Raw genomic sequence first — 72,089 nt, forward strand, 5'->3', positions numbered from 1 at the left:
ATTTGAACCACATGCAGCTCCAGAAGTGCAACACTAGCTTAGTTTAGTTAATGGGAGAGGTTTTGACACCCACACTAACTTTCATTACAGGCACTGAAAGGCTGAATGCAATTTTAATGAAGCCTTTTCATAAATCTTTCTCTTAATAAACCACAGAGTAAGTTAGGTTAACATTGCATATTCACACTGCAGGGCCGAAACCCGAACAGAGGAAATTTGGGAATGTTGTATTCAGGGGCAATCAGAGCAGTTAGTAGTGGTAGACTGTGGTGTTATTATATTTTGCCAAAACTATTTCAGTGTTTGGTATTTATAGAACAACTTATGTAGGGATCAATGAAAAATACCTGTTACTAAGCCAGTCACAATAAGCAATAAATTAATTAATGGCATTATAAATTAAAATGAACTCAGTCTTTTCCATTCTGATGATTAAGACCTTTAGAGGGGCAATTTTGTTCTCTTTATTTTTAGTTTCTGTTGTTTGTGTTTTTATTTCCATTTTATTTTTATTTTTATTTTTTCCTTTTTGTTTTTGGTAGTTTTATTGTGTTTCAGTTTCAGTGTTCTTTACCAAATTACAGTTCATTGGTCTTCAGTAGGGTGAATTTGCATTGTTTTTGCCATTACCAATATTACTTGAAAAAGGTCTCAAAACATCAATATTGTCATTTACTGTGATAATTACTGGGACTATTTGTTGCCCAGCAAAATGTGTTATTGTGGCACGCCTACTTGTTTTTGTTTGTTTGTTTGTTTGTTTGTTTGTTTTTGTCAGATCCTCTAAGGAATCTTTGTTATTAATTAAGTTGCTATAAAAGTACTCTTTTACATTTTATCCCCTGTAATGATTCCAAATAAAGATTGTACTCTGTTAAAATGAAACTTTTCAGAAGTTGTGCTCAGGCATTTTAAAACTCCGACTTTCCACCAGATGGCAAGTACAGGGTTTGATTCAGCAGGTGACTCAGAAAAGCACAAAGTCTCAAAAATTATAAGATAAAATTATCCGATAATTAAAGATCAGATATGCATTATTACTCCCAAATGTATCCCCTTATTAGCCTTCACATATATATGAATTTGTGTGACATCAAATTCTTAATCTATGTAATGATATCAGTCCAAAAAACTTTGGAGTGACTTTAATTTCACTTTTTAAATTTTACTTAAGTTGTATGCTCCTTAGGATTCGGGGATATTATCTGCTACAGCAACTCTGAAAATTGTAATTTTGAACCTGTATGTAAATTTTTACATTGTTTATGCAGAAACAAAAGTTTGCAAACTCAATATCTAGTCTGACTGAATCCCTCAAATTGAATAATAATCAAAAGAGCAACAGGTTTCTTTCTAATTACAAATCCATGTTCCTGAAACCCGGTTGGTTAAAGGATTTGCATGTTTATGCTGCCACATTTTGTTTGTTTGTTGCTTGTTTTTCATTTCTGAAATTATGGATCGTAAGCTGGAGATCTGCAATTGTTGGTCAAAAAAAATGAAACTGTGCAACAATTAGAATGAATTTAGCACTACATCCAAATAGCAAAATAAAAGATGCTTTCTTTAATGTGACAGAGAAGATGATTATTTTTAACAAGCTATGCTCATTTTAAGCATTTAAGAGAAGTAATCAAAAGTAAGTCACTGTCGGTGAGGGAGTATTAATTAAACCTCCAGGCCTCTGAGTGACAGACCCTGCTGTTAATTTGCTGACGGATGTTTTGATTAGAACAGGTTGTTGAGCTCATTAGCGTTTTGTGTTTTTTTTTTTGTTTTGTTTTGTTTTATGTGTATGTGTGCTGCTTAAATGCTCCAGTCTTAATTACTGGGAGGTTTCCCTGCTACATCATGTCAAGAGATTTGCCTCGTCCTCCCTGGATCCCCCCGCCCCTCCTCCGTCTGTTTCTGTCTTCATTAAGTGAACATCAGGTGCAAATTGGCCCAGAATAACTTGTGCTTAATATAAATGTGGCTCTCTGCCAAGAAGAGGAAACTGTTGACAAGGGGATAACCAGAACATCTGACATCTGTCGCCACCTGCTGGCGGTTTTGGATGCTTTCACCTTCAGGGGGGGGGATCTGACAGGGAGCAGCCCACCTCTGCTCTCTGCTGGCAGCTGATCTACATTGAAGCTGATGGTTGCCTAAGGTAACGTTGAGGCTGATCACATCCGGACTGCGAGAGCATGAAACGCGTCTGAAAGTCCACGTTAGAAACAGACTCAGGTTTTTGGTGTGTTTTAACATTTTAGGCAAGGTGTACTGCCACAGGGTGAAAAACCAGAGCACAATCGTATTGCCTGTTGTCAGAATCACCTTTCAGGTGTGCAGCTTCCTGTTCATGCCTTAAACCCAAACCCCTGCCTTTCATCTGCTCCATCAGAGAGCCGCTGAAGATGTAAAGCTCACTTCAAAGCATATTAACTGGATTTACAAGGTTTGTTTCTTTCATCACAGCTACAGCTTATCTTTGCTTCTTGACATTTAACAAACACAAGAAATAAATCCAGACTTCCATGTCTACATGGGATTTGTCAAAGTTGATAGATCATTCAACTGTTAAATATGAAACCAAATATAAGGTCATCCATCCTTTTTGTTTCATCGGATGTGTGTGTAGCTTCTCAGATCACTTTTTCACCATTCATCACCTTTTTCATATCATTATATAAAGGCATTCATCACTGTTTAAACCAATTGTTTTTAGTAATTTGAAACATTTTTTAAACTTTTTTTCAGCACTCTCCGTAACCACAATGGTAAAAAGTGGTAAAAAACCTCAAAGTAAATGTACATTTTATTCCAGGTTGTGTAATTTCACAATGGAAAACATTGTAAATTCAGCTTTTATTCTGACAACATCTCTACGCTGAAGTTTTTTATTTTTACAAACATACACAAAATGAATGTCAACAACTCTGTCAACAATGCACAAAGAAACACATATCCAGTTAATAATAATATTAAGAGCATTGAACCAGGAATACGACACAGAAGGTCAATAAGAATGCACAAAGTTGGAGTCAGCAATAATTAATGATTACATCTGAGAAGGAGACAGTAAAATTTAAGACACCCACTTTCTACTAGAGAAAGAAGAAAAAACACAGAGTGCAGGAACACATTTCAGAGAAACTGGTCAGGAGAACTTTCAATGGGAAGAAAAGCAAACTGAAACACTTCTACGTCTGTTTTCCTGTAGAAATAGTTTCTACATCCATAAATGTTTATGCTGGGAGTTTGTCTTTCAGAGCTTCTACATTTTAGTGTATCCTGAAGTTGTTTTGTCATAATGGGCCCAGTGTGTTTTTTGTAGTTTACGTCCTAAATTCTTTTAGAACTACTTGTCTATTTTACAGAACCAGTCACTATCAAACTCATAGACTGGAAATCAATTGGACTTGTGTGAATTCAGACACACAAACACACACGTCTGTTCTCAAGCTTCCTTTGACCCCGCAGTCCACCTCAGACCAGAACCAAGTGAACCCCGGTGTGTGTGCGTGCGCGTGTGTGTCAGAGGTTTCAGCAATAATCAGAGCTGCGTAATGACATCTCAAGAGAGACTTCAGCTAATTCCCTGCACCTTTGGGACACACACATGTAGACAAACAGAAACACACACTCTCCTGCATTGATCTTCTTCAGTCAGATCGCCTCTGTTTACCGGACGGCCCTGTTGCTAGTGGAAACCAGACACCTTCGCACCTTGACGTACAAACACAGCAGGCTCTTTGTTTGGAGGTGTGCGCAAACATTTGTGGGCTGGCATTGCCATGAATCATGTTTAAAATCACAGAAAGTATAAAAGGATCAACCCACCGTGATGTAACGATGAGGTGGAACCAGTGCAGATCTCTCAGTTGGTGTGTGGGTTGTCAACTGTTGGGCAATACCAAACTTCATCAGGGGTAAAAGAAGGTATTTTTGATTTTTATCCCAAATCATATCTATTATTAGTATTTTTATTCATTTTATTCATTTGATTTTACATCTACAGCATAAAATATGAGTGGTACTGGAGATCAATTGGACTTTTTGTGAATTTTTTGTCTATTTTCTTTGCACAAATGTTACGTTAAACTGTTGAATGAACAGTGTCTGAAAGTCTCATCTTTAAGAAACAGTAAAGACCTGATGAAAGACTTCATCCCTCAGTCCATCATCAACTGCAAGCCATAAAGTCATATTTTGTCTGATTCCAGTTTTTCTAATGTGTCCACCCATGAGAGGCTGTTATTTTTATTATTCTTATTTTTTTTTAGAAATATGTTAGGACCTTTGATTAAAATTCCTGCAATTTTTGCCTAAAAGACTTTCAAAAGCATATCCAAATTAGAATTAAAGCTATTAAACTGTTGAGATTCTGATTCGTCTCGTCTCTTTTTCTTCAGGTTTCCACAACAAAAGAAGCTCGTACGTTAAGCTGATTTTTAATTTCTGCAAGATTTATCTTAATGACTTCATATGAAAACAATTTTTAACTAAATTTACATTTACAAAAAATTATCTCACACTTATTTCTGAATAAAGCTTGGACACCAGCTGTTTAGGTCCATCTTCTGTTTGTAAATACTACATTTTATCCAGCAGAGGGAGCTGTGACTCATCCTTACAGGATGGCAGGGCTACTGTTTCCTCCAGGGTTAAATACCGAACATTGCGGTGATATTCCACTCATAAGTAGATTTTGTAATCTGCTCTCTTTAACTGTGTTCACTGATTATATGTTTTAGGCATGTCTGAAATAAAAATAAAAATAAAACATATTTATAAACTGATGTAGAATCAATGAGGAAATATTGAAATACATTTTTTTTAATTCTTTTTTACAATTTTAGGTGCGTTTTGTTGATTCTAACCAGCTAGTTTCCGATTATGTCCTGCAATATGGGATCATGTGTTTTTGCACGTGTACATTTTTAGAAAGACGAATGTCATCTTGAATGAATGACATAACATGAAAAAAGAAAATAAATTGCCCATCTTACTCAACCGATGGTCAGAGAGTTGTGAGTTTACGTGTAACTATGTGTTTCACACTGATTTCTAACATCATGAAGTACATCATAGACAAGATCTGGCAGGAACAGTTACGGTCTGCAAAAACAAACCGATGAGGAAAGTTTAAAACCACAAATCCCTTTAATCCAGGTAAACCTTTTCATCAGTCTGCTCCCATCAGTTGGCAGTTCCAGAAACTTCAGGAGGAATTACTCTGACTGAGACACTCAAGTCCTTTTATAAAGTCTACTACTTCCAAATTATGATCTACTTTTGTTCAGACAGGTCTCACTGTGCTTTCTAAAGTTGTCCAATGAATCCAGTATGTGTTACGCAAACCCAACTCTTTATGCTTGTGGTATTAGAGGTGAGGACTTTTCATGCAGGGATGCAGCTCAACAAGTTTTTGACAGAGGATAAACAACCAGCAACTTAAAATAAACACTCTTCTTACTTAGCCGAAGAGAACAATGTAAAAATAAGAAAGCTGTCAAGGCTAAAGAATAGGTTATTAGCATGGTGTGCTACCTAACTAAAATTGATACATTCCAGAATCCAAATATAAAACCTTTTCCACTAATATTGTGAAGATGTCTTTGTGAATTACATTGCTTAACACTCATGTATATGTATATGTTTCAAGTCATATGCCATACAATGTTGCTGAACTCTGACTTGACTAATTGCAGCAACCCCAGATCATAGCGCTGCCACAGCAGGCAGTAAGAATGATGTGTCCATCACCCCATTGGCCTCTTATGCCCTGAAGTGCCCATCACTCTGAAAGAGGGTAAATCTAGACTCATCAGAATACATGACCTTCTACATCATCAAATTTGTTATGCTCTCTTGTAGATTGATACCAGAATCTTGGTTTTCTTGTTAATGGTTCTTTCGTTGTTCAGTCCCGTTTCCTTGAGTTCCCTTCACATTAATGTTCTTACTTCCACTAAAAAAGAGCGCTGGGTTTTTTGTTGTTTTTGTTTTTTATTTCACCCACTGTTTCATTCATAATTTTCTTTTTTCTCAAATTTCTTCCTTGAAGATGATTTTTTTAATAATGTGTTGGACATGTTTTAACGCAATTTCAAGATTTCTGCATCTCCTGAAATGTTTTCTCTACTTGATGCCAAGACAGATAGATAACCTATCTATCTATCTATCTATCTATCTATCTATCTATCTATCTATCTATCTATCTATCTATCTATCTATCTATCTATCTATCTATCTATCTATCTATCTAAATAGGCTACAGGCTACATAGATAGGTAGATAAGTTTCACTGCTCCTTTCACTTGACGAGTCTTTGTGAGTTAAAAAAGCCCAGACTGCCTTTTGTTTCCTTTAGTCCTGCTTTATTTAAACTATGACTTGTGCATCAATGCAGACACATTAAAAAGTTGAGCTATGCCTCAGCTTTGACTTGAAGCACGTGGAAATCTCCAACTGTAATTGTAGCAGTTTGGAGAGTCACATGGTTAAAACATCAATCCTGTCAGTTACATGAGATCTCATAATAAACCTGGTCAAAGGTCACGACAAATCAAAGGTTTTGTTGCTATGTTCTGAGAGAAAACAAACTAAACTTAGCAAAGACAAACCAAACAGTTACACACCCATCTCTTTCACCACATTGTTAAAAATACAGGAAGAAGAAAAACACCAAAACATTTCTCACGCTTATTCATCGGTATTTGCATTATCTTGCTCATTAACTGCATTTTTACCCTTTTGGAGGAATCTGTGAACAATAGCAGTCCTAAAGCTGTCGACAGAGGCGTGTCATTATGTCGATCCAGCTGCAGTTTCACCATGACAGCTGGGACATAATTAATGTGAGAATCTATTGGTTGAAAAAGAAAAGCATAAAAGCAAAAGATGTTTCTGTTAATTAAGATTAAGCATTTGATAACTGTTTCATGTTCAAATTCAAAAAGGCTTTCCAGGGAAATTATATTAGTGTTGCAGAAAATTTTTAAAGTTCTAGCAGTAGTAAAAATTTTGCCCAACCAGCCGAAGTTGAGGGAGTTCATGCGGTCAGACAGTTGTGTTTGCAGAAAGGTGTCTCTGTAGAGACAGGGTGTGGCGAATCTTAAAGTAATTAATTTGATGTTGATTTAGATCTGGATTCCATCTCAGAAATTACTCTCAAAAGAGGTATGCAGTCTGTCAGTTCTCTGGCGATTTCATTTGAATATGTGTGTTTGGATTTACACAGCACTGCTCTGCAAACACTGGAGTGAGAGATGTCTGCCCTGCCCTTTTTCATACAAAAGAATGCCGACAAGTAAAACGTGACTGCAGCTGAAGAACTCAGACTAAATGTCTTCTTACACAAATGTCAAATATTATGAGTAGAAAAAGAGGCTGAGCACACAGCCATGTGGGACGCCGGAACTGAGGCTCATGATGGAAGAGAGTTTAATTAAATCTAAATAAATGAAATAAATTACATTGTATTAGTGAATTAAATTTAATTACTCTTCCATATTTTACAATAAACTGAACTACATTAATTTACAAATGCCTCTTTGTAAATTAAATGAAATAAATTACATTGTATTACAGTAGAGTAGATTAAAGTGAATTAAATTTAATTACTCTTCCATATTTTATAATAAACTGAACTACATTAATTGACAAAATGCCTCTTTATGACACTTTGTATCAGATTAAATTGAATAATTAAACATTACGAAGTGGCATGAAATTAAGTTAATTCATTTTCAATCAAAATGATTGAAAATGAAATGTAAATACATTCAATTACGCAATGTCAGATTTAATCAGCTGAATTAAATTAAAAGTATTATCATTTTAAGACGCAGTTGCAGCCAGTTCATTCTGATCCAGCTTTGCACTTAACTCCTTGGACTTTTCTCAAGCTCTCTCCTAACTGAAAATAAAGTTAACTGTGTGTATTACTGTGTGTGTTGCGCCTTAATGGTTATCAAAACCTCTCAACTGAAAGGATCATTGTGTTTGTAGAGCCGTTCTTCAGCTCCCTGCCTGCATCAAGCCTCTCAGTTACGACTTAAGTTAATCTGTTGCGATTTCGTTTCGTTGTTCTTCCCGATGCGTGATTACAACTGATTTTTAAGAAGCGCATTGTGTAGAGGCGTGGGTGAGCACAAAGCTGTGCGTGAGTCAGTTCAGTTACAGAAGCCGGCACACGTCAATGATGAGGTCATAAGCAGCAGCCCAATAAACGGACGCAGAAAAGTGCTGACTGAGCCTGAACTAGTGTGAGTGGAAAACTCCTCGGGCATCCTGCAGCAGCTACCCTCTGGTTGCACAGCAGCGGAGGATGAAATACAAAAACACCAATCACTCCATCACTCCCGCACAATTAGTGGCTGACAGCAGTTTCAACTTTTTCAGCTTTGGGAAGGAAGAACAGCTTGAACTTTTCCACTCAGCGCCTAGAAACACAATAAAAACTACAGACGATTTGTTCCATCACACTTTTAAAGAGAATGTGTTTGTGCTAATAAGCTTTCATACCCCAACATTTCTGTCACTCATGATGTTAGCGTCTTTTCAAATCAGAAACAACCCAAACGACTATGCTCTAAAGTTTACATAATATGGAAATTTTGATATTGACTAATAACATCAATGTGTTTAACGCCTGCTAAACGTGATCATCCTCACCTGTTTGTGTAAAGAGTACATCAAAAGACAGGGAGCTTCATCTGATGCTGCTAAATCCTGAGCCAAAACAACGGACAGAGAAGAATGTAGCCAACCTTTACACATCAGACGATGACCTTTTCATGCCCCTTCAAACTCTTCAAACTCTGAAAATCGAACTCTGATCCGAACGCCAAGCAACCTGGAAACCACTCCAAAAGCAGGAAGTGGACTATAAAGCAGGGCATTCTGGGTAAATACGACTCCAAAACAAATAAATGCTAGTGGGGTAAACAGAACATTGTCAGAAAAGAGATACTCTGAAACAGCTAAAATCTGACGGCAGTCTATTTTTGTTTACATTTTGTGAAGAAGGAAGTGTGCTCAGAGTCTTTTTCTGAAGTCTTCACGCCATTTCCTTCAATGGTTCTTAGTGCAGCGCCACCACAGGTGAGGAGGGGAATATGTTTTCAAAGGGTTTGAATCATTTGGATCGACGGTGCAGTGTGAAAGAAAACTGCACCAGTTGAAACTGTAATAAATGTTACAATTTTTGTCCCTAAATTCAGAAGTCAGAGGATATAAATGTTGTGCAGATGTTTGACAGAAAGGTCCAACACAAACAAGACCGCAGTCACACACACTGACATTTTCTGGGACAGCTTTAAGCCTTGATTATGTTTCAGTAAGTCTCCACAGTGTTGCACTTTATTTCCTTCCAGAGTTGCCTTAAATTTTTGACAAAATCTCGTAGAAATAGTGGAAGAGTCGAACTGTTGCTCAAATTCTTAATGCATGTCTCAGACAATAAGGTCTTGAAAAAGATCGGCCATGTTCCTTGAAGCACTCTGTCATAGCATTGTCATTTTGGAAAAGGGGTGGAATATATTTGCTGGTGAAATGACCCGGTCATTCATCATCTCCAGATGACCAGCTGACCTCAGCCTTTGGGCCGTCACAGACTGCTCCTCCGTTCATGTATGCACTGCTTGGCTCTACAAACTCACTTCCTGTCAGTGGATCGTGATGACTCAGTATTTAGCTACTTGTGAAAGTTGATTTTGATATCATACTTCCGGCCAGAATATGAAGAGAAAACACAATCCCTCAATTACATGGAGAAGTATTTTACTGAACTGATTTGCGGATTTTTCTGCATCAAAGATGAAAAGAAGATCGTTTTCCACACCAAGGAATGTTATATGAACCGCCCAATAAACTATTTGAAACTTCACTGTTTGCTGATTGGATTTCCTGTCAATCAGCAAATTTTATATAAATAAGGTTTATATACATTAAATAATTAAAATGATTGTCAGCACTAATTCAGCCTAAATAATGTAGACAGACTCCACCCTGCCTTCCTACTCTGTAATTTACCCTAATTTTCACCGTTTATTTCAGTAAATGGTCCATTTATCTGGGGAATATCTAGTCCTGACATGTGCTGAAAGATAAACCATGAAATGAACCACTAAATGCTTCAAAGTACATGAAATAAACAAATATATGCTCCATAGCACATACGTTGCTAGAAAAACTTTTCCTGAAGTTGTTATGCAATCAACAGAGGTGGTTTCCATCATCAAATCACTTTCTTTCTACTTGCTGAGTTTGAATAAGAACAGGCCATTTTATCTTCTCTGTTATCTCCTTAATGTCATGCCTGAACCCGTCTCAAAGCCTCGGAAGCTCTAGTTTTTTTTTTTTTTTTTTTTTTTTGTCCTCCTTTCTTTCTGTCTTTCAACAGGAAGGAAGTTAGCTCCATAAATGGAAAACCTGATTTGGAGTAACGTATGAATGAACCTTTTCCTGTTCTGAGGAGATTATTCAGATCTGGAGCAGATTTCGATTTAAATGAGGACGTATCCTAACTGGAATCTGCGGTCTAACCTGATGTCTTTTAGCTTCTAACATAACACATTTTGGCAACAGCACAAGAACAGTTTGATTCAGTGAGTGGCTCGGAGGCCCGGAATGCTGCTTGTGACGCAACGCAAGCAGCATGTTGCGTGTCGACTATGTGGTATTGGATAAAAGACTCTTTGAGCCAAGCTCAAACATGTCACTGTATTGTTATCAGGATAGGACTAATTGTTAGCTTTTATTTTGTCTGTTTGAAACAAACAGAAATGAAGCATTAAAGACGCCCAGGTCTCCGTTTTTCTGCAGGACTCAACACGACACCTGATGAAAAATTGTGCTACTTCTTTTTTTTTAATAAATAGAATGAGGACACTGTGAATCGAGTTGATAACAAAGTCTATAATTAGTTAATCGTATTTTATTGAAAATAAGCAAACTTTTCAATTCAGAAACCCTTTTTGCTGCTGAATTATTGAATAAAGAGACTCAACAACAAATACATTTATTGTTCTTATTCTGTTATTTAGGTTATTTAGCAAAACTTAAACACAACAATAGTTTTTTTCCAGTGTATTTGGTTTTGGGAGAAAAAATTAACCCCCCGTTGCTGTAGGTTGTGGGTATCGCTTGTACATCAGATTTAAGCTAACAGACGCTAACCAAAACATGTGAATACAAAGATTCTGGCTTTTTTGAGACTAATTGTGCTAAAATTATTATACTTTAGAGCATAAACATGTAGTTGATTAATCAAAATTAACCTATAAGTAGTCCAAGTATTACTATGAATTAACTTATCCAGTAGCTCTCAGGAGTTATTTTCTCTTAGTCAGTCTCCCATATCGCTGGTTTGCTTCAGTTTATTGAGGTTTATAGACAATAGTCACCTGAACATTTCATTTACAATGAGCTCTGGACTTTGATTGGACCATTGCAACACTTTGCATCATTACCTTTTCCGTCATTTTGTTGCAGATTTAATGCTGCAGTTCTGTTCATGACCCAGTGTGGACCGAGCTTCAGACCTGACTTTTAATTCGATAACTCAAACTGCTCATGTTATTCTGTCACAACACAGTGACAGTTTTAACAAATACGTAAAAAATTGTGTTGTTTACTGAAGTTAGAAAGTGCAGCTTTAAAACCAGGCCAGTCCAATTAAGTCCTTACTTATTATCCTGTTATAAATGTTGAACATTTAACAAGCTAACTGAAGAATGTAGAACCTGAGCTTTTTGTCTGAGCATTGCACATTCTGATGTGGAGTAAAGAAACCAGAGCCTTCATTCCTAGGAATACTGTAAGTTTTCTGAAGTATTTTCTACTAGTAAATACTCCTTAAATGTACTTTTCCCAGACTGATATTGAGCAATTATTTGTTGGTTTTTAGTTACGTAAATGACTCAGAAATATAAATATTCTCGCTAAACAACATGTTACTGTCAAACATGTACATTTTATGTAAGCACTTTCCATCAGGTTTAGAAACTACTAAAACAGTTTCTTGTCTCAACACTCTTCTCAATCATTTGTTTTATATAACTTGTGAAAATTTCCGAGGCTCATTGAAAATTACTAACGTTTTCTGTGTAAATAAGATGTTTGTAATTTTCCCTTGTTACAGGCAGTCTGCAGAGCCCCACATTTGATCATGCAGGTCACAAGTTGTTGCTCATTTGTGGAGGGTGAAGTAAAAATGAAAAAAAAATTGCAATTAAAACCAGTTTAAAAAAAAAAATCCAACAAACTACACAGTTTTACAGTGTAACATGGAGATAAAGAGACTTAATGTACTAGAACTACTGACATCACAAAGTACATTACTTAAGGACAGTACCAGGAAATCTTGGTACATAATGTAGGTGAACTGAACCTACTCATTAAGTTTAAGAGTTTGACATACCTACGCTTGGAATTAGAAATTCTCAGAATGTATCTCTGGATGAAAAGAACTCCCAGATATGTGACTGCAGAAGATCTGCCAAATCAAATTAACGTCACTGTCAGCAGGTAGTTTGTTACAGAAAAGAGATCTATGCAGAAACTCAGGTGCCATTCTAACAATGTAAAATGATTATGGCTTGAATGATAGCACAAGGATGTTATTTTCTCATGGTACCTGACCTGAAATGACGCGCAATGATGGACTAAACATCATAATAACAGTTGGCAGCACTTTGATTGTGCCTTTTTGGGGACTTGAGGCTGCATTCCTGGAAATGTTGACCTATTTTTTTAGTTGCCCCACTGATCCATGTCATGCTCTCAGTGTATTAAATTCATTTTTGAAAAATAATGGATTTGAATGTTAATGCTTAAAACTGAAAGAAGAAGATTCCAAAATTTTAAGTAGAAGTGATTTAATTTTAATTTTATGTGGATTCATCTTATTACAAACAGGTTGAATCCTATGAATACATCAATGTACATCTTCTCAAAAGTAGTGCTGCACGGCTTTTAACCCAGAAAAACTCACAGAAATTTTGTTTCAATCAGGATTGAGTGAAATTTGCAACTAGGGAAGACAAATACCTTCTTTAGAACACTTTATACAAAAGACAAAAACTGAGATGTTTTCTTACATTTAAGTATGTTTAAATAAGTCAAGTTGAAGTTTTTAGACTTCAACAGTTTGTAATTGATGAGTAACTTTAGGTCAGTTCTGCTGGTTAATTGCAGAAAGTGTTTGGAACAGTGAAGGACTGCCTACAAAATGATCATCAGGTTCCATCTGAAACATGTTGTACGTGGTGGAGCTTTGGAAGGCGGTGCAGGGTGTTATTTTCTCAGAGTACAAGGAACATTTTAATAACATGCAGCACCAGTTGTGATAAAAGGGAAGCTTTCATGAAGATTTACTTCAAACCTCAGAGTCCTGTACCATAAAGCATGGTGGTGGCCAGAGATGGCTAGATTACCCTAAAATATCACTCGAGTAGCACTTCTTCAATATATTTTTACTCAAGTAAAAGTAAAAAGTACACATCCAAACAGTTACTTAAGAGTAAAAAAGTATTTGGCACAAAGGATACTTATGTAAACATCAGTCATTCAATGTTTAAAAATTACATTATCAGAAGAACCAAAGGGCAGTTTAATGGAAATTTTGATATTTAAGGACCAAAATGAAAATAATTTGTATAAATAACAATCACAACAAAACAAAATAATGCAAAAAAAAAAAAAAAAAATTTTTAACCAGTTTTTTCTTTTAATATAATAATACTGGAAGATTGCACATTTAGGGATCCAAGTGATCCCTAAAAGTGGATGGAGATGTTATGTTTCTGGGAATACTTTCTCAAACCCCCAACTACAACCTTTTGGAGATTTGTGGACTATGTGAATTCTATACATTTGCCAAGAAACCAATTGTTTATACAAATTCTGCAATAACTGAGTTCAAATGTCCAGAATTGGACAGCAATTTGTTCATGAAAACAAAATATATATTACATATATTATAGGTATTATATGACCTTCTGTTCTGACCCAAGTCTGTCAGGTGGTTTTGTCCTTTCCAACAATCAACCAGGCGTGACACATTAACTCACCCATTATTAATTAACCTAAATTTATCCTGCAACACTTAACTCAGTCTATCCAAATGTGGCATTAAAGAACAATATATTGCCATTTTAGATTTCGGGGTTGAGTTTAATAGACAATGACTTCTTTATTTCTATACCACAACCCTGAATAGGTAGCTTTGTGGTCTTTTGTGCTCCTGTTTCTTCATTAGTGGTGCCATGATGAAGTGATGTTACACTGCATTACACAGTGATGTCTAAAATTTACCTGTGAAGAGGAAATTTGAGTAAAAAAATGTTTCTGATGAACTGAGGGGTCTACATGATTGGCCAGTTTTTTGTGCACACCACTTTGACAGGCATGTCGTACTTCGGGCAGTTTGTCTTTTCATTTTTCCCTTTATGGTGTCTATCGTTCTCTAACTCTTGGCTGACTGTGACTCAGTGGGAAGAATTGTTCTTTTGAAATCGAAATGTTGTGGGTTTGATTCCTGCTCACTGCTGTTACCAGGAGTTTAATCACACTTTGCTCACCAATCTGAGTATAAATGTGGGTCTGACTGAGTGAACGTTGTTCTAGCGTGCAGCGCTTTGTGTGACTGGTATGACTTAAAAAAGTGTAACATAAGCTAAGGAGGTTGACAGTGTTTTAGGGACAAAATAGGACTACCTTTCCATTCAGTTAAATAAAATTCTGATCCAGTGAATAATTTTAGACAGACTTAATGTGATTTTGACTCTGGATAATAATGTAATAATGCATATTAAGGTATATTTGAACTATTAAAATAAACATTTATTAGCATTTTTAGAGGGAGTCTTTATCTTAGTTATTAGTTATGTCTTAGTGCTATAGTTTACATCAACCTGCCAGGGACTGTAGATGAAAATTGGCCTCTCTGGCTAAATCGGGTTTATTTATATGATGAACTTATGTTAAATAATGTGCATTGTTCATATTTTGTTTAAAGAAAAAAAAAGTAAAACAAGATAGAATCATCATCATCATCACCACCCAAAAAAGATTAAAACTGTGGTTTCATGTACTCATAAAATTCAATCCAAATCAATAAAAACATCTTAAAACACATCCAAGCATTTCAATATACGTGGCAAAAGTAAATCCTGTTAAATGCTGAACTTCCTTCTGAGTTCAGTGCTATGAGCTAGTGTAGTGCAATTCCACTGAATCACTGTTCAATGATAATAAAAGGGATCTTGATTGGTGAATCTTATCATAATTGGATTGCTCAAGAAGATAAATGGGTTTTACAAGAAGCAACAACTCAGGGAAGCAAATAAAGAGATAAAGGTGACATTTTAAATTACTTTAAGACTTAAAACTCATTTCAGGACATTTTACACTTTTTACACACCAACAATGAAGAGTTAATAATAACCTCCACTTTCTGTCATTTCAACTAGCTGTTGTCTCTATAACGCCCTTTCACTCCACAGTCTACCTTTGAAACAGGATGAGGGGTAATCTGATATTGTGAGAACCGTCTTTTCTCATAGGTAAAAATCACCAATCACCCACTTAAAGGGTCAAAATACCGCAGCATAACATTTTGCAATAAATTCAAAAGTGTCAGTGGGTGTGATAAAGGACTCTGGTGTGGATGATATATGGGTTTATCAGGAAAATCAGTCACATAATCAGCAGAGTAGAACATGTACGCTACTTCAGGATTGCAGCGACTGGCAGCTTTCCAGCATCCTGAATCCATCATTAAACGTCCTGCTTGGTGATCGCTAACTTACTCACACTCCACCTGAAGGAATTCCAGGACTTCCTGAAAGCCAAATATGGTCAAGCATCCGACAGAGCAGCAAACGCATTTCCTATTGTTACGGGTGCAAAGAACAGAAACCAGAGTTTATATAAATGTATTTACCTTAAAGGAAAATCAAATCTTTAATTTTGTGGTGGCATAGTCAACTTTTAGAGTAAAAAGAAAGTTTATTATGAACAAGGATAAGCAACCTTTACACCTTTAGCCTGTTGTGTAACTTACAACTGAGAATGTGTCTAGTTACACCAATTTCTGGCCATAAACCACTTAAGTTCCTGTGTGTCTTTATCAAAGAGTGCAACTAGTGTTTCTCTAGTAGCAGGTTTACAATTTGTGTGCTCACAAATCATAAAAACAATGAACAAGAATATAGAAATGTTCCTATTAGCAGCCAAATCTAACCTGTTCTGTGTAGAATCCAATACAGAAAACAAAAGGAACTGAATGAGAGAGATTTCAATCTCTTTGAAGTGTGTCTCTTTGTTGGTCACGTACATCCTTCCAAAAGTTTTTTGGTAATGACTAATGTGCAATTGCACTTTATAGTATTCAGTGTGGAATTTAGCTAGACAGGGTCAAAGCTATAAACAGCATGACTTGTCTTAAAACTGTCACGCAAAAGAGAGATAAGGGCTCTAAAGAAGATGGTTTCACATCACAGGAAGTGAGGTTGAAGATACATTTTATTTTATTGTTTGATCTAGTGGAAACTATTACATCCATGTTTGAAATAAAATAAATTATTTCTGGTTATTTAGATCAGTAAAAAGTTCTGAACAGCAGTGGTGCTCTGATCCACTGTGGTTACTGGCTAAGAGAGGTTGTATCTGTACAACCTTCTCCATCTGCAGACTGATAGTTCTGTCCATTCTTCTTGGCAAAACATCTTTCTGCAATCATGAATTTCCAAGGCTAGCCACAGATTCTACGGCAACAAACACAGAGCAGGCAAACGCAGCCCAAACCTGATTTTCTTAGCAATATGCAACCCATATCTGACTTTTCCCCCACAATCTGAACGACCCAATTCCGATCTTTTCACCTTCCCCCAAAAAAATTATATTTGTGCCACTTCCATACATGGAACTAAATTGGATAGGCATCCAATAGTTGTCAAAGTGTCTGAGGTCTGAACATTTATGTCTTATTTTTTCCAACTTTTACATCATTGATGTGAGACATGCTTTATAATTATGCACCAAGAGAAGCTAGACAGCCCCAGTAATTTAGGCTTAAACAATGGCAGAAAATTATAATTTTGGAAATTATGAAAGAAGTCTGTCAGTGAAGCACATCACATCACAATCCCACCACTCTTGGTTTCGACTAAACGTCTAAAACTTCTCTACAGAAGCTGCAGTTAATTAGCCACAACAGGTCTTTGCTATTAGTTGTACTTTCTTTTTATCAGCTTTTTTCATCTTTTAATGATCTTGTGATGATTGTCGGTTACCACTGATGGATAACTATGACGTCGATCCATAGACAGAGGCATTTACTGTTACTTCCATAAACAGTGCAGTGCTTCCCTTGTTCTAGTGTGATTGCAATTGTATTTAATTAGTAGTATGAACAAATGTACAAAAAAAAATCAGAATTGAGCATGAAGACCTGTTGTCTGAACTTAGCCTAATTTAGACTAAGTCTGCACTTTGACTAGATCATTTTAACTCATAACCATAATTTGATCTTAATCACTTAATCACATTTGATTGCATGTTTATGGTCAAAGATGGTCCAATTTTTCAGAGATGATTTCTAAACTAAATCAGAGTTGGGAAATAAAGCTGACTGATAAACACTCATAATCACCACCTTTTTGGACATTTGGGTGGATGAACGCATCAGAGTTAAGGACCCTACCATTGACTAGTTGGATCATTTGGGTCTTGTGTGCAAAGACCAGTTATGGCATAATTACTTTGAAAAAGTAACTTTAATCAGATTACTGATTACTCCTTGAAAAAGTAACTTAGTTAGATTACTGATTACTTGATTTGGAAAGTAACTAAGTTAAATTAAAAGTAAATTATTTAGTTACTTTCAGCAGCTGCCAACAACAACGCTTAGCCACCTATGAAAATTACATTGATCTTTGCCAATACTTAATTACAAGTTATTTTATAATGGTAACATCAACAATGTGTCTCCACTTATATCACTTATATGGTTGAACTGAAGGTGAGATTGTTTACTAGTTACAACAGTACAAAAAAAAAACTTTTGTAATTTGTGCATGTTTTTGTGTGTTCCAGTATTGTATGAAAAACTATAAATAGTTTTTACTATCTTTGCGTCCATCCTCCCTCCCCATCATCCAGGTTGTGCATTACGGCCCTGCGTTTGGTGTCAGAGCGCAGCGCACAGAGCTCCTCCTGCGGCTCCACAACTCAGATGACCCACTGCACAGATTTGTGACACTTATCTTAATATTAATAATTATAATGGCGTTTAGTTGCACAGCTTTACGGGCTCTTTCATTCGTGGCTGTTTTCACATTTATTGCGCTGTTCATATCAGTCTCGATGTTTGCAGTTTTCTGGAGCGCAATGCAAAGCTCAGAGGTAATTCACAGGTAATATATTAACTTGTTGTTAAAGACACCGGGATCATCTGGGAAATGATGGACAGGGAGAGTCTCACTAAAACTAACTGGATGTCAGAAAAATTCTGGGGTTTATGTCTGCTTATTTGCAAGCCCAAAAACCGCAACCTGCGACTCACTTAATCTGCAGCGACTTTAGAAAAAAAACAAGCCCAAAACCGCTTATAATAATCTGAAACTCAAAATAGTTCCTGTTTTTCCAGGAATAAAATGCGCATCTCCCTGTTCCCTCCATTGTTTCTGTTTCTGTCACTCTTGATAACAGTCACATAGAAACGGCGGTCACTCCCCAAGATGCATAGAAAAAATAAAATTAAATTACAAAAGAAAATAGTAATGCAAAGTGATTTCAATAAGTAACTGTAGTCTGACTACTGGATTTGAAATAGTAGCGCATTAGATTACTCGTTACTGAAAAAAGTAACGCGTTACTAAGTAATGCGTTACTGAAAACACTGCTCTTTTTCTTTCTGAACAGTTTTAGAAGTAAAATGATGGAATATAGTTATGCAAGTGGACTGGAGCTTCTGCTCAACGAGTTCTGTTGCTATGTGGGTGTGCGCTCGGTCTTCTACAATTCTTAGGCTGACGTAAGCGTCAAAGTAAGATGACATGAATAACAAGTCTGAGTTTCTACTTTCTATGAGAAGGTTGCACTCAATTAGAATTTATCTTCCTTCGCCTCCTTTTGTATGAACTCCTTACAAGCGACTTGAACTTGAAAAGGTCTGACCTTTGTACACACTGCTCATAACTGACGTAATGAAGCATAGGAGCTCTGAGTTTACTCGGATCAATTCCTGAGCTCTTACCTTAAAGAAAGGCAAACACTCTTCCACTGGAGGCATCCTTCTTCAGAACAATCAGTCACTTGTTCCCAGGTTCCTCCTTCAGTCAATAGGAAGCCGCCAACATCCAATCAGATGCTTTGTTTCATCACACCCATATTCACTGTGAGGGGTGAGGTAACTACTTGCCTCACTGCTATCCCCATCAATGTTCGTCATCGTTGTCATAACAACGGGATTGTTGTGGCTCTTTTTTCCCATTTTACACTTGAGGAAATGTACTGCTTAATAAAACATTTACTAAACAATAAAATAATTCATAAGTGTCATGTGTGGTGGTTGAGAGGTGGTGAGGAGGAACGCAGAGACCCAGGTTGTGAAAGAAATGATGGATTTAATGAAGAGAGCTCAGACAGTCCAATACAGGCGGTACGGCAGAGAGTTAGCACAGCTAATTACCGGTAGCAACTGAAAGAACAACGGACTGAAAACGAGAGCGGAACCAACACAGGACTTAACAGTACGACTGTTGTGGCAAGCAGACAAAAGACATACGACGTACGTTTGACGAGGATCCGACCAGAGACAGAGACAAAAGGTGGACTTAAATACACATGGGGGTAATCAATGGAACGAGACGCACCTGGGAACAATCAAGGGCTGAGAGGACAACAGGGAAACAGGACTAAACACAGAAAATCCCAAAATAACTATACAGAAAAACACGGATCATGACAATCAGAACCGGTTCAGAATAACAAGGTGTAGTTCATGGTTTGTAATGTTAAAACTTTTGAACCAAATGTCCTAGTCAACATTCATTTTAAAATAATCTAAATGTTTGGCACATACTCTTGTTCACGTATTTACTCACTCACTAAATCATCCACACTAGAGGACAGTATAGGTGATAAAGTATAAAAGTAACTACACCTCTAATCTGAGGTGAAAAAAGAAGTGGTTTTTCAGTTTTTCAAGGAAACAATGTTCTAATTACAGTTCAGAACAAAAAAAAATAAACTATATGACACAAACAACAATTTCCCTGTCGCAGGGAATTTCCCTCTCACAAAGTTTCCTGGTAGTGCACTACAGCCAATCTGAGATTTTATCTTAAAGAGCACAAAACCTATAAATATTGCCCACAAAATGGTAGAATATATTTTGAATAATTGGTTTTGGAATTAACAAACTAACAAGAGCACAAACTACTTAAATACTGAGATGTATGAGTAAAAACAAAAATTTTCAAGCTACAGATATTACAGTTAACATGCTAACATTCACACTGGAATGATATTAGCATGCTAACTTTAACCAATTACTGCTTTTTTATGGAAGAAGTAACTTGGAGCTGTGAATGACATCACAATCAGCTAAACACTTTCAGTTAATATCTAAGAAAAGTTGAGATTCTAATATGGTAACACCAAAGCAACCATTGTTTATACCTCTTACAAACATTGTTTAAGCTATAGCTACTTTCCATATTCAAACACCTTTTATTTATATCTTTTTCAGTTTAAAATTGTATGCATTACATGTAACACTGATGTTAGTTACATTATATCTGGCATGTCTCGTAAAATAAACATGTTTTCACAATAGCTTACCATTGTTGGAGCTACCATATTGGATCATGAAATCAGAAAATCTTTTAAAAATCTCAGACCTTTCAAATGGTAAGTCCGACTTCGAGAGACTTTCAAGTTGATTTTTTCTTCTCAGAAGTCAAGTAAGTTCTGACAACAAATAGCATGCAGCATTATTGCAATGTTAACCTTTGCATGCTAATATTAGCATTGGCATGCTAACAAAGCTGATGTCATGTTTCATGATATCAGCTTAAGGTTTGAATATTTTTATTGCAGCAGTGAAAAATCGCTTTGACGTACAACATTTTTATCATACAGCATTTTATGTGTTTCATGCACTACAGTTAATCAGGCATAACATTATGACCACCTCAGTAACAGTGTGTTGACTATTGCGATACACAGGAACCAACTCAATGTAGATTTCAAAGAGATTAAAACTAAACTCATGTTCATCTTTCAAACTTTTGAAAACCCTGAATATTCAGTTTGAACTCCAGTCTCACAAGATGGGAAACATTGATTTTTTTTAAAGGAAACCACATTGTATTTATGCAGCATTTTAGCAGGTATGATTACACAGCATGAAGAACTGTAATATTAGGCTCTTTATGTTAATAGTTACCAATTAAGGCATTTCCCTGTTCCAACTCTCAAAGCGTGGCTTGACTATCCTAACCACTGTTTTTATTTTCATCTTAAACCCACTTTTACTGACATGCTTAGACAGAGTATATAATCCAGGGTTTTCCAACATGATGTATGACTCTCCCCTCAGCCCTCCATCTCTGTTGTAATATACTTGAGATGGCACTCATGAAGCTTTATGTGTCCACAGCACAATGGGTTTATGACTCAGTTTAAACCCTCTAGAAGGAAATACTCAGTCTATAAAAGCCAAATATCATAAATTTCAAAAGAGCTCCAATTAAAAATGTCCCACTTACATCTTTGTTCAAATGTCCAGTAAGGCAGCAGGAACTGCCAGGGACCTGTCAGCAGTGAATGATGAATAGCAAATGTTTCACATTGAGTGTGATGACAAGAGCACTTAAGAGTCTACGAGAAGAAAACTTGAGTTTCGCAACAAAGGAGTCACCTTTTCCTCAAACAGAAAGACTGATCAAACAACAATCGCCTTACTAGATTTAACTTTTTTTATCTAGACGCAGTAGAAATGGCAGAATTGCACTACAATAATTGGTATCTTGTAGTAAAATCTTTTGGAAAGAACTTTTCAATTAATGCTTATTTTGTTCCCATTTTGTTTACAGCCATCCTAAGTTATTTTAAAACATTACTGAAATTTGTGTCCATTCTCCATTGCAAAGTAACTCAAGAACAGTGAGATTTGCTGGAGACCATCTTTGAACGGTAAGACATGACTACTCTAATATTCTTTGATTTGAACCATTCCTTTTAGCTCTGGGTGTTTGCTTTGGATTGTTTCCCTGTTGGAAGGCAGACCACTTTCCCAGGTCAAGTCTTTTGGAACCTCACAGTTTTTTCTTCAAGCTTGCTCTGGATCAATCTCCATCCTTACACCCATCCAACTGTAACAAGCGTCCCTCTCTCACTGTCCCATATAATGATACTGCCACTGCCAAATGTCATGATGGGGAGTTTGAGTTTTCTGCCATATTGTGCTTTTCATTTAGGCCAAAAATCGTCATCTAGAGCAATTTTTATTCCAAATTTTATTTAGCATTGTCAGAATATTTTGGGCTGAAAAAACAAACATACCACACTTTTAAGATTTTTTCATCAGTTAAGAATTTTAAAGACATGCTATTTTCATTTCACAATTATGAACTATCTGGTGTTCTTCTATCTTCCACACCACCCCTAAACATACACACACACACAGAAATTTTTTATGAATACTGGTGCAAGGTACATAGATAAAGAATTAATCTGTGAATTGTAAACCAAAATCCCAGAAAACCTCTCAAAATTGCCTAAAGGCGTATCATATCTGTCTTATTTTCAACATGTACAGCATCAGAAATCCTGTAAACTACATTTTAGTATTACGTTACTACAGGAAGGACTGGAATAAATAAATGAGACATGAAAGCAGTAACCGGTGGATGCCTGAACTGTTGATTAATAAGTGAAGAAAATTGTGGATGATAATCATCGAGTTGTCAATCACACACAACTCATATTTAGATAAAGCTTCCAGAGTTCAACTGAAAGTCTTCAAGTTATGAATTAAGTGCACCGCACCTTTTCTTCCCTCAGCCCTGAAAATAAAATGACGTTGTGTAAGAAGCTAGAGTTGCAGCCAATAGACAGCTGCCCACACTAGAGTTTGCCAAATTTATTTATTTATTTATTTGTTGATTGGAAAGTTTCATACATAATTTCTTTTTTAGCTTCCTCAGATTTCAGTTTCACCTCTGCTGGGAGACAGAAAGTGACGGGTCAGCAGTTGCTGTTCCTTTCTCAAATTTTTGTCAAAGCATCTGATTCCAACGTGATCTAACAGGAAGAGAAATTCCCACATGCATTTTTCTCCTTTTAGTCACAAGGAACAACTTCCGTTCTTGTCAGTTGACATCTGAACAATCCATTGCTGAAATTTACCAACACTTTACAATTTATATCAGTCTATCTGCTCACTCCCACATAAGCTTTGTTGTTATCCTCTGATAGTTTGGCAACAATTGGTAGTCCTCTTTTCTGAAAGATTTTAATTGTAAGTCATCCAAAACACAACCAACAGCTATATTTGTTGCAACATCTAAAGAGAATGTTTGAAAATGTGCATGAATCTGTTTGTTCAGACAGAGTTAAAGAGGGATGCTCATGGATGTTCTTGGCAGAAAAGAAGATCAACAAGATCTCCACTGCAGATTGAGACAAAGACTTTTAACTAAGACATCTAGCATGGAGTTCAACATTTCCCCTGAATTTACAGAGGAGCTTGCTGTGACTTGAAGCGAACTCATAATTGAGCTTAAGTGTTAAATTGCAGTCTCCCTTTGAAGGTAAATGGGAGTTAACCAACATGTGGATGCCGTGTCCTCCGGTGCCCTTAACCTGCTGCTAAAGACAGAAGAGAAGAAACAGGAAGGAATGTGGTGCGTCCAGCTTCTTATAATTGAAGGAGGTGTCGTTAGCGATTAGGCAGGTGAAGCAACACTTGAATATATTTGGCATTACATCTTTCTTTTTTGCTTTTAGAGATGGATTAATCCTGAACATTAATGGGTTTTCATTTAAAGTAACTGAAAGTAAAACATGACAGTTTGATTTCATTTGAACCTCTGTTCAGTTTTTGTTCTGCCTATTATTTTGCAGTTGATTACCCAGCCTGTCAGTCCACCGTTAGCATAAATTCCTTTAAAATACAAAGCAGATTTGATTTTTTTTTTTTTTTTGAATGATTTTAAGTTCCAAGTGCATGTTTTACTTTAAGCAAGGCTGCTTGCTCGATGTTGTGCAAAATTAAGATTGGTTTCCAGTAAATTTAATAATTCAGATCAAAACGACCAAAGAATTGACAAGTTGGTGAACCAACTGCTTATTAGGAATTAATAGCCAAACAGCTTTCTGCCAATTGCTGTTTTATGTAGACCTGCCTGGTGAGGTGTGGTAATATTGCATATCAAGTTGAACAAAAAGTTCAGTTCTTTTTGTTCCTCCCATTTCATTTTCCTTCTATTGTCTTTACATTCAAATGGTGATCCAAAAATATCAAATGAATGCATTGGAAGTTTATGTCACAGGATTCATACTGGCAGAGGAATTTGGCAGTTTTCCTTTGGACTTTGGCTGTTAAGCTGTGTGGCTATAAGTTATGACACACACTTTAGCACTGGCATGCTTTTCTTAGTCACAAAAGTAATATTTATAGACATTATTTTAGTTAAATCTATGGGGGAAATAGTAAAGACAACAGATTGACAGCCTAAGAATCAAAATTTAGTTATTTGCTGTGATAATGAACAACAAACGGTCCAGATTCTTCACACCATTTGCGGACATAAAGAATCCGCAAACAGTGTGAACTTTCTCATGGCTTGCCGTCACCCAGGCGCCTGTAATTTAAGAAGCAATAAACTTGCACAATTAGATATTAAAAGCAGTTGTGGTATGTTTCGACAGTTAACGCAAGAGAACATTCTAGTAATATTGCTCTGATGCATCACAACAGCAGATTGGCTGGCTCATCATTTCTGAGGAAGAACAACTTGTTTTATGTTAATTTGTGATGTAGTTCAGCCCCACAGTGTGACACTTAGCTCCTCCTCTGATAAATTCTCTCGTTACCCAATCTTTAAGGATGGAAAACCATGACTTCGTAGGTTTGCTGTTGTGAAATACTCTTCCTATTTTAGGATGATGGGTTGATCAGAGCTCTGCAAAATGTACTAAGTTTATTCTCAACCTGCTTTAAACTTCTCTTCTACTTTCTCCCTGACATGTCTGCTGGGTTCCTGGTCTTAATGCTGCTCATGATCTTCTCTAATGAACCACTGAGGCTTTTGAGAAAACTGCATTGAGATGGACTCTGTTTACCAATTAAGGGACTTCTAAAAGCACAATTTTGTACAGTTTCTTTATGTCATTTTTTATGATTTTTTTTAAGAGAAGAAGATGAAGATGTAATCAGACCTCAGCAAATGCCAACAAGATTATTGTACACTTTACACAATTCATAAAAGCTAAGGACGATTCTTGCTACCTTTGTTAACTGCCTTGTATTATTATGCAAACCCAAGAACCTTTTCACATTTGTCATTTTACCAAGACCAACTTCAGTTTATTTTATTTGGGTATTAGGTGATCAACACAAAGTGATGCATAGCAGTGAAAGATAAAGAAAAAAAATAAATAAACTCATTCAGGTTGGACAGAGAGCATCTGTGATCTCCAATAGTCAGGTTTTGCCACAAACTTTCAATTGGATTTAGTTCTAGACTTTGACTAGAACTAAATCCAATGACATTACAAGTCATATAAAAATGTGTTTTTTTTGCATAAACTTCCACAATCGCAGAATCACAAAACACTGAAGGGATTGTTATGTGTGACCACTAATTGTAAAGCTACAAAATCTGTATTTGGGGGCGTAAATATGTAGAAGCCAAAATTACATCCTGGAAATCACAAAAAATGTTTCATATTGTTTTTTATTGCCTTTTTTAGTCATTTGATCTAGTTCAGGGATTTAAATAACTGGCTTATGGCTGCAAGATATGAGAAAATCTTGCAATGGTGATGTTATTGATATATGTTTGATGATATAGTTTATGACACATGCACATTTTCTTTGCAACATCATTTGTATCAGGTGTGAGCATCTGCTGCTCTGGTTAAATATTAGATTAGCATAGAAAATGCAAGTTTTTGACACTTGGGATATTTTAGGCAACAATTATAAGACTCCAACCAGTTATTTCTAATCACTTGGCTTTTCCTTTCTCTCCTCTTTCTCCCCTCTACGTCTCAACATTTGAATAAGTGTGAGAAGAAAAAGAAAACATTTTGAATATTGTTTGGTTATCGGCGTAAGATTCCCAGGGACCCATGAATCAAAGTATCAACCACTTCAAAGTTCCCTTCGCATTCATGTGAATGCAGCTTTTCTCAGGGAAAATGTTCACTTTTTTCATCTGAGAACGCTGGACAATTGTTATCTGAAATAATGTGGCTCTTGAAGCTCCTTCATGTAAAAGAGGGTTTGATTTGATTTACTTTTCTGTGGCTACAGTATTGATTAAACAAATCATAAAGGCAGAAACACGCCTACAAAGCTGTTGCATTTATGGCTCCCCTTTTGTTCTGCGGTGACGTCAAACCTCTGATACTCAAGGCAAATCACAAAACTGGATTTTTAGCTTTTTAACTACAGTTAAAACAACCCATACATTTCAAGGCGTGAGATTCTATGAGTCAGAGGGTCAACACCAACAAACTGAGATTCTAAAGATGTAATTAAATACTAAAATATCCAGTTTTGTAACTGCATCAACACGTTAGGCTGACATCAATCCGATTTAAAATGGAAAAACCTAAACAGAAGGTCTTCTTTAAAATGTGCTTCTTTTGACATCTTGCCAAAGAAAATGAATGAGCAAAAATTGAAAGAAAAAAATCGAGCCAATAAAGATGTCTGATGTCGCCTAAGACATTTTTGCTAACAAAAATGTTATAGGAGGATAGTAAAGATAGAACATATAAAACCAAATCTTCTCTTGTTTTTATTTATTTATTTTATGCGTTCACACAGACTACAAACTACTAGCTGCTACAACAGGTGCGAAAGGTTGTGTTTGTAAACTGCTAAAAGTCTTAGGAAATTTTAGCCTGTTGTAGATTTTCAAAAGGACAGAAAAATAGTTGAGACTATTAGAAGTAAGGAGCTTACTTCTCCTTACATATGACCCAGTGTTAGCACTACCCTATGAAATATTTTATGATCAGTTTATTTTCCTGATGGAGTAAAAATGTTTCCTCAGTCGTTCCTATAAAAGCCAGTCTGCTACTGTTAGCACCTGCAAGATGTTGAATATTTTGCATATAATATAGTTGTTAGAGGGTTTTTTTTTGTGAAATAAGTTTTTATTTATACCTCTAAAGGACAGAAATAAAAATAACAATTAAAAATGGTTCTCAAGGTAGCTCTAACAACTGATTTAGCTGCAGCAAAGTTGGCTTATCAGCTGGATAAACATGGTTCTACTCATTATTACAGCTTTGTTATAAAAACATGAATACTTTGTGTGGTGCTTAACATTTCATATTGTAAGAAAATCATGTCTGCCATAAATTTACCCAGATTTTAAAACAAAAAGTCTCAATCTGCATCAACTGCCTGTGCTGGGCAGGCCACAGTTGTATTATTTTTTAACTGCAGCTGTGGGGTCACAAAAGACCAGTCCAAGGGCCACAAATGGCCCCTGGGCTGCACTTTGAACACCCATGTGTGAAATAAATTAGAATTTCCCCACTATCAACATATTTATTTGGAAAATTTTTCCAGCAAGTTAAATTAATTTAGCTGACTCTCTCTCTCTCTTTCTCTCTCTCTCTCTCTTTCTCTCTCTCTCTCTCTTTCTCCCTCCTACAGTGCATCAGGTGAACCCCACCTTCTTCCGTTAAGCCAGCCCTCCTCTGATTGGCTGAAATTCGTGTCAGTCATGCCCTCCAGGTCTATACTTGAGCTCAGGTAAAGGCTACCTGAGACCTCACAATTATCTAGAGGACTGTGGATTACACCGTCTGTCTTCAGCCTCACGTCAACGCAGTTAAAGCCAGTAATCATAAAGGCCCTGGCGGATACAAAACCCCAGTTTGTTAATAAGAATAAGTTCCGGTTTTTATGGCAGCGGGAGTAGAATTGGCCATGAATCCGCCGCATATGACAGAGGAAAGGGCGGTTTTCACGCAGCTGAAGCCCGTGAGGATGTCGGGAGCGGACGGCGCTGAGGACACGTCCGTGTTTGAGGACGTCAAACCGCCGGTGAGAATCTCTGCCGACCCGCTGAACTCCAGTCTGGGCCTTTCTGGGTTTTTAATACCTTCTACTTATATTCTCAGGTCTTATAAACAGTCTGCGATGCTGTAAACTGGTTCAAGCTTCGATTCCTGTTGAATTACCTTTTGTTTAACGGGCTGCACAAAACGCAGCTTACCTGTAAAGGGCAGGTTAAAGTCCTAAGCTGACACCTGACAGGGTAGAAACGCACTAATAAACCTCAGCTATACGCAACACGAATTATATGACAATTACACTGTTTTAGAGATAAGTAGAGTTCTTAAAAACTTTATTTGCAAAAATGTAGATTAAAAAAAAGCCATGCAAAACAACACATTTAAAACAACTCTCAGGAATCATAAAGGCCCTTTAATGATAAACGAGGTTTTTAGAAGTGTGATGATGTTAAAGTCGTTTCAACTTAAATATTTTGCAAGCTGTACACAAAGATTGGTCAGAGAGAAGCTGTTTGCACACCTTCAGGCCTGGTTTCCTCAGGTTCTCCTCCCCAGAACAATCCCATCATCCAGGAGGAGGTTCGAGCTCATCCTGAGAGCAGCTTCAATGGAGCTACTGTTTTTGTCCCATCCTATAAAGTAATCTCATGCTTACAGTGTGACATGTGTTCCTGAACATTTCAGGAAGTAGCTCTTTGCTTATTGCTCACAACCCATCACAGTGAGATTCAGAAGCCCCTTCTGGCCTGCGTCGTAAACATGGACAGCCGGTGACAGCACAAACATGCAGCTGCATTAAAGTTACATGGCTTTACAAAGGCCCTGCTGATCGCAACACGGACAAACTGAAACCGAACCCCTTTTGTTGTGCTCCAGAGTTTGGTCACTTGCCATTGGTTTTTGGTAAACAGGTGGCCAATCCGAACACCTAAGGCTAAAAAAACAAAACAAAACAAACAAACAAAAAACAACACTTCCCATGTGGGCAGCAGTACACAACTGATGGTTGGCGTTTACGTTTTCAAAATGTTACATCCAGAGTGCATCTAATACCCGCGAGGGTGTGTAAATGCTCAATTTCATGTGATTTTTTTATTTTTTTATTTTTTTTTACTTCCATGCAACACGTTCAGGTCTTAAGTATCATCGACAGAATGATGTGGATGTTTTTGTTTTTTTGTTTTTTTTTCTTGTAAACAAGGAACATGAGAAGCTGAACGCTGTAGCTGTTTATAAAAAGCAAGAGAGCATTTCCTGTCTTTTTTTTTTTCCTGTCACCGATAACCCAACTACGCAAACATTTCATCTAAAACACTGAGTGTCTTTAGGCATGTGGTTGTGTTCTTTAGGAAAGCTCTCTCAGGCTATCTTTTTGCAGATTACTGTGGGACTCTATGGGAGCCATAAACATGGACCACTTTACAGCCCTGACCTGTTTGTGTGCTCATAGGATTCCATGAATCATAATGTTCTACAGCTGAATACCTGAACCTTAGTGGGCCAGTGCAGTATTTTTCCTGTTAATAATTGACTCAATTATCATAAGACATCATTTCGACTTGAAGGGTTCAGCGGGTTGTTGGCGCTACGTAGCAGGTTGCAGCAAATGGTGCCGTTTGTTACTTTTGGGGTCACTGCGGCGCGTTGCTTGGGATGAAATAGCTTGGATACGTGTTTGTCTTTTCTTGTTTCATCGTTAGAACCTACGACGCTTGAGCTTTATGCAAAAACATTACGTCAAGTACTCTGAAGTCTGGCTAGGTGAAATTGCAACCCCTCAGGCAAATTTTTGTAGGCGGCTGCTTTGAGGAGGTTTACCTTATGTGCTCTTTGTTCACCAGAGATTCATCCAGTTTGTTTCTCAAATTGGTCGCTTTCTGTAAGAGTTTAAATAAAAAAAAAAAAGCTCTTCCTTCCTTTTGTTTTGCTCAATTGACTCAAACGGTATAACAGAAAATTAATGGAGAGGGGGAGAAAAAAAAGAACGTCAAATCCCTCCTTTGTCTTGTTTTTCAAATTTCTTTTCTCCACTCTCAGACAGGTCTTTGTGTAATTGTGTCGGTGTTTTTTAAACAGCGCTTAAGTCGACTGTGTCGTGACAGCTGTATGTTGCTCAACCTGTCTGTGCAGCGCCCGCATCTCCGCCGTCCTCCCTGAGGCCAGAGAGAGCACGAGGCAGGCCGACCTCATGAGAAAGTCATAGCCATGATGAGACCCTCATGAGTCCAATTCCTGTCACTAACAGCACTTTGATTAACTGCCAGGGAGCTGTCTTCACAACTCCATTGAAATATTAAGCTCGTAGTCAGTCTTTTTGCACAAATATTTATTATGTTTTGTTTAAATTCTTTATATATTTTATTTTAGTGTGCAGAGAGGCCTCAAATGATGGGAATTTCTGATAAAAGTGGCCATAATCCACAGTTGATTGATTTTTTTTTTTGCTCATGCTGAGAAGCAAGGGGAATCATTAGCATGCTCCAAAGGAAACCCAACTCCTTCCTTTGTGTGGTCTCGCTCAATTACTGAAGCAAATATTTAGTTATGGCTAATTAGTGTCCAACATTAGTCACCAGCTTGTCATCAACCTCAACATCAGAATACCCTCAGATTCACATGCAAGCGCCAGCGGGACCAGCTGGGAGCATTAGAAAATACGGAATCAAAGACTTTAGGTTTTGTTCTGGTTCACCGCAACATGTCAAAGCTTGACACAGTTTTGCACCTGACATATATAATTCTTGCTAATTATTGACATCTTGAGTAACCTGTAAAGAAATATGAAGACAAACATAATTCCAGGTATGATTGAAATATGTCAGATTCTGTCATTTGCTTTAGCTTTGGAGAAGCAAAGAGGGAAGTAAAAATTCCAACAGTTTTGTCACACCGCTTTTTGGATTTAGACATAATGGGAGTTGAGGGATTTTGTTGGATATAAACCCATAAGTTGGCAGGTGTATTCGTCAGTATCACTGTAAACGTATATTTTTACAGCTTTACCACTCTCTTAATTGGCTTAACCTGGAAAAAGAAACAAAGTCCAATATTTATGGCTTATTCTCCTTTCAATGACTAAAAAAAATGTTTTGAAAGTGTTTCAAGGTTATAAGTGCAACAGTAGCTTTGTCTTGTCTTGTAATTTTGTAGTGTGGCTTGAAATGAAAGAATAACTTGTAATTACACACACCTCTTTACTAGTGTAAGTTTAAATTTCTTTCTCAAAGAAGCAGATGGCTTCTTTTAAAACATTTGAGTCATTAGAAGAATACAGAAAGTAAAAGAATAACAACCCACAATGTTCTGTTATTTACATTGATTCCTTTTTACCCTTGAAGCATTGTAAGTAAATTTCCCTGGGAGCACTCTTTGAAAGTTTAGAGAAATATTCTGCTGCACCGGTTCTGTAAAGGTTTGCTTGGATTGGTAATATATCCATTGTCTGAAGCTTGAGAATATCAGAGCATACATTCAAACCAAACTCAAGAAATCAAGTCAAATTTATTTCGGAAGCATGTTTTAAATGTAAACCAGACAAAATGATCAAATAAAACAATTTTGCATCAAATGAGAAAAACCTGAGAATGAATTAATAAAAATGATTTCTTAAATTATACATCAAACCTTCTTTAAGGATCCTTGATTTGTTGCCACTTAATAGAGGGAAGTGTCAGAAATCTCTCAGTCTTTTGTCTTTTATGTGGGGCATCATAGCGAAAGATTTTCTTACTAGTGAAAGTAAATCTGTTGGGCTTGTCTAAGGCACTTTGCTACACTGCTGGATAGGATGTAAAAATAAAGAAAAACACAAAACTGGTAGTTTCTATGAGAACTTAAAAAAAAGTTGCACTTAAAATTTCCATGAGTTGTTGCTTCAACAATTTGTGATATTCTTGTATCACCAACATAGAGAAGGACAGAATATAAAAAATGTACACAGATAAAATCAGAACTTTTCCTTTTCTGTTACTTCTGCTAATTTATACACCAGCATTAGCTTTGCAGCTAAGCTAGTTGACGAGAGAAAAAAAAGTGAAATGTTTTTGGTTTTATTTATTCATACATTTTTGGATTGTTTGTCTTATAAGCTAAAATCAAATAATTAGTTGCCTCTGCTTTGAATCAAGCAATTGCTAGCGTAGCACAGCTAGCTTCAACAAGAAGTTTAAAAGTGGAAAATTAAAAAGTCATGAACCATGGGCTTCAAAAAGTTGTCAGTTTTGTTCTTTGCATATTTAAAGATAATTTCACCATGTGGATAGTTACATTGTTTTCTTTACTTAGAAGTCAGAAACTGGATCTGAGAATGACGTCGTAGCCAGTTTAGTTAGTTGTACGTCGGAAAACTTGAAGGGTTGCTCAGTAAACACTACTTTTGACTTTGAGCTCAGAAATTCACACAAATATAATGACTTTAATCTTGCCGAAAAACAATATCATCCTAACATAGATAAGGAACTACTGTGTTACTATCACTGAAGTAGAACTTAAGTTTCCAAATTATCTGCACTCCACACTGGAAGACTTGTTCTAACACTTTTTCTATTTAAGGTACCACAAATCCACCATGTACAAATATTTTTATTATATTAGTACAGGTCATTGATATGAAAAAGCCAGTAAAGATAAATTGAACATTTTTTTATATGTTTCTGCACAATAATATATAATGGCTGCCATTATTCGGAAGAAAGCAGTTTTTTTTTGTTTTTGTGTATGTGTGTGTGTGTGTATATATATATATATATATATATATATGTATATAAATAACTGTTGAAAAGGCTGCAAAGATTGCGTTCATGATGACATTTACATGTTGCAGAAAAAAGTCCCAGTTAAAAGTCACGTTCAAATTACGCCTACCTAGTAGATTTGATGTTTACAGTCTTCTAAATGGATAATCATTTTCCATTTTCTTCAAAACGTGGTGCTCTAACCTCCTGTATTAGAAGCTCTTTATGGTCAGATCAGTCCATTATTCTTACCAGGATTATGGGAAATAAGTGGAGGGAATGAAACTTCTTCCTAAATTCTTGTGTCATTATGTCACCTGTGAGTTTCCTGTAAGACTGACTGCAGACGACAGGATAAGTTACAGAGTAACTTTATGGAGCACAGATCAAGAGCATGTTACCAGTCATGCCCACTGATTCCTAAAGATCAATACTTCAGATAACATCCAAAAGTACTCCAAGCGTTTTTTTGTTTTGTTTTTTTTTTGTTTTGTTTTTTCATTATCCCGGATGTTTACCAGGAGTTTCCTTTGGTTCTGTCCTCCAAGGCCCCTCCGTCTGTGTGTTATCAGACTGAACAGCCCGGTTTTCCAAGCAACTTACTGCCAACAGACGTTCTCCATGCAGCTGAGGTTTGACATGGTTGTGGTTTGACTAATGATTTGACTTTCAGGACAACACATGCAGGTGATTTGAATATAAGTGAGAGCCTCTGCTCTGTGCATTTTACAGCTCGTTGATATCCTCGCAGCAGTGGGAGAGGTGGAAGTCTATCATTTGTATTTTTTTCAGTCATCTAGGTAAATTTATTTTTTTATTCCTTTCCATTCTTACTTGGTTATAAGGTGTTTTCTGTAGATCTCGGTATCGTCATGATCATCTCAACCAAACTGCATGTGGTTGTGAAACCCCTTCTCCTTTTCCTCCTCCTCCTTTCCTCTCCCATAGAGAACTTCGGGACAGTCTCTGATGGATCTGACTGAGAGACTTTGAGAGACACGTTTTAAAAATGTGAAATCTTACTTTTATTTCCAAGAAACAAACGTGAGTTGCCTCTAATCCCTTGGCACAGTATGTTCCTTCCACACGTTTCACTCGTGTGATTCATGATGTGTTCAGTAATCTGTGTCCGTCCTGCCCAGCCACGTCTCCCTCTGTCTGCAAACAGTCATATTCTTCTGTTTTCTTTTGGCTCGTCAAGAAAAACAGTTGCTTTAAGAGCTGCAAACAAAAGGTGAAGTAAGTCTTGAAAGTCTGAACTTGTTATTATATATGGATTCCTTCAGTTTCCTCAAACAGTAACGATCACTGCTGGCCTAAAGGAAGGGGAACTTCATTATTTTGGTTTTCATTTAGAACAAAAACGGAAGAGACACAATAAAGTATAGCTGAAATATTCAAAAATGAGTAAATGTATGCAAAGGTGGCAAAAAAAGGGGAGGAGTGCTTTCTAGGTACTTGAATGCAGTTCCCCAAATAACACAATTAAGAATATTAAATAGAAATAATTTAATAAATAGAAAACATAAAGAAACAAATTATGAAAGGAAAAGGGATTAAATGTTATATTAATTATGACAAGAAAACATATTGGGATGAAACAAAAATATAAATGGTGCAACAAAAAGAAAATAAGTTGAAGCAGAAATAATGAGAGATAAAAGTAAATCTATAATAAAATAAAAAATAATTATGGTCCAAAAATGAGTGTAAATAATACATTAAAAATAATAATACAATGCTACAATAAGCAGCACTGTACTATATGCTACATTCAGCATATAAATCTTACGGTTGTAGGTCAAAACAGTACTATAATGATAAAATGTGCCAGATGGAGGGGTTTGAGCGATCATCAAACGTTTCATGAATCATGATGGTTTATTGTTGCTCTGGTGTGTCATAGTGGTGGCAGAGCGATGTGCTAACACGTGCTATCATGTTAGCACATGGCTGCATCCTGGAGCTGTTTAGAGAGGGAGCAGGAGATGGAAGGATCGTCACGGGAACGGGTTGGTCACACAGAGCTTTATAGAGATTGGGAAAAGAACATAAATTCTCTTCAGTCTCTGTTAACTCTGTTCAGGCTTGTTTTTCTCTATGTAGTAAAATCATTTTCACTTTCTTTGAAAGCTAAACAGATTTCTCCTAATTTTCTTTCCTATCAGAAACCATAAAACCACATCACAGTCTCAAAGGTTTGATTTTTAGCTCCAATGACCTCCACACAGTTTCTCCTCTGAACAGACCCGCTGGCTCCTGAGCAAATATATATATATTTTTTTCTTTTTCTGTTTTTTTTACGACAATCCAAAGGCGAATAACCTTTTGCATTCCTGAAAGCCATAAAGCAGAAGTGGTGTGCAGACGCAGCCAGTCATTCTGCAGTTTGCTTTACCCGGGGGGTGTTTTTGGTAAATGGACAGATTTTCAAGCAATATCGGATGCATCCACCGACGGTAAGAAATCCACAACTTGATAAAGAAAAAAAGTTTTTTCTACGGTTGGTTTTTCAGCAGAAAGCCTTAATGGAAACAGATGTTCTGTCTCCAACAGAGCAAATCTAAAACGTATGGAATGATCTTTCTGTTGAACTTGGAGCTAAATTCTGCAAAACCTCTTTAAGGACAGAAGTAAAGGTGGGTGGAAGTGGGAAACTCCCACTCCGTCCCATAAAGCAGCTGATAAGAGACTGTTGTTATCAGACTGAAAGATTCATAGCACGGCTGTTATGCATTTCTCTAATTATTAACTGACTCACCGCCCGAAAATATTCTCCACGTTTAACACATGAAACAATAGAGACGCATTCTGAACTGAAGTCCATCGACTTGTCCTGCTTCAGGCGTTCCTTTAGCTTAATGAATCGAAGACTTGAACCAAACAGCATGACCTCAGCTTGCAGCAGAGAAATCTGGAGAAGCTTATTAGCTTTGGGAAAAGTTATCAATCACCAACTAACCAAGACCGAGGTCACCTTAGGGTTACCGTTGCCAGCATCCACTGTAACAGAACCTGGTTCTGTCCAGTTCTGAGAAGGACACAAGCTCTCTCTCTTTTTGAAAGGAAACAAAGCGACTGTTTTTGTTTTCCACTTTTTTCCACTCAGAAAATACAGAAGTCTTTTCTTCTCAGCGGCTTTCTCAGATTGCACTGATCACACAGCGGAGGGAGCTCACCTGTGACTAATGATGGACATCTGACCTGGCCCTGCAGGGAAAAGGCTGCAGGATTCACGCATAGATGCATGTAAAAACAAGAAAACATGCAAATGGCAACGTGTGGAGAAGGGTTCAGGATGGGTGGGTTTCTTTATTTGAGAAAGCTGCATTTGGGAAAACCAAGAACTGTCCATGATTTAGCAGCTTTTAGGGTAAATCTGACATTGTTGTGGAGGGATGCATCAGTTTGTTTCCAGTGTTTTATTTCTGCATTTAAGTTCAGTTAAGCTCTGGACTTTGACTGGGTCATTTGCAATACGTTGAGTGCTTTCTTTTCCAGCCATTTTTATGGCTGCTGTGGCATTGAGACTAATTGTTCTGTTGGTAAACTAGTCTGGACGTAGATTCAGCTGTCAAAAGGTTTTTTTTTCACATTTGACTTGGCAAATAGTTTGGACCCAAGACATCCAGGTCCTCTGGCTGCAGATCAAGCCCACATCATAACTTCTCCACCACTGTGCCTGACTGTTGTTCTTCATTTCATCTAACCAGTTTGACCCTTTTGCTGCATTCAGATGCAACTTTGCAAACCAAAAATCATGCAACCGTTTTGTTTCAGACAGAACCACTGGCAATCTTTTCAAACAAGTCAGACTTTGTCTGTTATTGTTTCCTGTCACAAACTTTAACATGTAGTGTGTGACCCGAGGACTGAAGAGTCTAATGTTACCACCTTTGCAATCTCTGAATTGATACACCAACTGATTTTGGGGGGAATTTGCCGGCCTGTTTATCCTGGGGAAAATTGCCAACTTTCTTAAATGTTTTCCACTGCAAATAGCTTTTCTTTTTGCAGAATGACAGATTTATGTGGTTTACACATGACTTTCCAACCCCTCTCAGATTGCATCTGTTGCTCCTCTGCTTCTTGCTGATTTCTCTCCACCCCGGTCCGTTATGCTCTTTCAGTTAGAATAAATGTAAATAGGACTTGGTAAAGATTATATTGTTTTTTTTATATCCTGAAACTTTAGAGCGATGATCAATTGAAGTGTTTAATTTCCTTTAACGTCTCTTTAAAAAGATAAGTCCTCTGACAGCGTATTAGGGCTATTATTGTTAGAAATTTTCCCCTTTTGCCAAAAAATCTAATTTTCGACTTTTAAAGCTCAGAAATTTCCACGTTTTTCTTTTTAAAAAATTAGTTTTTCTAGCAAATCTTTGACAGCTGATTGCACACGTGTGTTGTGCAGATAATTTTCTTGACCTCCATCAGCGTCTCATTACCATCATTTGCTCCAGATGGCTCTTGTGCAAATGAAAGACGAGTTCATCAAGACCATTTTCCCTCTGATCAATTAAATGTTCTGCTTTTGCAGAACTGAAATATGTGCAGTAGTTACGTATCCAAGAGCAACAGTTAGTTTGTGGTTTAAAGCTCTAATCTTCATATTTCTGATCATCAGCTTTCTGTCATCACTTTCAGTTTGTGCTGATGTCTCTGCTAGATTAGATTCTCTCCTTTGTGCATAACACATATCACACATTTCTCTTGCTTATTTTATCTCTCTGATGCTGTCCGTTTTGTGTCTCACTGGCGTGTTTTTGCATGCTGATCCCAGTCGTCCTCCCCTCGTGTCCGTCATCTTTCGCAAGGATCGAATTTGTCTGGCAGGTTTATTTTTACCCCTCAGTGTTTAGGTTTTGCACCGTCTTTCTCATGCGTTCAGCCTTTGTTTTGGTTTGTCTGAGAGCTTTTTCTTTTTTCTTTTTTTTTCACTGATTGTCTCCTTCATGCATCAACCCCCCCGGCCACGCCCAGGGAGGGATCTCTTCCGTCTGAGTGTGCAGGTGTAACATGTGTGAACAGTCTGGACCTCTTAGAATCTGTGCATATTTTTAAACTCTGTGTGTGTGTGTGTGTGTGTGTGTGTGTGTGTGTGTGTGTGTGTGTGTGTGTGTGTGTGATCTGTGCTACAAAGACTCTTTACTCAACAGCTCGTGCACCGCCTGCTTCATGGACTCTGAATGACACACACCAGTTAATTAGGAATGAAGATCAGATAATGGCTCCCAGTCAAACACAGGAAAATACCTGTCGTTTATTTTACTCAGCGCTGAGCATGTCCAGTCCTGCTGCGCAGAAAAATGCCTCTGTGTTCGCCACAGATCCTCCAGCTTTGAGGCTGAAAGAAGAGTTTCCAGAAATAGACAAAAGCAACATTTTGCAAAAGTTGTATAAAAAGCACAAACGTCAGTGTATTTCATGTGGTGGGCATTCTTCCACTAATGCATTACACTAATAGCAGAGCTAGTTTTTCATTTAGCGCTTCAGGAATTTTGCTTACTTTGAAAACATTTACTGCACTTAGCTGAATGAATTTTTTAGATAAATTCTAAAGCTCTAGTTTATTTGGCTGTTTTGTAAACTTCCCGTGGAATAATGTTTGACTTCTGTGTTAAATTTTAGTTGTTGACTTTTAGGAATCCAAGTAATTATACGTTTATATTAATGCTCTTATTTTGAAGTTCGCCCAGCATTTCTGTTTCTTCTCCTCATGTTCTTTCTTTTTCCGCAGTGACTTGATTTCAAACAAGAAACACAGGAACAAAATAAAACAGAGTGGATGACATGATATAAACATAAAAATAATATAACATACGGGTTGTAATCATCCAAGGGTAAATATTGGAATAATATCCCAACAATATACTGAAGTTTGTGTTGGTAAAGTGACAAAATGTGGAAAGATTCTTTGGTTTAGGTAACAGTAATGTTCCTTAGTGTTTATAAGTCATTTCATAAAGTGTATGATAATCTTTTTGGCACTTGTTGCAGACTGATTGCATCTTTGTTTTCTTATCTTTAAAGAAACTGAAACTTAAAACATGTCGCCTCCTGCTTTCCTGTGATTTTTTTTTTCCATTTTCCAAGGAAGCAGAGTGAACATGCACAGGAAAATACTTGCAGATGCTCAAAGTATTACATTTCTTACAGAACAGAACACTTACTGTTACAAAGCAATGATTTGAAAAGCTCAAAGTTGCTCCCTAAAGTTTAACTTCTGCTATTTTCATTTCAGATTCAGCTAGAACTGGACAAGTACCTTCCCCAGGTCAACAGCCCCCTGCTGACCACCTCCACAGACATCGAAAAGAAGTACAGACGAGAGAGCGCGTCCGTGGTCGATGAGTACTTCTCAGAGGACAAAACTCCCACCCCTTACAGCCTCAACATCAACCTCATCCTCCCCAGCACCACCCACCTCCGCACAGGCCTCTACAGGCCCAGTAACCCCAAAACGCTGACGCCACAGCAGATCAAGACAGAACCGGGCCTGGAGGTTCCCTGCTCCCTCCCTGCCACCACCCAGGCGCTGCCAGACTTCACCTCGGTCTTCAGCGTACCGCCGGTGGTCAACAACGTTTTCATCAAGCCGGATATGAGCTCCACCAGCGGGGTGACAGTGTCCACCGCAGCTCAGCAGCAGCAGCCGCATTTAGACACAGAGCTGCAGATCGGGCCGCCGCCGCCGCAGCCGCAGGTCTACCACATGCCCATCGCCAGCTCAGACCTCACTCTGCCACACAGCGGCGCGGCGGTGCAGGGCTCCGCCGGCGGCAGAACCATGCTGAACCTCGGTGCCGCTGCTTTGCCCACAAACAATGGTGGCTACATGATGCACGCCGAGCACCAGCAGCAGCAGCAGCATCACGGCTACTACCAGGCGTCAACCCAGCCCACGGCGCCCCACAGCCTGCCGCCCTCACCGCCGAACTCACAGCCAGGCAGTCCGGACGGCCAGCCAGAGCTGCTCACCCTGGGGACGCAGCCGCCGCCTCTGTACCAGCAGCGCCTGGGGGGCCTGAAGGTGACGGGACTCTCTGCCCACGCACTTCTAATGACGCACGGCCAGGGCGTTCTGACGGGGCCCAAATACAACCGACGGAACAATCCAGAACTGGAGAAGAGGCGAATCCACTTCTGTGACTATCAAGGTGTGTGTGGGGGCTAAACATAGACACAGCTGCATGGTTGTGAAGTAGAATATCATCCATGATTTTTTTTTTTATTATTATTCTGGGCTCAATTGGAAAAAAAATATATATATGTTGTCAATTCCCTGCAAATAAGACATCCCCCAGGTCAGTGTTTGATTGAAAACACCTGCTGTATTTGGCCAAGTTTTAATGCAACAATTACAAGCAGATTCTGATGATTGAGGTGTAAAATCGAGTATAAGTCAATGAGTAGAAGTGATTCTATTTACCATGGAAAGCAGAAAGCTTGCAAAAGATGATGCCTCTGTGTTGCATCTAACTTTTTACTAAGAGATTTTAACTTAAAAGTCTTAAGTTATTTACTAATTCATTTCATTTCTGTTTGAATTCTGGTTACAAAGCTGCTTCCAAGGCAAGTTCTCCAGTCAGCATCCTCCATGCAACCAGATTTAACAGCTTGATAAACAAATTATTAGCAACAGCAAGTTTCAGCACAACCACTCCAACAAGTTTGTCCAATTTGCAGCCAGAGTTGCTGTTGTGTAAACAAACTCAAATCCAAAAGCAAAAGCGCACAAACACGCAAGATCGTCCAGGAAGGATTTTCCCATCGCCAGCATGCTATTAATAACGCAATAGAAAAAGGAAGCGTGCACGCCAGCAGATTAGGCCTGATTTTAACTCGATATGAAAAGTTTCTGCACAATTTTTTTGCAACACTATTAGGGATCATATGGAACAATAAGTTTGAAGTTTACAATATGCAGCAGCTTGTTTAACCTCCAGAACAGGTTTTATCTTTTTGTTTTCTGGCTCTTCAGAAACTGTAGAAAATTCAGTTTTGCTGCAAGATTTTAGTTTTTTCTGAATGTGGATCTTACACTGTTTGATCTAAGCGGCTGTTGTAGTTCTTCAGGAATACTTGTTGTGGTGTGATGTTTGTTGAAGACGTCTCTGCCTCCTGCCTCGCTCATCAGCTTCTCCTTCGTTTCTTCACAGGTTGTACCAAAGTTTACACAAAGAGTTCCCATCTGAAGGCGCACCAAAGGACACACACAGGTGAGAAAACTCTTCCCAACCGGCAGAGTTAGACTCTGACATGGCAGGAAGTGGGTCTATTTGTTTGCCATCACTTCCTCATTTCCTGTCTGGTCACCGTCCGTTTATAGAGGGACCTTTCATTTGTTTATTTATTAATCCAGAGTTCTCACACAATCTGGAAAATGTTCTTTCCATCCTTACCTTCTTTCCTTCTCCATTTGTTTCTTCTCATCTTCTTTCCTCCCTTCATTCCCTCTTCCCTGTATTTGTCCCTTCTTACTTTCCTTCTTTCCTTTTATACTTCCTAGCTCTTGTCTCCCTGTTCTGTTTCTTCTTCATCACTCTTCTCGCTATGCTCCTTCCTGCTTTTTGTGTTTCCTATTCAAACTTTTTTTCTCTTTTTTTATCAGTCTGTTTTAGTTTTTCATGGTTAAAATATCTTTGATGATGATGATGATAATATTTTGTATTTACTCTTAAATACCAAAAACTGACCGAAAACCTAAAAAGAAGGAATGTGTAATGGTGATGAGAAATTTATATGAACACTGAAAGTCACTTTAAAAATGTTATAAGAATGATTTGAGTATCTTCTCCATAAAACAATATTTGATTGTATCTTGCTAATCATAGTGCAAATCCATGACTGATGGCTGCTGTCCATCTCCATCTTCTTTCGTCTTCAAAAGGTTTAGAATAAAATAACAGGTTTGGTTTGGATCCTTGTCTTTGTGCTCCCTCTGACCATTTTTACAATGAATTCAACTAAGTAAACGTCAAGCTAGCAACTGTCTGATGTTTGACAAGCCCTACAGAGCTAATGCATGTTTAGGTTTTCTTGACGTCCATCCTGGCGACTGGCCTGATTTCTAACGACGCGTCACGTGCTGAGGGTCAACAGCGAAAGGGACGTTTAAGGAGATGATAGGAAAACCTGCCGTAGTTTACAATTTGGAGATGGCAGCACTGACATTAAGACCACTTTAAAAAAAATCCAAGAACGTCTGGCTGCTTGGAAATGCCATGTAATACCATGAAGCCTGGTTCAGGAGTGATTTATAGGCTCAGCGGTTGCAGATCACTGGATTTTCTGGTTTTATCAGTCACAAGATGTCTCTCAAAGCTGCAAAACAACTTGAAGATACGCTCCATGATAACGTTGTAGGACTCAACAATCTTGTTTTTTGCATTATGCGTCAACTTTAAGCATGCAATGTCAGCTTTTTGTAGACCTGCTTGTTATTCTGTCCCAACTTTTTCATGTCTAATTGCAAAACGGCAAACACCCACTCAGTCATACTGGAGCTATTATCCTTCTGATGGAGCCACTTTAAGCTTATTTATTCAAATGTCGCATGTTTGTCACTTTGCCAGTTTCGATACGCCCTCAAACGATAATAGAGGTGAAAAACAAGAGCATAATTAAAATGAAAATGACATTCAGGCAATTTTAGCGTTTGTTTTTTTTGTTTTCTTTTTGTTTTTTGTCCTCAGCATGTGTTCATGCTCATACTTGTCCGCTAAATTTCCCAAGAGAGAGAGAACAAAGAAGGGAGGGAGGAGATCAAAATGAAGAAAAGAGAATAAAAAAAGAGGGAAGACGCGCGATTAAATGAAGACCAAACCAGTTCCTCCTGCTTTTCAGTTCCTTTTCAGCATAAGCAGAAGTAGGAAGGCAAAAGGGGCTTTGCCTGCAGAATGGGGGCAGGCTGGTTTCGATGTTTCCTTTTGGTAAGGCGAAACCTGCCGATTCCCAGCGGCCTCGGCTCAACCTGTGTTTTAGAGATTTACTCATGCGATTAAAAAGCTGCGCGGCTCCTTCAGCGCAGAGGTTTGAGCCAGCAGCGAATGTGACGAGCAAACAAAAACGGACCATAAACGGATAAGATGAGACTTTATGGATGTGAGCGGGGAAGTTTGGCTGTTAAAGCAGCAGGACACGGCAGCACAGTGCAAACAGAATATATATAATATAGTAATATGTAATGAGAATAGTAAACAAATAACATAGAAAAATATATAAAACGAATGACCACTGTGTAAATCAGGGTCTGTAGAATTTACAACCTAAATGAGACATGCTTAGAGCCGCAAAGGTTTGGACCTTTTGAAATAAAACAAGATGACATACAGTTGAAATTGGGATGGAGAAATTTATTTTAAAAATTAATATTTTCAACTTGATGGCAAATGTTGTCACTGGTATTTTTAGTGTCGTTTTCTCATGGAGGAATAATATATTACATGGAAAAAAATGCTTAACCACTATTTACTAATAGATTTATATTTTAAACAGTAGTTGATTCTTTATTGTTTAATGTCAGAGTTACAAACCATTGCTGAAGGTCCAAAGAGCCACTTGTGGCTCAGAAGCCGTATGCTGCAGAACCGTGGCATTAGATGATAACAGAAATTATAGCTCCAATTTTGGCCAAAATATATGAAAATTTACTGAAGATGCCTTTTCTCTAGCAGCACTATTCCCATTTTTTTTTATTTCATCAAATCCTATAAAGTGATTTTAATCCACACTTGTCCAGGTGTTTTGGATTAGATCCAGCACCGGACCGTTTACTCCTCTGACCTGTGAATTATTCACACATAAAAAGGCTTCTAGACTAAAACTATCCATTACTAAAATTAATAAATAAAAACATAAATCATGTATTTATGAATAATGTTGCTTTGTTGCCACAATCCAGTACAATGACATGTTGAATTAATATTCATGTACAGTAGACCCCTGGTATTTGCGCCCATGAATCTTATTACTTTTACTTCATCTCATGTATTTCAGCTCTGATTCATCGTTCTTCCCCACCCTTTGTTGTTGTTTCTACTTTTTATCTCCAGATGTTTTAACAATATTTTTCTGCTCTGAGTTTTCCATACCTGTTAATGTTTTGTGGTCAAATATCGATCGATTTCCTGATGAGATCAGCTCTAGTCTAAATGAGTTACCCGGAGCGTAAAACTTGTGTGATTTACGACAATGTTTTGCAATTTCTCTTGCCAATTAATTGCGGAGATCAGCAACTTTCACATCTGATGTGTCTTATAATCTGATTAGAAGATAATCTGATTCTTTTTATTGTTGCAGTGACCCATTGCAGCTCTTTTCGGTCTGTTTCAGATTCCTGGAAGAAAAAGTTTACTCTTTCTTCCAGAGTTGATTTTGTGAAGTTGTGCATGTGTGCTTATATGGCCACAGTATTTAAATTTTCTTTCTCAAGTGCAATCTATTGTTATGTTTGCTTGAGATTCTACAAACAAACCAGGCTGCATCCTCTGCAGGTTACCAGCCTGTGGAGGACAGGAGCAGATTGTCTTTGTTCGATATTTATCTTGTTTTAGTTGTCGAGTAGATAAAGGCTCGTTGCTAAGGTTCACACCTGATGTAAGACTACAGAGTGAAACTTCTTGATCTAGGCTTTTGTTAGATGCTGAAAATCATTTTTTATACTTTCCTTGGAGACTTCAGTGTATTATCTTGGACTGATTGAGATTAAAAACAGCGTTCAGCTTTGACAGTTGCCCCATATTCAGTTGCTGTATTGATGATAGTAAAGTGACCTGCATTAAAGATCCAGAAATCTGTCTGTTTTTTTACATTTCTTTGCCTTTAGAATTGAATATCATTCCACATTATATCATGTTACAAAGCTAGCAACTGCTAACCAATCACAGGGAAGAAGCAGAATTCATGGTGGTGAATGCATGAAGTGGTGATCTTATCATTATGCCTGAAAGAACATTTTAAAAAAATTTTCTGCTAGAAATAACAAGAAAAGAAGTCAGTTGAGGTGATTCAGAGATCAGATCGGGATTCCTGCTGGACGTCTCCCTCAGGAGATTTTTCAAAGTTTTTTTTTTTTTTTTTTTTTACCCAGCATGCAACTGGTTTGAAATATTTTTGCCTTTCTCCACTCCGTAAGTAATAAAACAGTCCAGGTTTAAAAACACTTTGTTTTTAGAGCTTTCATTTTGACAGAGTCATAGTTAATAATTACACTAGCAGCCATTTCACCCATGAGTAAGAGTTAGAATGCTAATAATGTCCACTGTCAAGCATCGGATTCAACAGTAAAAGTCTGTTTCTGTGGAAGTGAATCACCATCTACACCTTTACCAGAGAAATTGGCCCCTCCCAGGAGCTCCGAGAACGGCGGGGAGTTTAAGGGTCAACCTTGGCCATGGCCGCCTCAGCTCTTCACTTTGACTTTAAGTTGTGTGTCGATACCTAAAGAATGCAATCAGCCCTATTGGGTAACCCTCCAGCCCTCTTCACAAACACTAACCAAGCTGATAAAACTTGAGTTTATGGGCGTCCTGAAGAGCCTGAAAGTGTTTGCTCTTTGACTCCGTAAAAAAAAAAAAAAAAAACAGGCAGAGACGTTGTAAAAATAAATGATTATACTTCATTCGTATTACACCAGACAGTGTATAGTCTTGCATGGTTTGAACCACAGAGGCAAAAAGCTGAGAGCCTCTAATCTTAAATTCAGCTACGGATGAACTGAAAAGCTGACGAAGTGCAAGGAATGGTGAAAGTTTCCCAATAGAAACATTGAAAATAATTATTTCTGAATCTAAATAAAACTTCTGTACTTAAATTGGTAATTTGCAGAAAAAATACCTAAAACATAAACTGCAATTTTTAGTTAATAGTGCACAGCAAAAAGTATTTCTCACTTATTAATATGGCTCTTACTAAAGAGCCGCAAATAATCATAAACACAAACTACACGAAATGTATTTACTTTTGTTTTTTAAAGAAAAGATTATTGTTTCTAATCCAAGTGCTTTCAACTATTTTGGTTTAAAAAGAAGAGAGAAAAGAGAGAGAGCCAGGATCTCACTGATGGGAATTCACCTGACATATAAGAAGGAGGAAGCTGAGGTGTTCGTTCCCTTTTAAGATGTGAGACTTGACGTTTCTCAGAGAGTAAATGTGTATCTTCCGTATAAAATCCCCGTCAGGCTGAATAAAAGCCTCTCTTTGTTCGCATTGATTGATGCACCCTCGTCGCTCGCCGTGTGTTTTGTTGTGATTGAGTGGGTGAGACTGTGCGTTCATCCATCATGGCTTATGATGTGGTCGGAGTTCGTGAACCCATTAACACACACGTAAGCAATACTGTAGTTTGACCGTTTTTCTAATCGGCCACCTGATCAAACAGCTGCTGGCTTCCATTTACCAACACCTGCAAAGGCTTTTTAGAGCTCATTCCCTTCATCTTATTGCCTTTTTTTTTTTTTTTTAGCTTGTTGCAGTTTTCAGCTTTGAAATATTGTATAAATTGTATTAATAAACTGCAGGATTTTTCTTGGGATCGAAGACGAATGCTGGCAGGTGTAGATGGATGACTTTTCACCTGCCCTGTTGCCAGCTTGTCGAGGAACATATAGCAGTCAAGTATGTTTGTTCTGCGCTCCTATGTGTCGTATTTCACCGGCTCTCAGGGATAATAGTCTTAGAGAGCCGACTGTGCTTCTTTTGACCTCAACGGCGCAGCGAAAGAGCAAAACCAAACACACCTGTGGCATTGAGGGGCCTGAGCTTTTCATATTTGTACTTAAAACTCCTCTTACATACACCAGGAGTCACAATGTTCTCCATATAAGGAAACCTTTGTGCCGTTCGAGAGTTTCAGTGATGTATTTTAGGGGATTCTGGGAAAGGACCAACATTATTGGTAAAACATGATTACACCAAAATTCTTTAAAACCTTCTTTTGTTTTCCTCGCCGCCCACTGTTTGCTCTTTGGACTCATAATGGCTGTCGCTACGTGACTGATGGAGGCTATCTAATCAGAGCTAACAGTGCCCATGCTAATAACGAGAACATAACGACCCACCAGACAAAACGGAGTCAACTCTTCACATTTTTTGATAGAATAGCAAAAGCCTGTTGTTGTAGAAACATTTAAAATATTTTGCCTTCAGTAAACTTTTGGGGGTTTGGTCATTTTAACTCTGTTCCCTCAGATTTATTTCCAGACATTATATTGCACCTCAGCTATGAACTATGGCATATTTTCCTCTCTGTCATGTACATACCAGCTTTTTTTTTCTTCTTCTTCTCTTTGTTGATTATTAGCTCAGGTGTTTGGCTTCGGCACGTCGCGGCACAGCGCAGAAATGTCAGCCTTTGGGTGGGGTGGGATAACTGTCGAGTTACATTTACTCGGCTTGTTTTTCCGCTCTGCTTTGAACCCATTTCTCACAGGTTCTTTGTCATCATACCTTCTTACCCATATTGGCCCTTTTATTGTAAAACCAGTGGAACGTGTCTTGTTTCATAGAATCAACATTACAGATACAAAAAGATGTTGCAACAGTCGGATAAATATTGTTTCAAATTATCTCTGTGCTGCACGCTACACGTGATTTATTTTTTATTTTTTATTTTTTTCTTAAACATTAAGAACCTGTTTGCGGGATATTTATGTTTTATTATTTGCTGGATATTTGACCATCTCTAGTGAAATTGCAGAGTTTGTGAATTTTAAACATGCTGAGGTTAATGTTAGCCTGCTTTATATTTAAACCCAGTTTGGATGTTGTTGTCATTTCTGGAAAGCCCAGTTCAAACCAAACTTCATTGAGATTTTTGGCCAAATTGACAAGAAGTATTTTGATAAGAGTCGAGCTAAAACCATCAAGATGAAAATGTTACAGGTGTGTTGCATAAATTATTCAATCTCACCTCACATAGATGGATAGGTGGAATTTAGACTCTACTTCAGGAAGGTGATCTCAAACACAAATCAATTTTTTTTTGTTTGTTTGTTTAATGAACAAAAACATTTTAAAATTGTGGATTGGTTTCCCAAAAAACCCAAACCCAAATGACAAACTACTTTGATATCCAAGCTTAGATGTTTTTGTTTTTTGGGGGAGTTTTTTGGACCAACAATAAAGTATACTCACAGTTTTCCAGCATTAACAGTGTGTTTTACTCTGCTAATTGCATTAAAACTATGGATTTAATGTAAATAAATATTGGTTTTCTAAATATTATTTCACCTATTCAAATACTTACATGAACAAGTGCTTTTTCTTTAGTGATAAAATATGTAAGTGTAAATAAAGGAGTGACTATAACTTTACCCTTTAAAAACAAAGGTAAACTGTACTTGACCAAAACACACATTCATTTTCAAGAAAAGTAAACTTAAATTTAAAGGCAACATTTATTTGACTCATGTTTGTGTTATTTTTTTTATAAAGAAAGTAAACTTTACTGTTCATGTTGCTTTCTGAAAATCACATTAAGATACTTCAGCTGCATCTTAATGTGATCTGATATTTGATTATCAAACATCTCAGATTGTGAATATATTGATATAATCTAAAGGCACGTTGCATGTTATTGCTTACATCCTGAAATGTTGTGCATGCGAACAACTCTGGAGGGCAAAAAGACTATTTTTTTACTTGCTGTCCACGGCCATGCTGTGGAGAACAATTCTGTTAACCAAATGAAGCCTGGTGATGTTGGTGTGATTCATTTAGTGCAGTGTCCCACAGCAAAGGGACATTGACACAGTAAAAACATTAAATAAGACTTAAAACCACTCGTATTTTTCTTTTTTCTCGCTTTCTGGGTCGGCTTTATGCAACACGCAGGCCCACGGAATGGTCAGTTATGGACATGGTTTAGTGCACACACTAAATAGTGGTTGGTACTTACGATTGTTATTGTGCAACAAGCTGGCACATCTGCAACAGATTGTTGCTAGAAGTCTTGGTAGTGACATCAAGACTTTGTCATTTTTTGCCTGACTATTGGATGCTTCAAGACCTTCTTGTGTAAATGTATGAACTTTGGTGTATTTGCAGGTCTATCACTGGTCTGCATGAGGTATCATCATGGTGTCGAAGCATCCTGCAGTGTGCTGATGACAATGCCTTCTCCTTTTTTCACTTCCAGGCGAGAAACCGTACCGCTGCACGTGGGAGAACTGCGACTGGCGCTTTGCCCGATCGGACGAGCTCACCCGGCACTACCGGAAGCACACCGGCGCCAAACCCTTCAAGTGCGTGGCCTGCAGCCGCTGCTTCTCCCGCTCGGACCACCTGGCTCTGCACATGAAACGCCACCAGAACTAGAACCCAGCTGCCTGTGGGTCCAAACCAAAACAGTCACATAAAGAGAGCAGTGCCCACACATCCCAGCCACCTGTCTGGACTCTGGTACCTCTCAACTCAAACACTCCAAAGAAAACCTAGGGGTGCACTAAAGGACCTGATTTTAACATACAGGTTAATCACTTTGTAGATAGATCTTTACTGAAGATCGCTTCCAGGTTTCAAGAATGGACTAAAAAAACTCCTGATTATCTTGGGGAACTTTTTTTTTCCCCTGCAAAATGACTGTTTTCATCTTCCAGCTCTCTGAGGTATGAACTTTCAACGAGACATGTCCTGCCTGTGTACATACTTGTGCATATGTCTTTGTGTGTACGTGTGTGTGTGTTTTTGAGAATACAGCGAATGTATTGAGCATTATACTTGATAACTTTTCTTTTTCACTGAACGCGATCCTCAGTAATATTCTGTGTTTTATGACTTCCTTGTGATAAAAATAAAATCCTCCAGCTGAGGGCCTGAATGAGGAAAGGAGGCAAAAAAAAAAAAGAACCAGCAGATGAGATGACGCAGACCTCCATGGAGGGGTTAATCTTAAGCTTGTTAGGCCTGTTCCAGCTCAGGTAATACCTGTTGAACCCAGTGTTTGTATCCTTCATCCCTGTTGCCATGGCGACCATAATATCACCAGATTTTTTGTCCCAATGTTTTTTTTTTCTTTTTTGCGTTTCAGTCTATTTATTTTTGTTTGTTTTGCTTTAGTTCTCCCCATATTTGTTTAACGCTTTAGCTCTGAAAAGACAGACGCGGGTGGGCAGAGCTTTTTATGTAATCAGGTTTGTCCTCCTGATCGTTTTAATGCACCACATGGCAGGAAAATGACTCTCAGGCAGGTTAGCATTCACCGCATTGTGTAAGTGGCTCATTGATGGGGCCTGTGTGGCGTTAGGGCCACACTTTTTACGTGGCAGATTTGACTTCAGGGCTCCTACGCTGTCTGGAGAAATATGGGAAAACCTGATTTCACTAAGAGAAAATTACTCAAAAGACAGTAATTTATATTATTCATTTCAAATTCAGTTGAAAAATACTTTATCCCAAATGAAAATTTGATGTTGCAAGTTATGTCTTCAGGTTTCTCCAAAGACTTGTTTTTTTTTATTGTGAAGGATCTCCAGTAGCAGTCAATCTTGCAACGAATCTGAAGATGCCTCTGACTGAAGACTGGTGCTGTGTGACGGCCTCATGACTGTCATTACAGCTCAATATCCAGGCAGCAGAGACAGTTTTCCATCGTAAGACGTCCTGGATGACATTTTGGCAAGCGCTGCTAATCCACTTAATTTGCTTTTGCCACATCTCTTTAAATCTCCGTCTGGTTGTTTGGTTAGAATTCAACCAGAGAGACGTTGGACTTAATCCTTGTCCGTTACACTGCAAAACCACAAAATTTTAAGTATTTTTGGCCTAATTTTTAATGCAAATATCTTAGAATACTTGAAGTAAAGCAAATCTAACTTACAAGTAACTTTTCAGCAAGATATAGGAGCTTGTTTTAAGTCCTTAGTTTCTTAATATTGATGAGAAAGTGATCACTCTGCTGGTAGATTAACATTTTTCCCTTGTTTTAAGTGAAATAATCTGACTTGAGAACCAGTACTTTTGATCAATGTTAAGGAATTATTGACTCAAAACAAGATTTATATCTTGCTGAAAGTTACTTGTAAGCTCTGTCTTATTTCAAGTGTAGTAAAATATTTCAAATTAAAATACCATCTAATAGTTTGTGTATGTAGTTGAGATAATTGTAACTTCCTCCTTCTCCCTCTAATTTACTTTCTATACCTAAAAGATTAAAACTTTTGGTCCTTGGCTTCTGATCTTAACCCAAATAAATTAGTGACTCAAAACCTGAGTAGTTCTGGAGAAAAGAGAGAAAAGTTTGCTATTACCCTGACTGACCCCAATGAAAGACTTCACTCCATGGAGGCTGGCTGTCTGATTAGATGATTTAAGTGAAAACCTTCCTGTTATTTCAACAGTATGATTGTTCTACTTTTACTTTTTTTTTTCTTATTTTGTCACCAAGGAAGAAAGTTCTCCTGTCTCTCTCAAAGAGGGAGCGCTGACCAAACCCCAGTGTGTACATAACTGCAGTCTTAAACGAAGTCTCTGTAAATATTTGTCTTATTTACTATTATAATATTAATATTTTTTGTTTCCTTTTTTTAACTAATGGGATTTTAGATTGGTTGTTTGTGAGAGTTTGTTTAATTTTGTTTTGATACCTAATGTGTGTAAGAGAATTATCAAATTGTTGATGTACAAATTAAAAAGAACAATGGTTTGTTTGTTTGTTTGTTTGTTTTTCTGGTTGCGCAGCAGCGATGTTGCAATGGAACAATAAAAGATATTTGAAACTATTTTAAATTTTTCATGTTGCTTATTTTGAACTGTGTTCAAATGTTGGTTGGTGGAGTAAAGTAAAAACAACAAAAAAACAACCTAAGATGTCCTCTGTGCTTCATGCACACACTCATACCTAAGGGCAGTTTAGTGAGACTAGCTAAGGGATACGGTAGGGATGAAAAGTCTGGTTTTGTGTTCTTTGAACCATTTCTGTATTGACTTAGCGACACATTCTGTATCATTAGAAATCTAAAACTTCCATCGATGATCCCTTTCTGTTATTTTTTTTTTGTTTTGTTTTGTTTTGTTTTTTTTAATAATTGCATTCTTATTTTACTTTCCACGTCGTGTCAACCACGTCGTCTTCCCGGGAAGATGTAAGTTTGATTCTGAGTTAATTATTCCTTTGTGTCAACTCCTCTGCTCCATTCCGGCTCTTCAAGTCGCACAGAGTTTTTTGCAACTTGCGTGATATGAAAGTTGATGCCGCTAGCAAAGTGGCGGTGCAAGACACAACGGTGCATGATGTTCTGACGGAACAATTAAATACAAAGAGTAATTCAGTGCATGAAGATCCAAATGTACTCTGTCATTAGGTTTGTGCCAAGATGATTTCAGGCTGGAGCCTCAGAGACCAGACATCCAGGTATTTTGGAATGTGTTCCTAACACAGTGGAAAACATATATTTACACACACAGAATAAAAAGATAGAAACAGATTTTTTTTCTCACTGTCTGAAGTTAAATCAGACCAAACTTTTATTGTTTTAACTTTGCTTTAAATTATTTATATTTGCTAAATTCCAAAAACATGGTGAAAACATTTTTTTTGTAACTTTCCTTGAATTGAAAATTGACTTGTGATTCCCATGAACACAAATGCATCACATAATCCATCAGACATTTGCAGAGAGAAGCCCAAAAGTTTTGACCCAAGTCATACATTTTAATAAACAGCTAGAATTACCAAATAATTTTGGTAATTCTAGCTGATCTAAAGCAAGAAAAGTCTGGTATGATTTAACTTCAGACGGTGAGAAAAAAATTGTTGTGTCTTTTAATTCAGTGTATGTAAATATCTGGTTTCAACTGTACATGTACAAGACAAAATGAAGGAAAAACATGACTATATTCTGCATTTCTTCCATCCTGCCTGGGTTTGAATCTCCATCAAAAACCAAACATAACACTTTTCAACTCTTACTGTGGAAGGTAATTCTATTAACTCAGGGGGCAGCTGAATACTTAAAAAGTACATCACACTTTTTAAGATAGTTAGTGACAAATAAAAAAAACTGTTTTATCCTTTTATACTCTGCAGACTTCCTCTACTTTGTGTTGGTCTGTGGTTTGCTTCTCCACCTGCATCCAAAGTGCACAGAGGAGTGTTATCATACATCCTTCCTCCTATAAACTGTCTGACTCCAAGAAACTCTTAAGTGTTTTCATCACTGCTGGTATTTACACACTTTACTCCTTTTAAATAATAATATTCTAGTTTCAGTAAATATTATGGGTTTTTTTTGTTGCTTTTTTTTTGTTTTAGTTTTTATTGCATATTTGCAAACAGCAGATTGTTGGTCAGGACTGGAACCAGCAGAGATTTGGCTACAGGCACACGGATGACTCACCTGTTTATCTACAACCATCAGTCGCTCTTCTATTTTCTGCTCAGTTACTTTTTTTTTTTCTTTCTTTGTGGTGAAGCTGACAGCAGAGCACATGGCTCATTCCACAAAACGTTCTTGTTAAAACTTGTTCAACTGCTTGAAGTTAACTGTCTCTCAGAAGAACAGAAAGTACAGAAAGGCTATAAATAAATTTTTAAAAACATGTAGGATATTTCCCACAGGCATTCACTACCTCTGTCAGTCTTTAATTGTGTTGCTTTGGTTGAGTACTGATAATTTATTATTACTATATTTATCTTTATTACTAAGATTTTATTAAACTTGACCATGTTATTTTGAAACATTATTTCTTTGGATTTATTTAGTAGTGACAGACACACTAAGTAGATAAGCTACCATCTATCTGTAGCTGGTAGCTAGCAATTTATTGAGCTATTTAGTGCTGTAGGGTTTTTACCAACTTCCCCCTAAAATTAATCTTAATTATTTTGTAAACATTCAGAAAAAAGCTGAAGTTTAAGTTATCGACTGTTAAGAACTCCTCAAGTACTTAGACGTTTATATTTGAGTTAGCAGTTTACCATTAGCTTTTGCTAAATACCATGTTAGTGCAGTGCTTAAAAATTGGCTTAAGTAATGTTTATGAGCAGTGCTTTAGGTTAGCTGCACTGCTAGCTATCTTAAAGTCAAGGTTCAGAAGATTCAATAATCAAAATAAATACTTAATATCCATCAATATTCTTTACAAGTGCTGGTGACTTTCTCCAGCGAACCCTGGACAGGTCACCAGTCTGTCGCAGGGCAACACAGTGACAGACAGGACAAACAACCATGTACACACACACACACACACACACACGCACACGCACACACACACACACACACACACACACACACACACGCACCCACGCACTCACACACACACACACACACACACACACACACACACACACACACACACACACACACACACACACACACACACACACACACACACACTAAGGAAAAATTTAAAAAACCAATTAACCTAACAGTCATGTTTTTGGACTGTGGGAGGAAGCCAGAGTACTTAATATTAAGTTCTTAATACTTAATATTTGTTTCTTATTTTGGTCAGCAATAAAACAAAGAATCATTTTCAAGTTCATAAGTTAATTTGACTTAATTATGTCCTAAAACATAATACAGTGGAAATGTAGAACTGACAGGTTTGATTGAACTTTTCCTCTCAGATTTTGTGTCACAGTAACTAACAAAACACATCCGCTCAACAGTCCTCAGACATTAGCGACTTGTTCCAACAAAGGCCAGCACTGATTTCTCAGGATGTTCATAATGAAATTTCCTGAATTGCTTTATCAGAAATCTGAGAGACGCTTCTCCTCTCTTCTCAGAACACTTGAAATGCAAGAGATGCTGAAGTGGGACACCCCGGCAGGAGTCCCTGCCTGCCAGACCTTCAGGCTTGAAGATGCCTGGACAGCCCTGAGCCTCTGTTCCACACAGGGCCACAGCTCCTGCTTCTGCATGCCGCTGTTTGTTTTAAAAACTCTGACAGTGTCTCATTTGGAAACTGCTCTCCGAGCCATGCCTGGGTGACATGTGAGATGGTGGAAATAGGGAAAGCAGCCAAAAAAAAAGAAAAAAAAAAAGAAAAAGATGTCAAAACAGCCCTCAGCGCCTGCAGACTGTGACTTCTCGCTCTGACACGCAGGGATCAGCTGCATTGTTCGCCTAAATCCATCGTTTGGTAAAGAGCTGCCTTAACAAAAGATCCACCAAATCCACAGAGTGTTACGTGATGTAATGGACGACTAACTGGTCTGTTTGGCTGCGTTGCACCGACATGTTGCGGGACACCATCTATACGTTGGTTATGCTGCTGAGACAACAATTCGTTCTCAGAAAGCTTCAGGAATCAGTTTGGACTGGTGGCTGATCATGACGATGAGCTGTGGAAAAGCTGCTTCCAAGAAACCCTGTGATGCTCTGCTGTGGTTGTGAGTTTTCAGGCATAAGGGTGGCTGCAAGCGAAAAGCCTACTGCAGGAAGATCTCTATCAGATATGGAAAACGGATGCCTGTGAAAAGCATTTTCTCATTAAGTTTGTTCTTATTAAGTTTGTTCTTTCTCAGGAAAGCATTCATCAGAGGATCCTAACCCGAACGTTTCCAGAAGTCCAAAAGTTTCCGACACAACTTCATTGTCTTCCAAAGGGACAGAAAGAATCACAAAAAAACAAAAAATCTGCTAAAGCAATAAATTAATGTGTTACAAAAAGCATTTTATGCCATAAACAGGACTTATTGTTGAGGAGGTGTGATGCTGTGGGATCCAAGGTACTTGTTGTCTCATGAGCTCATTTTGGCTCCAGGAGATTTTATTTTATTTATTCACTGATATTTTTTGTTGGAACTCTTTGTTTAGGTTTACACAATTCAAAAGAAAACATGACCAGAGACAAAATTGAATACAAAATAAACTAACAACAAAAAAAGCATGTTCTCGTTCTCTTAGAGTCTCTTTCCAAAACGTTTTGCAAATACTTTAAAAACAAAGGCATGCTTCAACTATCCAGTTGATTTTTTCCATCATATAAACCTTTTTTAGTCTCTGTTTCCATCCAGTTACAGTTGCTGACTTCACATTCTTCCGATTAACAGTTATAAAGCAGAACATATGAGGACACTTCCCCTTTAACAGTTTTCACAATTTCTTTCTTAATATTTCTCTGTTCTTTAGAAAATGACTGGACAAACGATACCTGTGGTCACCTGTGTTGCCTCATTGTCTCCAGCATAAAGCTGCATACAGATTTTGAGATAATCAGAGGGACATGAAAGCATTGAATTATTTCCACTGCTGACAATCGATTCCTTAGTGACTACAGAGTTTAACCCACAGTTCTGCTTTTTTATAAACAAATAATGGCATAAACTTTATTTATTTGAGTTTTATCTAAATAATAAAAACCTGATATATTTATTTTAGTTTTGTCTTGTGATTAAAAGCTGTCCTCAGTCAGAGACACTGCAGTGACATGACATCGGAATGCATATCAACAAGACATCAAGCAGCAAAGATTTCTCTTTGTATTGCATTTATATAACTCGTAAATGTCTCACTCTCCATCTGCAAGAATCCAGTGACTACCAGTGTGTGTGTGTGTGTGTGTGTGTGTGTGTGTGTGTGTGTGTGTGTGTACTTTTACTTTAAGTAAAAGTCAGAATGTTTTTGAAAACACATTTTTTTTGTTTAACATCTATAACAAATCACAACTCAGAAAGACTTGAAGACAGACAGGTGTTTGGTTCTTGGCTTTTCTACTCTTATGTTTTTACGTGGCGCCCTCTTGTGGACGCAATCTCAACATCTGATTATTTTTGTGTCTTTCGTAACTATTGAGCTTCAGTTTCACACGCCAACATGGCCCTGCTTTACTTTGTTAATTAGAAAATAACAACATACTGTTCAAATACCAAATTTAAACTAAAATAAAATAAAATACATTTCTGGGACTATGTATGAATTTACATAATCACAAAGCTGATACTTTTATTTGTTGGACTTTTTATATGTTGTCACATTTTAGTGTATTGTACATGTCACCTGGATATTTTCTTTTGTACAAATACAAATCTGAAAATTTGGTATCTTTATAATAAATTTGTAATAATATGAGCATAAAGTAGCAATAATACAAGAATGATGTCGTGATAGAGTGAGAATAAAGTCGTAATATTAGATGAATCAATCAGTGAAAAAATAACTCCTACATAAAAAATAATTTAGGCATCTTGTCAAGTAATAATTTTGTATTGGCCTTTACAAATCAGAAAATACTTAAACCTTTGTAACACGTCTGTGTCAAATTATGATCAGCAGGCAGAACCTGAAGCAATTGTGCAAATGATTGTGTTCATTTCAAAGAAAGAACTGCATAGACTAGCCAATCTGGTCACATCAGACCTAACTGTATCAAAGCTTTTTCAGGTTATTTTACCTCTTCTAGTAATTAATTCTGATAAAATTATGACTTTATTCTTGTAATATAAGAAAAAAATCACATTTGTCTGGCCCAAAAGGTTTGTTGTAGAATTGTATATCAGCAATAAATACTTCTATGTTTCTTCATAATGTCAGTAGAGCACCATACTGTACAGTTTGAAACGTGGAGGAATGAATAAATGAATAAACACTGTGCAATCTACAAAAATAACTTTGAAATTGTGCTTAGTAACAGTTCAAGGACAACTTACTTCATGCGTTACCAGTACAACCTGAAGCACCAGTCACTGGCGTTACCCTCTCAGCTGCTGGTTTCGATAAAAATCCAGTAACTTAGTTTTTTTTTCTATTCTTTTTTTTTCCCACTTGATTTTGACTCAATTGTTTTTCACTGTGAATTTGTAATATGAGAGACAACACAGAGACAGCAGGCATGAAATCGCACCAAAAAACATTTTTTATTCTATAAAAGAAGAAGAAAGGGAAGAAAGGGGGTCAAAATAATCACAACTGTACAGGGAGAAAGCGACTTTTAAACACCATGAGTCACAGTATCAAAAAGCTCACGTTTTCCGCACTGATCTTTACACTTTTGTTCTGTACAAATAAAAAAAAAAAAAAAAGAAATCAAGAGAAAGGAAATATTATTGATAATTGTATTATTATGATAACTGCATTGCACTGAGTAAATACACTACTGGCCCATAAGTTACTGCATTCAAATAGAAAATACCTAAAAGTTCTGGGTTTTGCGGGAGAAATGATTCACGGTGGGTCGAGGCACACAGACGGACACGGGCGGTGACGTCTCAGCAGGGGTCAAACTCTTAAAATATGTTTCACAGATGAACATTCCCGTTTGTGTACATAAAAAAAAAACCCGACAAGAATAAAAACTCTGAAGAATACTGAACAACAAAAGATCTGATAAACAAAGGAAAAACAACCAGAACAGGAAAGTTAAATATATAGAAGCATGAAAAAGTATTTGCTTTCTTACAGATTTATTTTGGTTTAGCTTTAAAGATTTTCTATCATTAAATGCATTTTAATATCCTGAAAGAAGTTGTTCCATACTTTTTTATAACAAGACGATCAGTATTTTTTGGAAAGGTCAATTTCAATTTTCAATTTGATGTGATCAAGTCAGACCTGCAAATCAAGGAATTACTTAAAAAGAACCCATCAGACAACATGAAGTAGGCTGAACGTTCTCAAAGAGCAACATATTATGTCCTGAATTATACTGAAAAGGACCACAATTCTTCCACAGTCTCATTAAAGATTCATTGCCAAGTATTGCAACACATAAAGACAATTATTTGGTTTAGGGAGCAATTCCTTCTTCATACAGTACCTATCTCAAAGTAAATCATCATCTAAAAACAGCATTTTATATTTTCTGTGGTCATTTTTGTCTGATAATTAAACTTGTTTGTTGATGTGAAATATTTAGTTTGCCAAAAACCGACAAAATTTGTTAGGGAGCAAATACTTTTTCACATTGTTTCACACTGGACACTTTGTCCGTCGTGACCAGGTGTTTACATCCCGGCTCTCTCTCTTTAGTGTGACTCTATAGCTGAAAAGTGTTTTTGCTCACAAAAGCTTCTGTGATTTCTTGTGCTTGTTAAGTATTTTCCCAAAACTTGCTCCTAAACTGCTACTTTCTAAAATGAAGGTGAAGGATAAAAACTCTTTAAATGTACAGTTTGCTTGTTTTCCAACAGAATTCAGTTCTAGTTTGCCATAAAGTTTTGCTTTATCTGACTGTGATACGTTTGCCTTTGCCAAAACATATTTGATTTAAAATGTTTCTACAAACATTTAATCTGGAAGCTCCACGATACTGCTGAAATAATAATCATAATAGTTTCAAGTATCCATTTTGGTTGGCTTTACTAAGTAATAAACCAGATTCGGTGGGGTCACAGCATCTTCCTGGAGAGTCTATGAAATGTTTAAGTCATTATCCAAATTCTTAAAGCTGGGGTTCCAACTTTCAGATTATTTTACAGCTCTGTAGAAATGTTCAACAGAAAACAAGAAAAGTTTCTACTTCTTGGCTCAAACATAAATCACTCACTAAGCCAAGTTTCATCTGTTCAGTTCAAGAAAATCTGTAGCTTCAGTAAAACTATGTTCCAACAAGACATTGGATCATCAATTTGAGTTTTTTTATATCTATTCCTGGAATGGGTTTTAAAATATTTAAAAAGAAAGAAAACTTTTAAATTGGCATAATTCATCTTCTTGCTAGTTTGCTAATGTTATGCAGCTTCTAATAGCTTTCAAAGAAGTTGTTAACCTCAGGAAATCCACATCGCTCAAAAAAGTACTGTGTTTGACTTTTTGATTTGTCTGGCAAATGTTTATTGACTTCTGTTGCTCCAATGAGTTTTTTTTATTAGGAAAAATGTTAAGCTATCTTGCTTTTAAGTAAGTATTTCCTATTTCTTTTATATGATGAAAAATTAAGCTTTTTTCAGCATCAATTCTGCCTCTTCAACATCATCCTCAATGTTAGGGTATTTCTTCATTGAAAAAATTTAAAATCAAGTACAACAATTCAATATCAACTGCTTGTAACAATCTGAAAATTATAGCTTTAGCAGTCAGTGCTAGGGATGTCTTCACATTTTTCTATAAATAATGCCCAAATTTAGAGGATTTTTCACTTTAACTTAAAAGGAAAACCCTCAAAAAATGTGAATTTATAAGCTGAAATGTTAAAGCACCTCACATTTGTTCCATACAAGTTAGCATTGCTAGCATTGCTCCATTAGCTTCTAGAGATCTTTAAATGTGCTTTCTCATTACTTCTTTGAGTTTTAGCTCATAATACTCTATGACATCAGCATATACAAAAGAAATTGGTTGTAAAATCTCATATTAAAACAGAAAAAATAGCACTTGTTATCCTAACCCACCTGTAAGTGCAATTAGCTAATATGTTTGTGTATTATGTACCATCTTAATGAATTAGCTCCATCCTAAGTTTGCTGGTCAGGGCTAGTAATATTCCTTTAAGTTTCTCAAACAGATTTTCAGTGTATTTTAAAAAAGATAACATTTGAATTTACAATCTGAAATGTTAAAGCACCACATGTTTGTCCTGTACAAGCTAGTTTTGTGACAACTGCTTCGGAGAAGCTTTAGTAAACTTTGTTCTCATGGACATTGCTTCTTTGTTAGAGTGTCTCTCACATTTAGATTGTGGCATGTGTATCTCCAACTGTAGCTAATAAATTGAAAAACTTCCAATAAAAAATAAAATTAACATTTGATTTCTTACTCCACCATAAATGCTAGCATCTAGTACATTAAAGTTAGATAGCATCTGTGTAAACTAGCTTGTAGGTAGATTTATTGGTCGGGGATTGTAGCTCTCTGACTTAAAACATAATTTATAATTTTAGAGGATTTGTATAGTTTAGCTTTAAAAAAAATACAGAATTTTTAATTTTATTAATGAATTGGTAAAGTACTGGAAATGCCAGCTTTTGTGCCTTTGTGAATCTGTTTCTTCAAGATGTAGCTTCTTTAGTTTGACCTTTCATTCTTTATGCATTTCAGCAATGGGATCAACAGCTACATGAAGTTTGAAAAACACCTATTAAGCAAGAAAATTTGAATTTTTTTTCTGGTCCACCTTGGATATTACCAGCTAGTGTTGCATTTGAGTGAATTAGCTACCCATTTAGAGTTAGTAGAATAAGACTTGTAATCTCTTCAACGTTTCCAGATGAAACTATCTAATTAATGTTATTTTTAAGTTAAAAGAAAAATAAAATGTAAAAAAATTTAAAATTAAAAGCTGAAATGTTAAAAGCATCACAAGATAGTATTGCTCCATTTGCCTCAACATTTGTCGTAAGCATTTTGTCTTTTGTTTGAGTTTTATGGTGACATTAATATCTAAAACTATACTGAAAAAACCATGTTGTAAAGAGAAGTAGTTCACAATTGTTACTTCAACCTTCCTTAAACGCTAGTGAGCTAAGTTTATGTAGCATCTAAGTTAAAGATCATTTTACTTGTATGCCTGAAATCATTTTGTGGTAATGTATTTTATTTGTATAAAATAGAATATATTAGTATGTTAGAATCTTTTGTGTACTATTTGGGAACTTTTCAAACTTTCTACAGAAATAAAAAATGTGAAGCTAGCTTCTGATTTAACCCCATAAGTCTGTTTCTGTTGACCACACCTGACTCTTAGCTAACCTTACCAACAACATTTGAGTGCTTTTTGTGTGACAGAATTCAAATCAGGTCCAGTGATAAAATATTAAGCTCTCTTACTATTTAAAAATAAAAACCCTGTTTGTTTTTTTTAATAAAAATTCTCACCCCGCCCAAACTGTCTCACACGCACTTACATGCTCACCAACGTCACTATAAGAAAAAACAAAGCTATTCTCCATGCAACACAAGTGTTCACAACACAAGTGGGACCACTTTTTAAGTAACTACGAAACAAATGTATTAGATTTTAGGGGGACAACACACATGATGAAACACATTTTCATCAAACCAACAAAGGAAGAAAAAGCAAAACTTTTTTTTTCACATTATCTAGTCAGTGTTAAAAATAGAAATTCACCCGTTACATTTACTCTGCACTTTCTGATTATATACAGTTATGTACATGGATTTCTTTTAATTATTTGTCCTTAATGTCTTATCAACAGTTTACAAAAGAAAGAAAATTGCAATCAAATGCATAAACTCTTCTAAAAAGATGTGCTTAGTAACTTTTTCTTTTTTTTTTACTTGAAGCAAGGGGGGATAATAAGAAAACTGGGACTATTGTGTTGGTCTGCTCAAGTAAAAAGAAAAATGTCCCTCCAAACAAGTGACTGAACTGAGTTAGGATTTTAAACATTCGTTTTTATGTGAAGAGTTACCAATTTTTCCTATTTCTTTTAACTAGCTTCCACTGATTTACAGCAAAACGTGTTAAAATCCTGAATCAGATCCAGTGACTGTATTTGGATTGATCTTCTTTTGCAGTTTGCAGATCAAGCAACAATCTGCCCTCGTCGCAGCATGCACTCAGCTCACAGGAAACCTGCATGTCCATTTCATTCACTAACATTGAGTTCTCACATTCTAATTTTTTTAAATGATGACAAAAATCTGTATGGTCTATAAACAGAATATCTTTTTTTTTTTTTTTTTGCACATGAACAGACCAGAACTATAAAAGAGGTTCTTTCAATTGCCAACAAAGCCTCCATAAAAACTTATAATCTGTTGGCTTTGCTCAACAACACGGGCTTCTATCCTGACGTTCCCCCATTTTTAAGGTTCTTGTGAGTTCAAACTACCAAGCTAGTGCTCTACTTACTGAGTTGAACAGAACAGCGCATGGAGCGAGGTCTGCGTTTTGTTGCATAATCAAGTTCAGCCCAGGTCAGGGGTTGGAAACCAGCCTGTTTAAGACATGTACACAGGATCAGTTCTGCTCCGAAACACCAACAGTTTGATTTATGTGCTGAGCAGCACTAAAAAACAAAAACAAACAAACAAAAATAAACATTAAATCCAGATTTGCTCAGTATTTTGTGGAGCGTACTGTATAGTTACTGAGAGGATTGACCCCTTTTGGGGTAGAAATGCTAGTGAGGAGAGCACTTTAGTTTCCCCATGGTCTGAACCCAAAGGCGTGATGGACCCTGACAGCCCGGCACAGTGCCTGTAATTTCATTCAGGACCTCTGACAGACGACCTACAGTCAAAACCTGACGTACGCCACTGGATGTTTCAACAAAGATGAACATGAGTCGCAAAATGGAGCAATTTCTGGTGCAACAAATTCACATAATTAATTTTTAAACTAATTAAGTGGAGATTCTCATATTTTCTCCCCCGTCTTCAAGGTCTTCAACACACGTAGCCGGGTCTTTACGAAAACAAATATCTCTGCCACATCATTTGAAAAAATAACATTGTACAGCAATCCGTTTAAGAAAGGGATCCGTTTAAGAAAGGTCTTCATCAACATGAACCTGCTGAATTACACCACTCACCATCGTTTTAAACATGCCAACCCATAGGGGGCAGTGTTGGGCAAAGCTGAAATCTATGTCAGCCAATTACATCCTTCAAAACAACCTCAACTTCCTGTAAGGAATAAATCATGGCACTAGGATTTGTGTGGACAGTGGTTGAGCTGCTTTAAGAATTAATAAGTGAAAAATAAATTTAACTTTATCTTATAAGCAGACCCCTTTTTTATATATTCTTTGTTTTTATTTTCATTGTAAGAGACCCTTTATTATATGCAATTGATTTTTTTTTTTTTGGACATTTAAGAAAAAAGTATTATTTTACTCATTTATGTATATATTTATTGAGGATTTTTTTTTTTTTTGCTTAATTTATTTTACATTGTAGATTTCAAGACATTAACACCAATATTACCAATAATTGCGGTTAATTTATATTATTTATATGTCATCATTCTTCTATTTTTTTTTTTGTTTAATCTGATGTTACTTATTGTGTTGAAAATCTTTCTATGTAATGTATTTGTTTGGAATAAAGAATATTTTTTGGGAAAATAAAAAGAAAACAAAGGTTGAGCTACTTTTAGTAACCATGCTAGAATACAGGGTCAATGAAACACAAATCGTTTTTAATGATATTAAACTGAGTTTACGTGTGGATGACATCCGGCTACGTGTGGACTAGGCGTTAATAAAACCTCCAAAAGCTGCTGGATTTATGATTCATTAGATTTATTACGTCACGGTTTGGACTGCAAACTTCGTCTCAGTGGTTCTGGTTTCGCCCTTACAGATTGACTTCAGTTATTAAGGCTCAACGGGCAAGAGGTAAAAGAACGTTGACAAATGCCCGCAATAAACACTCGTAAAAATGTTCATTTCTGATTATTTCTAGTTTTTTTTTTTTTTTTATCTCAAAACTCATCCACAATCACACAAACGCAGGCAACTAACAAACAATCTGAAAAGTCCCCCCTATTATGTTTCCCTGCATGAAGAGTTTGTCTTCTTAAACAACTTGTGTTGCTCCATCTTTTTCACAGCCTCAGAAAATCAACAAAAAGGATCCGACTTATTTATTTTTTTGTTGTTGTTACTGTTCAGATTGGCAGACCTGGAGGGAATAGAAAACTGTTCACCGAAGGCCTAGCTTTCTTTCTTTTCTTTTTTTGTAAAACACCAATAAGAACTCATACAAAGCAAATACTGTTGCCAAAGAAGGATTGGAAAGGTGTGTGCACGCCCGAGGGAGAGGTGGAGGGAGAACATAAACAACGTGACTGATGCACTGAAAAAAAACAAATCAGTCTTTAAAAAGTTCACAGTCTTGCAGCTCCATGTACCAAGGAGAGCCAGGAAGGTGGGTTGGTTTGAGGACCAGGACACCGGAGACGTCACTTCAGCTGCTGCAGGTGGGTTCGCAACATGGAGTCGGCGAAGTACTTAATCCATAAATATTGGAGGCTGTGTTTGCAAGGAACCCCAGGAGGTCAGTTAAATTTCCTTCATTCATTAAAAATCTTGAGTAAACATTTACTATGATGTGACTTAAAAGTTGAGAGAAACCAGATCCACCAACGAAGGCGAGCTAAAGGTCATTTATAAACCACCTTCTAGTCGCAGGCTGATCACCTCCGTGCCACGCTGCATTGATGCAGTAATTCATGCAAAACGACTCCTGACCAACCAAATGCACACTTTTCAATACGCCCACATTTCTCTATTTAAATCATTTTTTATTGGTCTGATGTAATAGTCGTAATGCTGCTAATCATCAAAAAAAAAAAAAGCTAGAATTATGTTATTCTTAGTGAAATTTTCAATGCAGTACAGGAATCTTCCTTTTAAAATTACAACTGCAATAAATAGTTGTAATTTTTTGTTGGTGTAATTTATTGAGATGCACCAGCAAAAAGTCACTGGTATCCCTAATTTTCCAGCATTTATGTTGCTTATTTGTATTGAACAGAAAGGATTCAACTCAAACCATTCTTGCTCTGCAACACGTCAGTAATAAATTTACTAGGATGTTAGATGGCGTTCTTCATTGTGAATTGTTGTTTGATCACACAGCTAAATCTCATGTGACAGCACAGGGCTTAAACACAAAGTCATCATTCCTAAAAAGGTTCCTGGACTCTTTGAGGAGCGACTGAACAACTTTTCACCAACTCCAGACTTACACTGAATTCAGAATAAAAAAGAAAAAAGAAAACAGCAACTGAAGTGACATCCAAGTTACATTAGGTTTTTAAAAAACACTGAACAACCTCTTTGTATCCCCTACTCTTCCTCCTCTCCCTTGGATGGACTGATGGATGGATGGATGGAGGGATGGAGGGATGAATGAGTGAGTTTCAGTCCCATCTTCTTATTCCATTGCTATTGAAAAACTGAGTTCAGGATTTTGAGATAGGACTGAACTGGGGCGCACAATGAAGATAATTAATAAATCCACCATGCATAAACACGTATGCACAGACACACTCCCAGTTGTCCTGTAATTTCAACGTGGAGAGAAGGAGGAAGTGTTCTTGTTCCCCCTTTGCAGATTGTGTTTAGAAATCCTGGACGCAAAACGTGGAACATCGTGGAGGCTCTTGTCTGCGCGGGTGGACTCTGGGAGCCCGAGAGGGTCGGAGGTCGGTTCGACGGGCTGGTTTTGGAGGGGAGTTCACATCATCACGTGGCGGCGGCGGTGAAGGGACAAATGGTCAGACCGGGAGAAAGAGCGGTCGCATTCCGTGCAGCGGAAAGGTTTGATTCCTGTGTGCTTGCGGAAGTGTCGGGTGAGCTCGTCGGAGCGGGCGAAGCGCCAGGTGCAGCCCTCCCAAGTACAGTGGTACGGCTTCTCTCCTAGAAATAAACAAATCATTGGTACATAAGCAGGAGCTTTAAGCATCTAAACTGTACATAGTTCATACATGGACCTCACACCCAAGGGGAATGTTGATGTCTTAGCACTTTCACCTTTCCTCCAGTTTTGCTCAAAAACCGACTCTGGATGTGCAGTGAGACTGATTTAAGCACATATATCTAACAATAATTAATGGTGTGTGCGTTTAAATCACAACTCTGATAAACCCTGGCTTCCTTGCTCCTCATGTATGAAAATCCAGGAGGGCCAAAAGACATGCAACATTTTTAGCCTTTCACATGCAAAGTACGTTTTTTAACGTGCACACAACTGTGTTCTCAACTTAAAGGCAATCACAGACAGTTGTTTTTTTTTTTGTCTAATAAGTGTATTTGTTGGATGGAAAAAAATAAATCACTACCAACAAATAAAAAAACCCACAGCAATTTTGTGGAATATATGGTTAAGCATACAAATATGTTTATTTTTTGCATTGCTAGTAGTATTTCAACATTTCTTGAGTTACTATGTAAGGTATGAAAATATTTAATAGTTTTGCATTATATTATTATTATTATTTTTTTTTTCAGATAAACCCAGTCAAAGTAGCCCTTTTTCAGTCACTCACTTGCTTTAAGCCGTTCACAAAGAAGTCTGATTGTGGTCGCATTTAATTATTAGTGAGAATGAGCATGCAAAAAAATAAAAAATAAAAATTCAGATTTCAGCCAAACAAAATGCCATTATTGTCAAAGGCAAAAATGTTGTTTTTAGATGTTTTTGGTGACGTGAGCTGGTCGCTTTCCTTTTACCTGTGTGTATCCTCCTGTGGGCTTTGAGGTGAGAGCTCTTGGTATAAACTTTTTTACAGCCTTCATAGTCACACATGTGGATCCGCCGCCTCTTTAGGTCTAGTGTATCGGGGTCAACAGGTTCCAAGTCTATAACTGACCTGGGACAGAAAGATGCAAGTAGGAGTTAGTGGTGCTGGACACTGAAAATACAATACCATTTCTTTATTTCATGTCAGTTTGTGTAACCTCTTTTTAAAAGAAAAAAATCACATCAGTGAATAAGAGCAGTCCTGGATTTATGGAAGTCAGGTGGAAGTAAACCCAGTCTTCTACCTTAACAATACCACCACACTTATTGATTCTCTTCAGAAGAAAGCTAATCAAAACTGTCTGTGACTGGTTGACTTTGATAGTGCCAGAAAGTGTATGGGATGAAGGATATATTATTATTGTATTGGAATTTAGACCCACAAATGAAAGGGAAAATCAATTTCAGCCCATTTCCAACCTTCATCTGTCTTTCACTGGAAAATGACCAGGATATCCTTGGCTCAGCATTTCCTTTGTGAGAGTCTTATCAGATTAAACATGTAGCTTATTCACTGGAAGAATGTTGGAGTACCAGCACATCAGGACCAGGTGGTACAACAGAACAGGGAAGATTGTGTTTGTTTATGCTAACGTCTATATTTATGTGCAAACACCACTGTATTTTATATATAAAGTTGTCGGTTGTGTTTATCTCAGTTACAATTGCAATGCTATTTCTGAAACAGTAAAGTTTTTCAGTGATAGGAGCTTCCAAAATTAAAACTAGTTTCAGTAGTGGTTTTAGAAGAAACTACTGCTTCAGCTTTGCCTGTGAAAATATAACATGAGCTGGAGCATCATTAAACAAGAACTTCTTCTGCTAATTGTGTAAGTAATGGTCCTTTTAGATAATGATAGCACATAAACTGCTGTTAGCATAACAGATTTGGTTGACATAAGCTAACATGTTAATGTTAGTGTGTTAGTTAATGGAAGCACGTGAACTGATTTGAACTTAACTAAATGTTACCAACCACAATAGATCTGCTTATTTTAGCATTTCAGCTAGTTATAATAAATAAGCTGCTGTTAGCATGGTAAACAGTTAGCTAACAGGCATTCAGTTCAACTCAAAAATATTCTAATAGTCCAAAAATGAAATTATGTGTTGTTGTAATTCATATTATCTGAAGTTAAGCTTAGGAAGCCAGTCTGAGTTAAGTTGTATAGTTTGACAACTAATCAATGTAGATCAGGAAAAACTCAGGTAGACTAAGGAACATTTAGGCATAAGTGCATGAAAGTAATGAATGTATTAACTGTTACAGGCCTGTGAGCACAAGGGGCCTAAGAACAGTCAAAGTACTACCTGTTGACTATCAATGGATTTCACTTTGACTTCATTCAGTTTTTCAGCCATCAGCTCTCATGTTCAGCTGACCAGGTTCAGACATCAACTTCTTCAACAATTTTTAGCTTTAGCTCAAGCTTTGATTGTTCAGTATATTTCTACATCTCTATGAAGGTTTTTCTTTGAATATTTATGGCAGTTTTGTTTTCTAACAAGTTCTTTCTTTAGTTGAGCTCATCAGTTTGGCTTAGAGAATTCCCTTTGAGTTTTCCCCAAAAATGGAGATTTTTCTAGTTAAGAGTAAAGTCCTGAAAATATTTTTGTTGTTTTTCTAAAATACAAGCAGGCATCAGTTCTGTGAATATCAATAAAATAATGTTGTAGTTTCATCTCTGCCCAGCAGGTGGCGTCACACATACACTCTCCAACAGCTTCTCAAGACAACCTACTGTATTTTACCATGAACCTTTCTCTCTTTGTCATGTATTCAAATCATTCCATTTTTTCCTTTCTGTCTTCCTCAAATGTTTTACTGTCTTCTTAGTTTCACTCTGCTACTTTTCTCTTTTCTGCTGAAGTATCTATTTTTGGGAGTGGGGAGGGAGGGGGGTTAATGAATGGTATAGAGGAACAAAAAAAAAAAAAAATCACTGATCTCCAAGTCCATCTTACAAAGAGGTGTGACGGCAAACTGCATTACGTAACCATTGTTTACACCCCGGTTCTGGGACAGCCCTGCCCAGCAACACACAGTCACACAAGCAATCCCTTTTTTTTCCTCTCACACAGACACACAAATGCACAACTGTCCAAATAATCTTCATTATAAATATAAAATACCCCACTAATGTGCAGAGTTTTTACAAGGCAGTCATGCACACACATGTAGATTACAGAACTGAACAAACCATCAGCTTCCACACCCTGGAAATACAGTTAAGTAACAGCGCCGCGCCCATGCGGGTGTGGCAGAAACTCTGCTGATCTTCTAATGAACCCACTGGACACTAACACACATACACACAGAGAGAGAGAGAGAGAAGTGTTTCTGCAACATCTCAGACTTCTTTTTATGAAGCATGCAGACTGCACCTCCAGTCTCTCTGCACACTTTGTCTTCCTGTGTTGCAGCCTGGGCGTCTCCAGTGTGTTCAGCTGTACGGTGGGTTATATAAGGTTATATAAGCATCCAGTCATGGCTTCACTGCAGTAATGTAATTAGTCAGGAGCCTGCAGGCGAAGGAGGTGACCCACGCAAAGACCGAATTTCTCATAAACCCTGCTGCACATTGCACTCTCTTTCTGACCCTGCTGACTTGTAGTATGGCTTCTAGAGTCAGCTGACGTCGCATTAATGGCATATCAACAGCTTCAGCGACTTACAAAGAAATACTGCACCTTCCACAGTTAATCATGTTTTAATGGTTATCTTCCTCGCTGATAATTGAAAAAAAAAAAAAAAAAAAACATTAGTTGGTCAAGGTGTGTAGAAAAACTTTTGACCATTTGTTGTTTATTTCAGCAGAGAGAATCAATCAAGTTTGTTAAAGAAGTTATCTTGAAAATCAAGACGAAAGCAAAAAATAAAATGGGCTTAAAGATCATTTTGAAATTGACTTGCAAAAAGCCAGTATTGTGAAAACTTCCACTTCTCATTAACGTTACGGAAAGGCATTGTGAATATGTTAAGTGCAAAGATAACCAGCAGGGGGCGACTCCAGTGGCTGCAAACATATGCTAATTGATAGACCTGGACTTGTGTTTTTGTTGTTTTTTGGTTAAACACAGCCGTCAAGTGGGATGATCTGACATTTTTCTCAGTATATGATGATCAACAGAAGAGCTTATGGCAGGCCCATAGCATGACCCCTCCACCAACATGCTTAACAGAACGACATGTTTCTGCTGATGTGCTTTGTGTGAGTTTCTTCAAACAAGGAGCTGAACATTATGATCAGACATTTCTGCTACGGTCTGATGTAGCAGAAATGGAACTGGACACTGTTCCATAAGTCTCATGTTTCACTTAAATGCAATTTTGCAAATCTTTTCAAACAACATAAAAAACAGAGTTGTACCGTCTTCTATTAACGGTAATGAACTTTAACTTTTAACAGGATAAGTGGGAGTAGAAAGAGAGCTGTTGTTTTGATTGCTATGTCTGATGCTGGCTGGCTGCATGGATGGATGGACGGACAGACAGACGGACGGATGCACTCACCCTGCGTCGATGCTCTGGGCGCTGAGGGAGGCCGATCCGGACTCTGTACCACTCTCTGCGTCGCTGTCACTCTGATACTCCACTGGAGACGTCGAACCCGGCTTGATGCGAACTGCAGGAAAGGAGAGGATGATGGAAAACATAAATCAGTTGTTTAAACGGATGAGGAGGTGGAGATAGTGGAAGATGGAAAAGCGGTGGGGATGGGTGGACAGCAGAGAATAGAACAGCAGGGGGTTAATTGGAGAATTACAATGTCAGGATTTAGGCAACTTGGCAAGACAAAGACCGTCTGAGTCTGAATGCGTATCGGAGGGCATGGTCTGCTAAGCTGCAGCATTAATGGATCAATTAATGCAAAACCTCATTCTGGAATCCCATATATGTATCTTTATCCCTATATTTATTATCATTTTACAGTTTATTTTCAAGTGCATTAGAGTTAAAGGAAGCTCTTCCTGAAGAATCCTCTTTATTCCCAGAAGCTAATTAGTAATTGAGTGAAAGATAAATCTCTGTGTTGGGTTTCCTGGAGCCTTGGCAAACTGCTAAACTCCTCACAGATGCCTGTTTATCGTGAAGTCAGGAGGCTGTTTGTTTTTCAGCTGTGATCTCCTGATAGTGCAGAGGCATGGCGAGACTTGTTCAGTTTCTCTGCGTTCACAGAGATGCAAATTATGTTAGAATCGGTTCTTCTGTGTGAAAATACTGGTCTCTCATTTCTTAGGTTTTAAAGTCTGGGGTGATTTTTAAGAAAATAAGAAAGGAATAAGGAGCTCCAGCTGGTGAAGAACCCACAGATCAGGGCTGAAAGGTTTGTAGAGCTAAGCCAGATCTATAAACTGACTTGGAGCTAGTCAGCTTGTTTCAGCTAAAGCTCTGTAAAACCACAGTGTGCTGATTGTTCAAAACCAAACAACATAAATGAGCAAATTATTTCACATTTAAATCTGAAATTTAGCTTCCTAACCAAACAAATGTACAGCTAGACCAGCCACAACCCATCATCACAATATGGGTGTCGTTGTCCTCTTTTCTTCCACACTTCCTTTTCTTCCTTTCACTCAGTTTTCCATTTACATGCCTGGGTACAGGAAACTATAACCAGTCAACGTCTTTAGCAACATCTAAGACTAACTGAAATGTTAGTCTTAGTTTACATTTATGCCTTGATCTCTACTGTCCATGTTTTATTTTTTTCCTGTATGTTTCTCATTTTGAGAAAAAAAGAGCGAGAACACGATGGGAGGATTTGGAACTGCTGTGTAAACAGTCTTCACCCACTTCAAAATAAGGGCATGAATATAAACATTTAACTAGTTGAAGAAATCTTAACAGTTGAAAAAACACAAATGTTGAACTTTATTCAGTTAAAAGTTCACAAACTGCTAAGTAAATCAGTGCATTAGAATATATCTGGGAAATCTAATTTAGGGGAAGCTAACTGTGCTAAACATTTTCAATATTAGCAAA

The 72,089-nt window shown here is 37.2% G+C and overlaps 2 protein-coding genes across 2 annotated transcripts in view; one reads left to right on the forward strand and one right to left on the reverse strand.

The window, feature by feature from the left end:
• The first annotated feature begins 27,994 nt into the window (after positions 1-27,994).
• klf5l (Kruppel like factor 5 like) lies at positions 27,995-51,724 on the forward strand. The gene is made up of 4 exons (XM_015058997.1): positions 27,995-28,297; positions 39,247-40,162; positions 41,165-41,224; positions 49,144-51,724. Exons 1-4 carry the CDS (start codon positions 28,157-28,159, stop codon positions 49,320-49,322), a joined length of 1,296 nt encoding a protein of 431 aa, XP_014914483.1. The 5' UTR covers positions 27,995-28,156; the 3' UTR covers positions 49,323-51,724.
• A 13,917-nt stretch (positions 51,725-65,641) lies between these two features.
• The window catches only part of klf8 (Kruppel like factor 8), a gene marked incomplete at its 5' end in the record, with an annotated part of 32,670 nt that continues 26,222 nt past the window's right edge, over positions 65,642-72,089 (reverse strand). Inside the window, 3 exons of the mRNA XM_015058996.1 lie at positions 65,642-66,219; positions 67,033-67,172; positions 70,617-70,728. Of these exons, the coding sequence (XP_014914482.1) occupies positions 66,038-66,219; positions 67,033-67,172; positions 70,617-70,728 (434 nt within the window). The remainder of the gene's footprint in view (positions 66,220-67,032; positions 67,173-70,616; positions 70,729-72,089) is intronic.

Source organism: Poecilia latipinna, unplaced genomic scaffold (assembly GCF_001443285.1).
Source record: "Poecilia latipinna isolate Pla-1442-1.1 unplaced genomic scaffold, P_latipinna-1.0 Scaffold1589, whole genome shotgun sequence".
Lineage (NCBI taxonomy): Eukaryota > Metazoa > Chordata > Actinopteri > Cyprinodontiformes > Poeciliidae > Poecilia > Poecilia latipinna.

Coding starts and splice junctions, on each gene's coding strand:
- klf5l (XM_015058997.1), top strand. CDS start 28,157: ATGGCAGCGGGAGTAGAATTGGCCATGAATCCGCCGCATATGACAGAG. Junction 40,163..41,164: donor CCACTTCTGTGACTATCAAG/GTGTGTGTGGGG, acceptor GTTTCTTCACAG/GTTGTACCAAAGTTTACACA. Junction 41,225..49,143: donor GCACCAAAGGACACACACAG/GTGAGAAAACTC, acceptor TTTCACTTCCAG/GCGAGAAACCGTACCGCTGC.